We start from the raw sequence: 72089 nt of genomic DNA, 5'->3' as shown, positions 1-72089 counted from the left end.
CTATAATGCTACATCTTGGCTGTGTGGCCTTGGGCACAGTGTACACTTTAGTGAGGTTACTTTTTTTCTCGTTTGTGAAGTGGGAATGATGATAATCATAGCTACCCCCTAAATTTGCTGTGAAACTTGCAAGGACTGAGGTAGTAGGAGCATGGGACTGGCATGACACATTTCTTCGTCGTTAGCCTAAAGTTCCCTAGATCTGGTAGAGTGCTTGGAGAGATACTGGACACTCAATAAATGTTGACACTGACAATTCCATACACCAATTTGAGTTAACACAGGCCAAATTCTGTGGCTGTCACTTGACACATTCTATTTGGATGAAAGGATTCACATATGCCAGAGGCTGAGTCTGTATGCTTCAGCACTGGAAATACAGGTCAAAGTCACCTGAGAGATTCTGAGGAGTGAGATTGAGTAGACTCAGCTGAAGGAGGCTGAAGACTACTGTGGAGTTCAGAGAAGATGAGACGGGGTGGACTCTCAGAGACTCATCCACATAGAGCCCATTTGCATTGATCTGAGCAGGCATATGTGGGTCTTTGCTGAAACCTATGGAATGGACATGGGTATCTTTTTTTTGTAGTGTTTGCTTTATGACTCAGCAGTACCTAAATCAGATTTTATTCTTTGACGTAATATTAGCAAAGCTTTTCCCCCAAAGCCAGCGGCTGTCTAAAGATTTCTCCATTTAGGGATAGATTTAAACGAGACACTTGACCTCTCAGAGTTCTCCCTCCTCAGGAAAGCCACAGAAGACCAAAATGAGACCCACCAGAAGAGAAGGGGGCAGGCTGTCGCGTTCACACACATCCCCGAGGCTGATGCCAAAGAGCTGCCCTGGCTTTGGGGATGGTGGCGTCACGTGCAGAAGGTCCTGGCAGGTGCTGGAGCCACGCCGGAGGGCCCAGTTGCCCATAAAATTAATTCTCACTGACTTCTTTCCTGAATCCAAAGAAGAAGTGAGATTATCAGTAGTAGTTAGTTTAATTTACTTACGGCACATTCATTGCGATGGCAAGAAGAAAGAGGAACTGAGTCAGCTTTTGCACAGAATTTCTCACGTTTGGAAATTGGCCAACTGCATCCTTGTGGTGTTAACGTGCTCTTCTTCCCCTCATCCTGCAAACCTACAGGCTTGCTCAGACTCGGGGTCACTTCTTCCAGGGGAAATGCTTCCTAGGCAGTGCTCTCTCCTGCCTGTTGCATGAGACACTTCACTTGTACTTGTCCATGTTTTCTGATGTTTAGTATGAACGGTGGATTCAGGTGACAGATCACATTTCGAAAGCTAACCAGGTTTGGTTTTCAAATCAAGCAGAGTTTGGCAATCATCTACTTTCATAGTAAGTCTCCTCCCACTCTTAGATTCCCTGTTTGCTTTCTGAACGCCCAACCATGGTCAACTTTCTTTCAGCAAAAGGATCTGCCTTTCAAGACACAACCTGCCTGAGCCCACTTCTCAGCCCGCCTCTGGCCTCTGCTCTGGGGGCCACAACGTTCAGGCAGCTCCATGATGACTATCAGCAGTCAGGGTCCTTGGGAAGTAGTCATTAAATGCTGGCTATGTGGTAAGATTCCAGGTGGCCGTGTTTCTTCGGACACCCCACAAAGCTACCCAAAGATGATTTTTAACTACCCAACAGCCCCTGTCAAAAGAATGCTTTTCAAAGGAAAGGTGATCAGCAAGGAAAAGCTGAGTTCCAAGTTTCTACTGCTCAGCTATGAATGTTTACCTAAGAAGGTACCTTACCATTTGTTTAAATCACATGTTTATACCAAATACTAAAAATGTCAACAGAGGAGCCAAGTTGTAGAAGGATAAACAGTGAAGCAACATTTCACCAAGTAGCCTTCAACGTCCAACCACTCGGCCTTCCTGGGAAGGAGTGAGTGCATCTCCATGTCCACTCACATGGATGCAGTGCTCCTGGGGCTGGACCAGAGAGAGCAGGATCCGAGAAACAGAAGGCTCCTGGTTCTGCCGCTTAGTCGGATAAGTTTACTGAAAACTCTTTGAGCTTTGGTTTGGTCAACTTTAATGTAAATGATGCTACCTACACCTCTTTGGACTAAATACTAGAAGGTCCCACTCAGCATAAGGCATGGCTCATAGCAGCCTTGATAAATCTCATCTCCCTCACTCAGAGGGCCTAAGGAGGCCTAGACATCTGTCTCCCCCCCCAAAGCAGACCCCACCCCCATTCTCCATTTGATTTCACTGCCTCCAGAAGGTAGCAGTCAGGAAGGAATGCCACCACTCCCCTAACTAAGGCTTCTTCCTGCCTGGCATTCATACCCCTACCATTTTAAAAAGAGAGAAGCAAGCCAATACATTCTTAACTCCAGGAGAAGATTTCTATATGTCTGCATGTACAAATGTTTGTCTCAGATACACGTTAAAATATAGGTTGAGTTGTTGTATGCAACCTGGTTTTCCTACTCTTAACCTGATTTTATTATTTCTAAAACTATCCAAATGTATTCCATTATTCAGCTTAAACAAGAATGCTCTGAAGAAGAGTGCTCTATCCCTTGATACAAAGCTACACATTCAGCTACTCTATGAGCATAGACAGAAAGTATAGACAGTGAGCTAACATCTGTTGCCAATCTCCTTTCTGCTTGAGGAAGAGTGGCCCTGAGCTGACATCTGTGCCTATCTTCCTATATTTTGTATGTGGGTCACCTCCACCGCTTGGCTTGATGAGTGGTGTAGGTCAGCACCTGGGATCCAAACGCACAAACCCTGGGCCACCGAAGTGGAGCGCACTGAACTTAACCACTACACCACCGGGCTGGCCCCCAAAACCTAGCTAGTTTTAAACAGTCCTGGCAAGATTTAGGTTAGTGTTTCCTCATCCTCCAATTAGGGTGTGTGTATTAAAAAATAAATTTTTTGAAAATTTATCCTTCTAGAATAACAATCATAATAAAAATACTTTGAAGTAGAAATTCTATTCTGGCTCAAATACTTCCCAAATAAATAAAATGTCTTCTTCAGAGAAAGAAATATCAATGGGAGAATATTGGAGTGGTAGGGGAAAAAATGACAAGAAGGAAGATAAAAAAGCCCTGACCATAAACATTCAGTCTAGTTTTGGTCTCGCCCTGGGTCTGAAGCAGACGTGGAAAGCGAGCTTGCTGTGGGAACAGACTTGAGAGTCCAGTTCTCTCTGGCATCCCAAGGCTACTTCAGCCCAAGCCCAGAAGAGAGTCCAGTTCAATTCCATAACTCTTCACTCCACTGGAGTTTTTGATTCCAGGTGTGTCTAAGACATGTGGTCATTTGGTCCCCTCCCGTGACAGACCGAGATACTGGACAAATCCCTGAGATCGGGAAGGCACGTTCTCGGGTTGTAGAAGCACATGCTCTGAGAAGACACATGGATGTGCAGACACAGAACTATATGGCAACAGTGCTCTAGGGATACAGAGAAGGGAGCAACTGTCTACCTAGAAGAATTAAAAAAGAAAAAAAACCTTCCTAGAATTGAGCTGGGTCTTGATTTTAGACCTTTGGAGTTTCTCTAAGCTTGATTCTGGGTGGGTACTGGGTTCCTGTCCACACGGGCTCTCCACCCACACATGGAAAATCAGCTCTGTGTCACGCGTTTGGGAAGTGGAGACATGAGCCAAGAGAAGGCGCTTGCCAGAGGGGAGGGGCTCACCTTTCCTCTGTTGGTTCCTGGCTGGGTGCCTTGGCTTCAGGATGAATTGGCCTTGCGTGTCTGGGGACTCCTGGAAGGTGGAGCCCTCTGGTCCCTGTGGCAGGAGCCCAGTGGCTGGACGATGGCTCATTTTAATTATGTAGGGATGCTCATGTCCTGTACAGAGAAAAACCTAACTATGCATCAGGATTATGGTGATGGATTAGGATCAAACCTCCTTACTGTGAGCATGTGGGCCACACCAGTGTGTGCTGCCATTCTCCCGCAGCTTCTGGATGAAGAAGGCTGTGCTCCTGAGCGAGTGCCACGTGCACCCTCACAGGCGACACCTTGCAAAAAGCAGGTGCCCAAGCAAAAGAGTTTAAAAAGGAAAGAGAAAAAGATTTTTAACCACGTTGCTTTCTTTGGAATGCATAGATCCATAAGTGCATTGCACAATCTTGACTTTTGTTGTGTTTCCCTCCGAGAATATTTAATGCCTTCTAGTTTCTGCCTTGACACTAACTAGATCTGTACATCTGAGGCAAATTACTTGACCTCTCTGAGCCTGACATTCATCCTTTTAAATGCTTACCCTCACACAGACTTATAAGGATCAAGGAAAATATATTAATAAACATTGGTGGTCAATGGTTTTTAAAGAATTGGACCATATATGTTCAGAATTGCTGTGATCACTGTTGTCTCACTTGTAATGTCATTTTAACACAGATTTTATTTCCTTTTGTCAGTTCTAAAGACAAGGGCTCCTCAAGAGCAGCAGGGCTCTGTGCCTTCAGCTGCCCTCCCATGGCTGCCCAACCACCCAGGGCCCTGCCAGGCAGCCATCAGAGGGAAGGCTGCACGGTGTTGGAAACCCAGAAGCAAAGTGCAAAACAGTGTTTACAGAGTGGAAAACTGCCCCCAACATCACCAGGAGTTGCCTGCCATGTGATTTGTTTTGCTCTTCCATGCTTTAAATTGCTTCCTCTCCATAGAGTTCACTGTGGAGAATTGCACTTTTCCCCAACAGTGTGGTGTGGATTTCATTCTTGAAGAATACAGGCATGCCTAGTTTTATTGTGCTTCCCTTAATTGCATTTCACAGATACTGCGCTTTTTACAAATTGAGAACTTCCGGCAACCCTATGTCAAGCAAATCGATCAGCACCGTGTTTCCAACGGTGTTTGCTCGCTTTATGTCGCTGTGTCATATTTTGATAGTTCTTGCAATATTCCAGTCTTTTTCATGATTATTATAGTTGTTATGGTGATCTGTGATCAGTGTCTTTGATGGTACTATTGTAACTGTTTTGGGGCACTATGAACACTGCCCATCTAAGATGGAGACCTTAATGGATAAATGCGTGTGTGTTCTGACCTCTCCACTGACCTGACATTCCCCTCTCTCTCCATATCCTCAGGACTCCCTGTTCCCTGAGACATGACAATATGGAAATTAGGCCAGCTAGTAACCCTACAATGGCCTCTAAGTGTTCAATGAGAGGAAGAGTCACACACCTCTCACCTTAAATGAAAAGTGAGAAATGATTAAGCTTCCTGAGGAAGCCATGTCGAAAGCTGAGGCGGCTGAGAGCTAGTCCTCTGGCACCAGAGAGTTAGCCAAGTCATGAACACAAAAGAAAAATTCTTGAAGGAAATTCAAAGTGCTCCTGCAGTGAACACATGAATGAGAAGAAAGCAAAACAGCCTTATTGCCGACAGGGAGACAGTGTTAGTGGTCTGGATAGAAGATCAAACCAGCCATAACACTCCCTTCAGCCCAAGCTCATCCAGAGCAAGGTCCTCACTCTCTTCAATTCCGTGAAGGCTGAGAAGACCTCCTGCCAGGTCTGCAACAGAGCCTGTCCCTTCCCTTGTCTTAGTCCCTCTATTTTCCACACTGAACAAATTTGGTGATCCAAGAATTATTATTCTTTTAGCTCACTTGCTCTAATAACGATTTTAGGAGAGGTGTAATCGATTTATCAATAACCTCAAGAACAATACTAGAAAACTCGGCCTGAGAAACAGCAAAGTACCGGTGGTTTAGTCAGTGAAGACGTGAGGAGTTAACTGCAATTATCTCATCTTCCTTATGATGCTGAGAAAAGTTTCGGACACAGAGCAAGTATTAAATAAATATTTGTACTTGGATTCAGAGGTATGGCTGGATTTTTTAAGATTCTCACAAAATAGAGGCTACTTAGTAGTTAGGAAATGGAACAGAGGAATTCAAGACTGGAATATAAAAAAATAAATAGATGGGAAAAGAAATTCCGATCCAGGTTGCCATCATACCTGAGGAAGTAAGTATGTATAAGTTTTTCAAGACAGCTCTGCTTGTCAAGTAAAAAAGTAAAGAAGAAAAACTCACATTTCCCACAAACTAGACCATAAGCCGTGGAATGAAGAGATGTTATCAGTGCCTGGGATAGAGTAAGTGCTTAGTAATTATTTAATAAATGTAGGAAGGAATATTGCATAAGATTTTCACTTTTAAGGGTCTTGGAGCTTGAGACTGAGCAACCGTTCCTTGGAGACTTCAGAGTTGCAGTTTTCTACCCAATCAGCCCCCTCTGAGATGTTCCCAGACACTTACCAGTGAGTGGGCATGGGGCCTCTTTCTTGCCGGAACTGACCCACAGCTGGTAATCTTTCTCAGAGCCCTTGGAAACAAAAAGAACTATGTGTCACACTAAATCTTTCACAGCAGGTACCAGTTCCTTAGCATTTCTGCTTCCAAAAAGAAAAAATTGGGGCCAGTATAAATGCTATTTGGTCAATGGGGGTGGCTACAGTTTTTTGGAGTCAATGGCGCCGATTTCAGTAACCCCTTATCCCTCTCACAGCCTCCAATAGACCCTCCCTGATTCTTGTCCCTGTTGATGAAGGCCAAGGATCTATGGAACCACAATGCAGTCAGCCCCTCAATTTGGGCATGGCCGATAGCAAAAGAAATCACAGTTATGCCCCCTTTATTAAGGAGGAAAAGTCTAATCTTGAGAGTCCTGCCTTCTGCTATCTCCAGACTCCTTGGAGAATGTTGGCTTTTGCCTTCAAATGTCCCTGCCCAGACAAGCATGCTGTCCTGAGAGCCACACACCCTGCCATGACTGTTCCATGAAAGTAAAGCTTGAAAGGCCTCGATGGCTCAGCAACCCTGAGCTAAAGGAGGCAGAAGCCCAGGAGGCCTTGAGGAGATGGCCCAGCGAAGTCAGCGCACTGACTCTGGTGCAGACGCGGGAAAGAAGCCACAAGAACTGTAACCGAGAGAACAGGTCAGATGCAGAGCACAGCCACTCCCAGCAGAATCATTGCCAGTAATGCTGTAAAGCCTACTCGGAATGATCAAGTCAAAATTATAAAGACAGCTGAATTATTTTAAAGAGTTCTCCAAGAGAGGATAAAGCAAAAAATGTTTGAAACGGAATTGTTGGTGATTGATAGGTACCGTGCTTGCCCTTGACTCCTGATTAAAAATCAGTCTAGCCCTTCTGAAGGAGAGTCCCAGCTATGGCGGCCATCACACACACACACACAGGCACACACACACGCCTGCACAGCTAAATCTGCTCAAAATTGTGTTGCAAATAGGAAATGAGAGCTAATAAAAACCTTTTCTTTTAAGGTAGGGATTGGAAACACTGTGTTGGAATCTCTTCAATCAGGCATACATATATAGCCAAATAAGCCCAACTCTTCATTAAAATAGAAATTTTTTTGTCTAGTGAGATTGATCACTTTACACTAAGGAAAATTAAAATCATGAAATAAAATGAGCTATATCATTAATCAATCTCCCTAACCTCATCCCTAAAAACACTCACTCTCTTCCAAGGTTTAATTGTTATTCAGAGTGTACACATCTTCTAGGTTAGAAATCAATGCAGAAGTGTGCTTTACTCATGCATATAAATTCCAATTCATTTAAAATGTATCATTATTAATTCTGTTTGTACAGAAATCATTGGCTCCTTGTGGAAAATTCTGGTTGCCCTTAGCTTTTAAGAGGCTTTATTATACCATTGGGTTAGGCAAATTTTAAATACAAGTCTTGTAATTACGCCCTGTCACTGTAGCAGGGCATTTTTACATTTCCAGAGAATTTTATTTGAGGAGTCGTGCTTTACAAGTGCTTCCTTGTTTTCTGTCCATCTGCATGTCACTCTCCCTCTCTTCTCCCTGACACAACCTCGTCCTCAAACATATGTATCTCTCACCAAAAAGAATTTCAACAGCTCACACCAGCTCCATCAAAGTATCAAAGAGCAGACACTTAAAAGCAGAACAGGATGAAAGTGATGTGGACACAAACACCCCTGGATTCGTGGTCTCATTCAGAACTTGTCTCCTCCTTTACCAATTCACAAAGGGCATTAGCCAACTCATCCTCAGGGTCTGCATCAATGGGGTGGAGCCTGTAGCCCGGTGGTCTTTATATCAAAGTTCACAAGAAAACATCTTATTTAGGGTTCATCATACTGAGATTGAGTCCTTGAATGACAACCAGGGCAAATGGCGATGGGAGGGGAGGAATCAGGAAAGAATATACAGAAGGAACAGTCCAGTGGAGGAGGAAATATTTAGAATCTTATGTGATTGTCCATGTATAAAATACATACAATAAAAATGCATGTTGCCATTAGCACTCTAAAATTATAGCCCAATTTCATTATGCTATTACTTTCCATTTGCACAAAATTTAAAATGGGAATACAAGAATAGCAACCATATATAGGTTAATAATATAGCTTTGCTGCCTTCAATTTCCAAATTTGAAGGGGGACAAAATATGACTTTGAAATCCATAATAATCAGTTGTCATGTGCATTATGCAAACACACACACACACACAAATCTCAAAAATTAAAGTCGGTTTTTAAGTAAAAATAGTTTGCAGGTAACTTACAGTTATTCCAAGCATTGGTAGTGACATGTTGATAATGTTATTCACTGTATCCGAATTGGTCACTGTTACAGTTACAGACTGTAAAAAATAAATGCGAAAAATTGCTATAATTTAAATTTGAAAAATTTAAATAATTTTTGTCAAATTACTATCCGTTTTCTAAAGGCAAGCTCGTTTTCAGGTAGTGATACAGCACAGCACATGCAGAGCACGAACCCCTAAATACCATTTACTTTCATTCCTTTGTATAACATGAGGCTAGTAGGAAGCATTTCAGTAAATCAAACATTTCTCTGAAAGGATTTGTGGCATAAAAAACATAACAGGTTAAGCAAGAAGGAGAAAGACTGAGAATTCCGGGCAGGCCCGTGGGCTGGTCCTCAGCACCTTGAGGCTATTTCTGTAATGGAGGGGGGGTGGTTTAAGAAGGAGGAGCTGAACCCTTTCTCTTCCTGAGCTGTGCTTTTGTAATATGGCTTTATTTCTTTGCAATTACATACTTGGTATTGGTAAAATCAGAAGAACTGGCTATAAAAGGCATTTTTAAAAGCTATTCTTTAGTGAGTACTTTCTTTGTGTCTGGCATGATGGTCACTAAGTTTTCATTGTCAAGATATGTTGAGAAAATTAAATGAAACCAATGACTCCAGGAAATTAGACTGAAAATTTGAGAAACTCAAGTTCCATTCCAAACTCTGCCAGTGACTAGGGTATTCACAATAGCTCCCTGCCACACCTCACAGTGAGAAACTGCTCCATTAAAATAGGAAGACAGTTTACAGAAAAGTACCCGAAAGCAATTAATAGGATTCTGAGATATCTATTGAACTCTTAACTCCAAAAGACATTTTAAAAGAAGAAAAACGGTAACCAAGAACACTGACTGCGCACGTAGTTTTGGAGTATTATCAGGCAGGAAGGCCCCTGTCCTAAATCAACGGTGCTTAAAGAAGACAGACAGCATAAGGGGACACTCAGAGGCTTGAAGATGACATTAAAAACAAAGGGAATCCTTTCGTAATTCATTCTTTGTCCTTTCATTGTATTTTTCTTCGTATGAATTCAATTGCTTGATATGACAGATGGCCCTGAAACTTGCTTATAATGGGACTTCTATCAATGAAAGCATTCATTGATTTCCAACTACTTGTAGCCCTAAGGATTATGAGAAAGTGCTTCAGAACCCAGTGGTAGAGCTCCGAGGGCCCAGACGCAGGCATGCTGGGAGCTTCCTGTGCTGACGTGTCTGGGGGCATTCAACCATGGGGTTTCCCTCGGGACCTAACCAGAAGTAAGGGTGCTGCTGTTTTTAAGATGTCTGAAGTCCCTTCAATACAATCAAAAACTCTCCCATGAAAGATTTTTTAAAGTAAAAGAATCTCTTTTCAAATGCTAATCATCACTCCCTAATTTATCTGGTCTGTAAGATAACGGTTTTTCCTGGCATAAGGAACATATTATGTTCAAAATAGTCATTCCAGGGATGTGTGTATTTCTTCCTGCATGTTGTCTGTTCTCCAAAACAGATAAATTCCAGTAGACAGAGCTCTTTGCAAACAAACGCCTTAAAAAAATTAACTATTTCATCAAATAATTTGAAAAAAATGGAAATGTGATTTTTTTCATAAGAACTAAAGCGTTACTTGATATATGAAGAACCAGGAAAATGTGATCAATTCTCAAGAGTTGAGGACAACCCTGAGATGATCTAAACGTTCAAATTATTAGCCAAAGACAGCTATTACAATTATGCTCAATTATAGAAATGAAAATATGGTCATAATAAACAAAAATATAGGAATCTCAGCATAGAAATTAAAAATATTGAAAAATAGAAATTTTTTATCTGAAATCTGAAAAAAACATTGAAACTACACAGGCTAAATTGCATAATGAAGATGACAAATGGAAGAGGAAATGATTTTGAAAGTAGATAATACAAATTATCCAATGTGAAGAGTAAAGGGGAAAAAAGAAGATTGAAAAAAATGACAGAACCTGAGGGGCCTGTGGACAACATCAAAGTGTCTGATATACGTGTAACTAGAATCTCAGAAAGAAAGAAGAGAAAAAACGGGGAAAAAAAAAATGAGGAAATAATGACCAAAATTTCCCAAACTTTAGACATAATTTACATTCATAAAGACATAAATTTAAAAACTCAAGAAGTTTAGAAAATGCCAAACAGGATTTTGTTTGGCAAAAAAACATATTCAAGGAAAACCATGCTCTGATACTTACCCACACTGCTAAAAACCAAAAATCAGAAAAAATCTTGAAAGCAGCTGAAGAAAAATGACAGATCATATGCAGATGATTAATGTTTGAATGATCACAGACAACTCATCAGAAGCATAAAGACCAAAAGACAGCGGAACATCTTTAAAGCGCCGAAAGAAAAAAAATTGCAGGCAAAATTCTACATCCAGCAAACACATCTTTCAAGAGTGAAGGTGAAATAAAGACATTTTCAGATAAAAGAAACTAAGAAAATCTGTTGGCACCAGATCTGCATAACAAGAAATGCTAAGGAAAGTTTCTCCATGGTGAAATGAAATAGAATTAGAGGGAAATTTGGATCTTCGGGAATGAATGAAGAACATTAGAAATGTTTGTTTTGTGTAACGTTTATGCAATTAAAGTTCATTTTCAAAAATTTAAAGGTGATTTTCCATGAAAAATTCTGACTGCAACCCCTGCCCTAAGTGAAATGAGAGCAGGCTGTGTGCTTTCCTAGGGAACACTCCAGTCTTATCTCCTCAAGCAGAGCATCTCTCGGATACTCAGAAACAGATCAGAATATTTGCACGGCTTTCCTACTGGCCAGGAAATAACTGTCTTAAACTGCCTCTTTTTCCACCTTCACATACTATCGTGTGTGATCGAGAGCTCCCGTAACAGATAACAGAACAAAGTGATATGAAAAACACCCAGAATATTTGCTCCTCAGGGTCAATGTCTTGGCTCCTGCACTACAGTTTCAGAGATCAAATTCTATAGAAACAACTGAGGTGAATGGTTTTTTTCCCCAGTGGCATCAAAAAAATAAGGTAGAAATATACTGATCTCTTAAAAGTCTCAACCTTTTCAGTTCAATTAGTGCTGACATTCCTCAGAATGAAAGACTTTTCAAAACTTCTCCGCATTTTTAATACCTGACCCTCCAGTAGATTCTCTCCTAGAAGAGGGACATTACTGAGGCCAGCTGGCAAAATGGGAACATGAATGGTAGCTTCAAGTATTACACCAATGTTCAATGTACTAAAGGCGATAACTGTATGGTGTTATAGAAGGGAATACCCTTATGCTTAGGACATACCCAAGTGTTTAAGGATAAAGGACCACGACGTATGTGTGACCCTCAAAAATAGGTATCTTCATACACAATATGGAGAAGGAGAGAGAGACAACAAAATACATGATAAAGCAAATGGAGTAAAATGTTAACCAAATAGGTGAATCTAGCTAAAGGGTATATGGGTGTTCTTTATACCATTTGTATTTTTGCAACTTTTCTGTAACTTTACAATTATTCTAAATAAAACATCCTAGGAAGAAAAAAACTGTGGAAACAACCCAGGCCACTCTGCATGTAGCAACAATTGGAAAAAATGTTTCATTCTAATAGGAAATACCTGGTTGTGAAAATCACTTTATTACAACAAGCCACTATAATTACCATTAGCAGGATACAGAGAAACATTAGGAATGTTTACCATGCAATATTCTTTTCATGCTTAAGCACTGAAGCCATCATAGATTCCTCTTGCTTCATATCACCTGGGATTCACGTTTTATGTCACAGTATGGATACAGGAAAATACAGTTTTCCACTTGGTACCTTCTAAATTCTCTCTTTCTCTTCCCCTCTCTTCCTTTCTCCCTCCCTCCCCCTCATCTCCCCTTCCTGTTTTTCTTTCCTTCTCTCTCCCTTTCTCTCTCTCTCTCTGTTTCTACCTCCATCTCTCTCTGTCTATGTCTATGCCTTTCTCTTTCATTCTGCCCAAATAAAGAACTTGGAATTTAATTTAATTTTTGCTCTTAAAAATACTCACACAGACACAGTTCTTAATGTCCTCAGTGACGATTTTGAGGGGAATGCTCTCTGGCTGGTCCTTCTCTTTGGCTAGATTGATGCACCTAATCACATTCAATAATAACCCAAAATAGAGTAGGATGGATTAGCTATTAGCTTCTTTTCAAATAATCTATACTGCTAATATTTTCAGTCTACTTGGTTATTTTTGAAAGCATATAAATAGACTCGGCAAAACCAAATTATGAGTTGGAAGAATATGCAAAAATACTTCATGACATGACCCAGAAAATAACGGGTTGCCCCTGTCGTGTGAGATTTGGCAGTAGATCCAGTCCTCAGAGCTTTCCTGCCTGGTTGGAGAGCCCAGCACCTTCCTGGGTTCAAGGGTAGGAAGTAGCAGCTGCTTTGAGAATCACTCAGTAGAGTAACCTGCACTTAGGGAAATTGAACGTGTGTTTTGAGAGTAACATTGGATCCAATCATTAGGTTGGAGAGAAGGGGAAGATGAGAGTGACAAGCAGAACTTCCTCAAAAATAAGCAAAACATGCATGTAAGTGAGAGGACATTTTTGCAGTAGCAGCCGGGTAAATCTAAACAAGGAGTTATTTGAGGATGCTCGGACAGCTTCTACTAGAGAGAGGGAGAATAGTTTGAGGGCACTGCCATGAAGAGATCTGCAATCTTTTATTGTGGATCAAAGATTTAGAATACGTATACTGAAAAAATACCTTTGAAGGGAAGAGTGCCATTTTTCCTTTAGTTCTGAAGAACTGCAATTTAAAAAAAGGGAGAAAAAATTAACTACATAAAATACTTATACTAAGATATTAGAACTGCCATTGCAGATGAAAATAGCAGCAGCCGTTTACCACTGACGTGGATGTGCGTGTCAGTTGTTCTCTCCTCATCGTTGGGCATTTGATGGGCCCTGCTGTTTTCCAAGCAGTGTTACAGCGATGGGAAATAGATCGTAAAGTGGGAGAGCAGTTGGTGTGGAATCTAAACACGTAATTGCAACTATGTGAGGCAAGCTATGTGATCACGGGCAAATCAATTAACCACTCTGAGTTTCAGTTTCCAGAACAGGAAAAGGGTTAATTATACCTCAGAGCGTTCCTGCAGCTGGCAGTGCTATTCAAATATAAAAAAGAACCCCTGTGAACCCAGAAGTGTAGACTCAGGATGTCCAGGGTCGGGGAGCCACATTCCCCATCCTCGTGCCAGTCTTAGAACATGTCTCGGAACACTAACTTGTACTCTGGGACCATACCTTTGTCTTGAATTGTCACCTCTCTATAGACACCAAATAAGACAATATGTACACAGCAATTCAGGCAACCCAGTATTTGATGACATGATTAATTTTATTTGTATAATTAAATACTATTTTTAAGGGAATGAATTTGAGAGTATAAAAGCAATTTTTCAAACTGACTTGGACTATTTAATAGTACTTGCTCACGGAAGATATTCCAGTGATTTAAAAACACAGCTACTCACTGGGGATTAGGGGCAGGATGTTGAGAGGGGCCTTAAACCTTACTCCATGTACCCTGAACATCCACCTCCCCAAGTAGCTCCTAGAGCCCATTTGAAAAAGCACTCATCCAAAAAGGAAAGGAAATTACTCCAATAGTTCCCATTGTTCATGATCAATTTGCACATAAAAACCTTTTGGGGGAAAGTACATACAAGTGTCATTATGAGAGGTCAGAAAAGGAGTCATTGAATACAAAAGCTGTAGGTCTTACCTGAAGGTGGCCACAAAGTTCACTGTGGGCCAGCCCAAGACAAAGGACCTCTTGGCAGAGGTGTCGGCTTCTCCAAATTTGTCCAAACAGTTGGCAATCCATATGGTGTTCAGGGGTACTTTATTTTTTATTTTAAAGTTTTTTTTGTAACTAGAAAGATAACCAAACAAGACCTCTGTTAGTTTGTTTCTTAAATGTTATGGGAACAGCTGTGCTCATGGTAAGATGCCAATTCTCACTGCCCCAGGGTGCAACGTGCCTCCTTTAGCTCTGTGACCCTCTGAGCTCCGCACAGTCAGGGGTTGGATGGGTCTTTACAAAGTGTGTGCTGAGTGACGCCTGGCCCAGGAAGGCCCTGAAAACACAATGGCAGCAAATAGCCATTTTTCTGCATGTTGAGGATTGAGTACGGACCATACTCTACATTTTAGAGCTTTTTTAGAGAACCATTAATTCATTTATTATTCATTTATTATTGTTATATTTATTATATTCACATATATCATTTTATTTACTTAATGATTTATTATTACTATAATTAATTTATTATTTGTTCATGTCTTGCTTACTTTAAAAAGCCTTTGAGTAGCTGAACAAAGATACATGATACATGATTTATAAAGATAATTATACAACTTTTTTCTTGAGAATCAGACTAAAACAGCAATAAGCTTGGATCAGAAGGATTTAAAATACATTTTCAGCCTTAATTTTTTAAAAGATTTTCTAGCGTTTAAGCATAGGTTATTTTAAATTTCCTTTATTAAGATTTCATTCATACCATTTTCTATCAGGTTCCGGATCAAACTGAAAAACTGTTAGCGTGCGGACTGAGCTCAAAATTCAACCAATCAATTGATTGGTCCCACATCAGTGCCCAGGAGGTCTTACATGTGAGTCATGAAGATATTTCCCATTTATCTCTGAGGAATCGGAAGGTGATGGACTTTGTCAGCAATGAAATGGTTTTCCGACAGTTTCTGCCTAATCTCCTTTGACCTCTGACATGGAAACCACTATATCTCTCGGTTAACTCACAAATTTAACACTCAGGCGAGCCTGAGATTTAGACGGTACAAGTCCTCTGAAGGATGCCTAGGGAACACGGGCACGCCACTTCGGAATTGCCTCCTATTCAGAACCACATGTGGAAACGCTAAAGCTAAAATGAGATCCAAGACACCTCAGGTTCAAAAACCCCTAAGACTCTGCTGACTCATGGAACAGTTAAAGCAAAAAGCCTTCGATGGGATTTATGAAACGAAAATAATTCTGCAGTAAGCCTACCTGAAGGATGACCTAGATTCAAACGTTAGGGTACAGTGGATGCAAATATGCCTTGTGACACAGGTGGCTTCTTAGACATTTATTTCACATTTTTACCCTATGTTGATGTATTTGAAGATTTGTGTGAAACACAATCAATTCTCAGATAAAATAATTGTTCTAGATCGTAACTCTAAAAGCATTACGAAGCTAAAAATCGTCTACTGCCGATAGGAAAGAGAGACACGTGTCTACTTGTTTTTACAGATTTTAAAAGTTTTGACATGTAGATGTCCATGTGTGGAGACACCTAAGGTACTGTGTGGAAAATTCCAAATACGTGCACCTGAAAGAGTCATTTCAATAATTCTCTCCAAAGTTCCATAAATTCCCAAGATTATCCACTTCCTTGAAACCAAACCATGGAGTTGTCAAAAGCCCAGAGTATGGTTTTCAGTCTCCTATAACATTTATTGAGCTCCCACCACATGCCAAGCACTATTCTACATATTTTACAAACATTACTTCACTTAATCCTCAATCCACTATATCTATTAGCTCCATTTTATAGATGAGGAAACTCACAGAGAGATTAAGAAAATTGCCAAAAGCAAGAGATGGGCTTTGAAGCCAGACAGCCTAAGTCATGAGCCTATGCTCACAACCACTCGGCCTCCATGAGTGCTGACCTGTACAGTTCCATGTAGTGCCCTCCTCATCGTTCCTACCTTCAGCCTCCTTTCTCCCCCCAGAGCCATCAGGCTTTCTGACGGTATTGTTCTCTCATTTGAGACTGAGAGGATCAATCTCCTGACATTCTATCAACAAAGCTAAATGGTAGCCTGGAAATACTGAAAATGTATTACATCAAAGGCTTGTACTACAGTGGATTCTCCTGAGATCTCACCGCATTTCTCTGCTCTCAGTGTCTGACTCTTCAGATTATGTCAGTAGAAATGAGAAGGGATGAACCTTATGGAAACTGGCTCAAAGGGAGCAGGAGGAAAAAGGCAGTTTTTATTTCTACCGCATGGGCCCTCGCTATCGGTCTGCTAAGATGATGGTATCCCTCTTGCTTTCTTCTACCTCAACTTGGACACAGGAGCATGAGCCCCGGTGAACTGTGGAAAGTCACAGATTCTAGGGAGATTCCCCTCATTCTAAGGCACAGGTGTTCCCTTAGATGCTGGGAGTAGGGGTCATGGTATCTTCTGCAAGAATCTTTGTAATGCCACTGATAATAAGCTAATAGTCATCTTCATCTTTTGACCTAAACAAAATTGGATTTTGTTGTTTATATATTCTTTAATAACTAAATATGAGGAGAGAGCTGTCTGAGGGGGGTGTGAGCTAAGTAAGTACAGTCTCTTCCTTTCTGTACGTTCTCCATGGGCCTCTACGAGTATTAGTATCTTATGAAGTAGATGCTGTTTAAAAAAACAAGTCATAATTTCATTTGAAAAATAACTTCTTATTTAGCATTCTAATGAATATCAAAAATGTTAACAAAGTTCCCATCTGACTTTAATTCTTGAGAACCAAAGTTTCTAATGTAGTATGAAAAAAACGAAAAAAATCTCCAAACAATTTCCACTGACTATTATTAACATCCAGCACAATGGGAGAAATATAATTTCCTCATGAAGAAAGGACATATAAATCCCCTTTATTATTACACACAAACTAAAGTTCATTTAGTCTGACTAATATATACGAAGCAGTCAGTCAACTATTTACTCCCTTTGTGTTGGTTTCTGTAGCATCAACCTGGAGAAGAAAGAGTTTCCAACTGAAGCCTCAAGACACACTGAGGAAAAACGGAACCTAAATCACTCCACCCCCTTCCCTGAGTAGAAAAAGCAGGCACTAAACTCAGGTGATTAACTTGAACAGATCGATCCAGGACATAACACAATCCTCCATCTGAGAGCGAGGCATGACAGAAAGGAAATAAGCGGCTTGTTGCGGGTGGCTATTTCATTGAAGTTGTTATTTCTTGGTAGGAAAAAAATAAATAAATTTTCTCATATGAACAGTAATCATGAATGTCCTCAAATGTTTATTATGGAAATGATCTAGTAGCCAGCTTTCTAAAAGCTGTGGTAAACTCTTGTACAAGGTGGCAGCATTGAGTACTGCTTGCTTCCTGCTATGGACTGAATTGTGTCCCCAACTCCCACCCCACTCCCCACCCTCCAATTCATACCTTGAAGCCCTAATAGCCCATATGTCAGTTTTGGGAGATAAAGCTTATAGGAGGTAATTAAGGTTAGATGAGGTCATAAGAGTGGGGTCCTAATCCAATAGGATTGGGAGGAAGAGAGAGAGCTCTTTCTCCACAGGCACACACTGAGGAGAGGCATGCGAGCCCATGGGGAGAAGGCGGCCATCTGCAAGCCTGGAGGGGAGCTCTCATGAGGACCCGACCCTGCTGACAGCCTCATCTCAGATTTCCAGTCTCCAGAACCATGACAAATTTCTGTAAATAAATAAATTTCTTTTCTGTGTGGTGAGGAAATGACTAACTCTCATCTGCTTGGTACCTGGTGAGAAATGGAACAGAATGCTCAGGGAACTGAAAAACAAATGAGAAGTCTAGCTATCAAAAAAAAATCAGAGGCCAAAATAAAGATAAGAAAATATATTTAAGATGAGTGAAATTGCCTCCAGGTGTAGCCTTGGAGATGGTGATGTCATAAAGAGGACAGAGAGAAAAAGACTCTGTCCAGGGCTTGGCATGAGGTCCACTTGAAGCACTAATAATAAATAAATGAATCTCTGTAAATACATTTCTGTGGTTTAAGCCAAGCAGTCGATGATATTTGGTTTTGGTAGCCTGACCAGATGAAGACAGTTACCTTATCAAAAATCTCTGCTCTCTCTATATCAAGGTCTTCTGAAGCAAATCAAATGCCTTAGATCACCTACACATTCCAAAATTCCCAATGGATGTAGAAAGCATATAAAAGTAATCTTGCAGGAACTGAGTCTCATAAACAAGAATATTATTGAATAAATTGATAGAGATTGTGTCACATTATGAAACCCTTGAGCAGACACAGAGAGCTCTCTGAAAAGCAGTATGTGAAAGATGGTGGGCATCTTCTGTGATAATAGACCAACCAAAATAAAAATTCAGCTCTGAAATGGATGCAATTTGCTAGGAGAAAAGAACTCTGTATCAATATAAAATGTTTTTAGCAGAGTACTGTAGGTTCTATCAGACCCATTCAGAGGTTAGCAGTATCTGAGACAAGTGGCTTCTGGTAGGAAAACAAAGGTCTCCTACTCTCCTAAATACTGTAACAATTACAAAGGAGAAAAGAAAAGTGAAGGAGAACGGATTCCCCTTAAAAATTGAATGTGAGCGGTCTGCAAAGTCCTGACAAGCAGGAGATGAGTGTTGTGGTTGCTTGCTTTTGTGTGTCTCAGGTTGAGCATGGAGGAATACAACATGGTGTGACAGGAAGAGCATGGCCTTGGGATGAAGGCAGACCTGCAGTGCAGTCTCTCCCACCATTTTCCTGTGTATGACATCAGGCCAGTTCCTGAGCCTTCCTCAGTCTTTGTCTTCCTATCTGAAGCCTGGAGATGATAACAGTACCTGCCTTGGAGGGCTATTGGGGAAACTAAACAAGCCGTCTGTGATGCTCCTTGTGTGGTCCCAAGAATGCATCCAAGAAATTTCAGTTTCCTATACTAACCTTGCTTAAATAAAGAGATTGGTAACTAGTCTACACTTTTTAAAATAATGCCTCATTCCCTCTATCAGGAGCAGAGTGCCTTGAATGGACCTCATGCCAAGCCCTGGACAGAATCTTTTTCTCTCTGTCCTCTTTATGACATCGTCATCTCCAAGCCTACATCTGGAGGCAATTTCACTCATCTTAAATATATTTTATCGTCTTTATTTTGGCCTCTGATTTTTTTTTTTGATAGCTAGACTTCTCATTTGTTTCTCATTTCCATTTCTCACCAGGATGTGAGGTAGCCATTTCCTCACCACAAAGGAAAGGTTGATTTCAAGGATGAGAGAGAAACTAGTTGATTGTGGTGTGTTCTGTGAAATCCAGACAAAAGAGAGAATACAGGCAGCAGCACCACAGGTTGGGTAAGAGCCTGTGTGCTGAAATTAACAGACCTAGTTTCAAACGTGGACTCCACTAATTGCTAAGGTGGTGACCTGGGGAAAGGCAGCAGACCTCCGGGCATCAAGGTCCTCCATAAGATAAGGAAAATGAGCCTATCTCACTGGGTAGTTGCAAGGGTCAGACAAGATTCGGTACATAAAGTCCTCAGCATAATTCCTGACAGAAAAAAACTTCTGATAAATCATGCTTCTTATTATTAATGTCGCTCAGATTAAATATAGCATTTTGCAAAGTCAGTACTTGCGTGTCTTACCTATGACATGGCGTAACTAACTGAGAGCTAGCGGTGAGGGCAGCCAAGAAAAGAGTTTTCATTTTCTCTAGTAATGAAAAAGCTTCTTAATAGTTTGTTTGGTGAAATATTCTTTATCTTTTATGGTGTTTCATAAATCATGAAAACAGAGATGAAGAAAGTAAACAGATGACCTTGCATCCACCTACCGTTAGATGTTAATTGAGCAATTACCATGTTCTAGGCTGGATATTGGTTACATTTGTGTCCAGGGTTGGGAAGAAAGTGCATCCATTTGGTTCTGTCTCCAACATATGTTCCAAATCTGTCTGCTGCCTCTTCTCACTGCCACTCCCAACATGGAGTCCCTGTCATATTTCATCAGAACCACTGCCTCCCTAACTAGTCTCCCTGCATCCACTCTTGCTTACCCACCAATCTGCTATCTAGCAATAGGCAGAACAATATGCTAAAAATATAAACCAGATATGGTCACTTGCTTAATTAAATATGCTTCAGCATAATATTTCAACCTTTGTTGTGGCCTGTGGAGACCCTGTGTGGCTGGACCCCTGACCACAGTATCTTACCTGATATTGTGCCCCACACTGCAGGCTCCAGTCACATCAGCCTTTCCTGAACCCCTCCCTCCAGAGGGCTGAGTTGCACCCACTGAGTCCTGCTGGTCCCTCACCATAGAAGGCTCAGCCACCTAGTCTAGGAATGCGGCTGCTTCTCACCCCATAGGTTTGGTTTAAAGGCTGCCAACTTGGAGAGACCTTCATAGACAGCCCCTCTCTAGGATGGTCCCATTTTCTTCTCCACATGGTACCCTCTTCTCTCTCTCATGAGAAGCACTAACTTCAATGTGTAATTTCCCTCCTCTTATTTTTATCATCTGTCCGGAAGCTCCAGGCAGGAGAGACCCTGCCTGTCACATTCACAATCGTGTTCTCTACAGGGACACGGCACAGAACAAGACCTCTGTCAGTACTTGTTGACTAAAGGGAGGATCAAAACATTTGCAAAAGCAAAAGAAGAAAACCACTTAATATTTTCCCACAGTAAGGGTTGGTGAAAATGCAATCTGATGGTAATCAGGGGAGCCTGTAGTGTACACGTACTTGGTGTTAGTTATCAGCAACAGATCGCTGAGCAAGAAGAGGTGTCGCTTCTGCCTCCTCCAGCCTCTTTTGAGTTCCACGGGGCCGTGGATCAGCAGAGTGCGACCGGCACTCTCAGATGACGTAGCATTTTCACTGTGGGTGTCCACCTCAACAGAAGAGCTTTCCCTGCAAAGCAACAAACACCACAGGACAACCAGTCACCCATCAAATACCTGATAGAGTTTTGTGCCAAAGGTCAAGGTTAACACGACACTAAAAATTAGCCTCGATCCCCAAAACAGAACTCTATAGCTCAAATTCAAGTCTCCAAATTACAGAAAGCTATTAAAAAAGATGAGGGCACACAGGGAGTTGAGGTAGATGGAGAACGGTTTCCAGGACATGCCCCGGGGCATGCCAACTCTTAGAGGTGGAGAGAAGGGGGCAGCAGCAAAGCAAAGATGGCCACGAGCTGTTGGGAAGGGGAGAACCAAGAGGCCAAAGGTTGAGAATATTACAAGAAGGTAAAAAAAAAAAAAACACCAAAACCCAGGACAATTTGTGGCCTGAGACAGATAAAATAAAGTGACCTAGAGATTTGTGAAAAAGTAATTACAATTTAGTTTCATGTTAACATAAAAATTTAGATAACTGAAGATTCTGGAAAATTGACTCCAATCGTAGCTAAATCAGTATTCAAGTTTTGGGGGGAAATTCTCAAAGATCAGCAAATAATACTGGAAACATCAATAAGTTTCTAAACATAACAGGGTCTTAGATATTATTTTGTTGAGCTATAACTAACCTCTAAGCTATGACTCTTTGGTCATAAAAGGTAAAACAACTAAATTTCACAGGACACAAAAACTCTTTCATGAATAGGGAGATATTGTCATAGGTCTACAGAAAATTCTCTCTCATGGAGCCAAGAAAGAGTCTCCCTTGAGTATGTAAAGCCTGCTTTCTGTACGCAGCAGCACTGAACCTTGTGAACATGAGTAGCTTTTCATGAAAGCAGTGCTGAAGGTAAGAATCAGTTCCCATGTTTTAGGAGAAACAAAACAGAACACTTCCTGTGACTGCTAGTCCCTTTGGACGATCAAGAGTAGTATATTCAAAGACTACCTGCGGAGGTGAAGCCTTGAACGACCGCCTGAAAGCTGAAAGCGCTTTTTGATTGACGAAAACATCCCGTTTTCTTCAATTCTTGGCACTGACTATCGAGCACGTCTACAGCACTTGGCAGAGCACTGTAAACTAGGCCCTGAAGCCTGAGGATTCTGGAGTTGTCAAGGTCACCGGCCGTTATGAAGTCAGGGTTCTAAGGCGCATGCCATAACTGACAAACTGACATATCTGTTTCTCTGGTTTTGCCTGCATCTTTTGAGTTTTTAAAACTAATCTATTTACTTTGAGATAATTGTAGATTCACAGGAAGTTGTAAGAAACAACCCAGAGAAATTACATCAACCTTTTACCTGGTTCCCCGAATGGTACTATCTCTCTAAACTATAGTTCAATACCATAATTAAGATAGTAGCATTGATACAGTCAAGATACAGGACATTTATTTCCATCACCACAGGATCCTTTCTCTGCCCGGTCTCCATGATTTCTTCTGGTACCAGCATATCCAGTAATCGTCAACACTGAAGTGAGAGGTCAGGGTCCAGGAGAGTCTGGCTGTTTTTCCAGGAGATGCAGAGGGAGGGCAGCTGAGTCAGCACAGGCTGGGAGAGGGAACCTGCAGACACAGACAGGCATGGTTGCTTGGCAAGAATCATGGGAAATTTCTCAGAAGTCTAAGCAAGGGAGAAGTGATGTTGGGGGCTTCCCTCTGTCCCCAAAGCCTGTCCCCAACTGTGCAGTGAGAGAGGAGCACAAGGAGGAGGGGAGACCAGGCCATGGTGCACACATCCCCCTGGTCTCCACCCTGTGCCATAGTAGGGGCTGCCCATGAAAATGGGTTTCCATCCAGTGACTGCCCAGCCCCTCCCTGAGCCCTGGTGCTGGAGCTCAGCTCACAGCACACACTGAGGAGGATGGAGGTTGGCCTCACCCCTTGGGAGAGCCCTGGGAGGAAGCACCTACCGAGACAACACAAAGTTCCCTGCTCAGGGGACTCTGCCAGGCCAGAGAGGACAGAGCTGCTCAGCCTCCTTCAGTAAGCACAGGGTCCAGCCCCCAGGCCCAGGCTCCTTTGAGTGAATGGTCCTTGCTGAGCAGCTTTGTAGGGACCAAAGGGTTGTCCTGCACCGCCCCCTCCTGGTCACAGGACATATCCCTCACCAGGGCCAAAGCCCTGAGAGCACAGCTGGTTTCTGAAGCTCACCAGGTCACTGTCTCTATTCACACATCCATGGTCTGATCATCTGTTAATGGCATTCACATACATTGGAGGCAATGTCTCTTGTATCACTCTCTCATAAGGCAGTGCACATGGAAGGTGGAAAAATGTACAGAAATTGGAATTTAAAGTGTTTTAACCATGAGACAAGATGTTGCAAACATCATATCCCTTCATTTTAATGTGGTTTAGGGAGCGCATCCATGTTCAGTGTTCCATCACTTGTGCATAAAGCAATGAATTCCAAATAATCTCACACAACCTTATCTGTGTTTTAAACTCCAATTTTTAGGTAATCTATTGCCTGTACTAGTGAGAAATCAAAGAAGCACAATGAATCCTAATATTTGAGCTGTGCAGCTCCCATCACGCCATCTTGTATTAGAGTAAAGTCCAACCTGGCAGAGAAAGTCTTAGACCCTCATTTGTTGGCTTCTGTCATCCATCTCTCCCTGTTCAGAATCATCTCTTCTATGGACACACAGCTTACCAACCCCATCATCCTCTCTTCACAGGTTTTCCCACTAGGGTCCTTCATAGGATTTTGGGTTAAAAAATTGAGTATTAAAATTTCATTGATCTTGTGCTGGATCATGAGCTCTATATTTAACATCTTGTTAACAAATGTCTATCATTAGGGGCCGGCTTCATGGCCGAGTGGTTAAGTTCGCGTGCTCCACTGCGGCGGCCCAGTGTTCGGATCCTGGGCGCGCACAGCTCGTCGGGCCACGTTGAGGCGACGTCTCACATCCCACAACTAGAAGGACCTGCAACTAAGATATACAACTGTGTACAGGGGGGGTTTGGGAAATAAGGCAGAAAAAAAAAAAGATTGGCAACAGTTGTTAGCCCAGGTGCCAATCCTTAAAAAAAAAAAAAAGTCTATCATACATGTTCTTAAGTGGAATGTTATTTGACTTCTATCAAGTTCACCCACACTCTGCAGTTTATTTGCTCATGGAACTTGTCTCCTGTGCTCACAGTTTGTTCCCCCATCCGCCTGCTCCCCATGGTTTTTTCCTCAGTCCCTGCAGGCCCAGCGCATCCTTCTCTTTCTCTGCGTGAAGCCTTGGAACCCAGTCCATCTCCCTGGTCACTGTTCCCAGGGTCAAGGGGGAGTTTCTCTTCTGTCCTATAGACAATGAGATCACCATTATTACTTAACCTCTACTCTTAATTCGACTCAGAACTCCAGGCTCAAGCTGTCCAGAAAGCAGAAATCATTATCTTTGCCTCAGATCTGCTCTTCAACAAGGTTTGAAATTCAGGAGAATTCAAATACTCTTTCAGCAAACACTTGCTGAGTTTGTCCTTTGCACCACAGTTTTCTGGGCTTTGTAGATACAGCAGTGACATAAGAGGGGAAAACTCCTATTCACATGGAAGTTAGATCCCAGCAGGAGAAAGAGGCAGTGCATAGACTCGCATAATTCCTCTGGGCATCTGGAGCCTGCTCCTGCTGGCTGAGAGCCCCTCATCTCCCTCAGGACGTGGACACTGAGATTCTCTGTGCTCTGTCCCCAGCCTCCCCTCAGCTGCACATGGCTCTGCCCCATACCAGGTGCCACGTGCAGGAGCCCAGCCCTGCTCCCCCAGCCTTGCAGAGTCCCTCAGTGTGGCCTCATCCCACAGTTTGCCCACCGTATTCCATTCTTTACTCTGTATTTAGAGCGATATTTCAAGCGCATGTATCTGATAAAGGCACCTCCCTGCTTAAATGTTTCACACAATTTCTCTCACTGTCAAGATTATGTAAAGCTGTTGAGTGTCACATTCAAAGTCTCTGTATATGTGACCATCTTTATTTCCGACCTCTTGGCTCACCTCTCCCCTGGAGCCTATGCAAAAGCACAAGTAGGGCCCCTTTGCTAAGAGGATGCTTAACCCTGAAACCCAGTGTCCCCTTCTCCTTTTGGTACTTCTGGTCCTCCTGTCCCACCGCTGTCCCCTTCCATCAGGACCAGGCTCACACATCACCTGCTGGAGATACTGACCACGCTGAGATGAGCAAATACCTGTTTTTATTATAATAATTTACTAGGAAATTTCCACACTTACATCTGATCCCATTGTGCATATTCTCTTAGATAAAATTTAAGCATAGAAATACTGAACAAAGAATGCAGTTATGATTCTTATCATCATTTTGTTTTTCTGATTAGTTTACCCTGTTTACATTCCCTAAAGAAGTGGATGTATATTGTGTTATTACTTTTTATTTAAACATTTCATATTTCCAATTTGGTTGGTGGAGTATTATCCTTGGACTGAGTCAGACATCTAGGATAAAGGGTTGTAAGAAGAGATTTTATAGCATTTGAATTCCAGAACAACTTTACTATGACGATCTGTAAAAATGTGACCCATTAGAGAGCCTGGAGGACTATTCCTCATGATCATTTAATTTAAAAACTGTGACAGACAAGGACGTCCCTGCATGTGGGGCAGCTCATAATCTAGAACGTCCTCTGCAGGACCAAGGATGCTGCTCTCATAGCAATTCTAACAGATCGCTTCTTCTGATGTGTGACATTTGTTTTATCTCTGTTTTAAATAGAGAAATTCTAACATAAAGTAACTTAGAATAATGATTTTTGATGATTTATTTATTTTCCTGTCTTCCGTCAGGGAATGGGACTTCCCTTTGATTCCAGTTTCCTGAGAGATTGTTTCAAAATCACAAACAAGTTCTGAAATTTTACCAAATTCTTTTCTGTTGAAATAGTCACTGGCTTTTCTTTAATGGATCACAAGCCTGTGGTTTGGAAATAGTGACCACTGACCACTGACTCGCCCCATATGAAAAACTCAATCTGATTTGAATCATAGTCATCAATATAAAAGTTAAAATCATAAGAGTTCTAGAAAAAATACAGTAACATCTTCATGTCCTGGCAATAGACAAATTCTTCCTAGGTTGAACACAAAAATGACTAACCATCCGAGAGCAAAATACATTACCTAAAATTTTTAAATATCACTTAACAGGCGAGTGACATCAGCAAGATGATGGAATAGGCAGTCCCCCACTCGTGTCCTCACTCAGCAACCATGATTTGGCAGCCATCAATGGAGAAAAGTGCCTTTGTGGGAGCTTCTGGATCCAGGTAGGAGACTGTGAAATCCTGGCGGAACCCAAGGCTGAGGAATGGTGTTTGAGAAGGCAGGCCCGTGCTCAGGGGGTCCTGACCACAGGCCCAGATCAGTGCCATACCCCTGTGAACATGGCACATCTTTTTTTTGTCTTCTTCTTGCCACCTGCACCATTTGTCAATGGACCCAGCAGGAGTCACTCCCGTCTGTGCCTCAGTTAGCAGGCCTGACAACCGTGTCCCTGGCTGTGAGCCCTGAAGCAGCCCGTGATCCAGTTCCAGCCCCTCTTAGCCACAGTCCAGGAGCAGTCCTGCCCATCCAGGAACTGCACAAGACAAATGCTCATCAGTGCCCCTGGAGGCAGGCCTGCTGACCTCAGTCTGATTGGGAATCTTGAGGCAGCCCTGTGCCCTGGCTCCAGCCCTGTGCAGAGTGGTCTGTGGGCAGGAAATGGGCTGGGGACAGGCCCATTTAAGCCCCAGGAAGCAGGTCTTCAGACTAGTACCAGCTGTGGACCCTGAAGCAGACTTCTGTCTCAGCACAGCCCTTATCAGCTGTGACCCAGGGCCAACCCTGCCCAACAAGGAAACTGTCCAGTGCCCAGGGGGGAGCCACACCCATCCATCCACTATCTTCTCTTGATTTTGGGGTAAAGCATTGCCTAGATCCTCCTTCTCACTGCACTGAGGGGTTGTCTTTCTTGAAATGCATCCATCACACTTTGGTTTCTAGGAGAGTCTTCTTGATTTCTCCTACTAGACTCTGCTTGCCTGGGAAATGATGCCATCCTAACACCTGCTTCCCGGCACAGCCTTTCAGCCCCCACAGGGGATGACTGGGATCAGGATGTGTGGACCATCCTCCTGGACCCTGCCCAGTGGGAGAGCAGGCCCCCTCATATGAGGCCTGAGGTCCCATCTGGAGCCAAGTCTCAGCCTCTTCAGCCTGTCCTGTCTTGTTGGCCAATTTTCTTCCTCAAGAAAATAAGAAGAGAAGCCAAGTAGGCATTATCAATCTTTTTTGCATAAAATAAACCTCTGGAAGCATTTTAACATGACCCCATTACAGAATCCTGCTCCTGAAGTTCAGATTAATTAATCTGGTAGAAAGGGTCATTTTCTGGCTTTTAAAAAGTGGAACGTTTCTAATATGGGGGCAGCATTGAGAAGGAGGGGGCTGAGTTCATCCTTCGTGTTCTGTTCCTCTAACAAGATGCTGAAATTGAACAGGCACAGGTGAAGTTTTCATCAAATGTAAGAGGAGAGTAAACTAGAGATGCACATGCCTGGCCTTCCTAATGAGTAGACACATTTGTCAGAGCTGATCATATCTCCTGAAAATGTGAGCTTCAAATAATCCTGTCTCAACTAGATGGAGCCATCATGTTGTCTCAATTGATTGAATCACCCCACACCCGCACTTTTCCCAAGAGCCCAGCCTCAGTTCCTCTTTTTCCCAACACCATCCTTCAATATTCCTTCCTCCAAGACATGGGGAATCCGAACTTATTCCTCTATCCCACCTGCTCCACCGGTTAGCCAGACTCACAGTCTGACATTTGTGTCGTTCACAGTTCCTACCTAGTCCCTACCTACATCCAATCCTCCTACTCCTTCATTTTCTATGCAGCACCTGGGCCTCATAAACAAATCACATACTGTTGATCCCCTGACAACCCCTCTAATGCTCCCATCTCCACCCCACCAAGCTCACCCCTCCTTACTCTCCAAAAACAGCTTTCCTGTACAGTATATTTTGCTTGTTTGTACTCTCTCTTCCCCTGGACAGTGTCACCACTCTGAGCATGGGAACCCTTCCTATCTTGTCCACCTACTATCCTGAGCCCCTACACCCAAGTCTGACCCAAATTAGGTGTTCAGTAAATGGTGTGGATGCACATAATATGGAGAGTCAACTAGCCTGAGTCAAACAGAGCTGGACTTTGTTTCCCTGATTCTGCCCTGACTCCCTGATATGGACTGAACTGTGTCCCTCAAAATCCTAGGTTGAGACCCTAACCCTGATGTGACTGTCCCTGGAGATAAGGCATTGAAGGAGGTAATTAAGGTAAATGAGGTCATGAGGGTGGTGCCCAAACAAGTGGGGATGGTGTGTTTATAAGAAGAAGAAGAGAAGCCAGGGATGAGCACACAGAGAAAGGTCCCTGTGAGGACACAGTGAGAAGGCAGCCACGTGCAAGCCAAGGAGAAACCAAACTGCCGTCACCTTGATCTTGGACTTCCAGCCTGCAGAAATGTGAGAAAACACATCTGTGGTTAATCCACCCCATCTGTGGTGTTATGTTATGGCAGCCCTGGCAGACTCACACACCCCTGGTGGACTCTGTCCCCAGGGAAGCCTGCCCCAGCATCCAGGAATGTCTGCTCGATTAGAGAAAAACAGACAATGGATTGAAACCAAGGACAAGCAGTGGTGGCAGTAATTGAAAGACACAGACTCTTTTCCTCTTATGTGATCTCTTCCTTGTTAGAGATTAAGCAGCGTGTCTCCAACACTCCAAATCTTTGCTTCAGACGTCCTATTCCTGGTGGAATGGAAGTACTTTGATTTTTGCTACGCTCTTCTCTTGGACCAATCCTTACCATTCACTGGTCTCCTCACTAATGTATGAGTTGAATAGAATATTTCACATGGCTCATTCTCTACTTGTATGAGTGAACCGTTCACTTTTCTGAGTCAGGCTAACTCTGATCCAAGCTCCAGGACACAGAAGAGGAACGTAACTGGGACAGAGCCCCTGAGACCTGGGCCCTGTGAGGGGGAGAATCTCAGAAATCAGCCCTCAGTGACCTGAGGAATCACTTGTGTGGGGGAACATGACAGAAGGGCTCTGGACTGGAGTGTGTGTCTAGACATCCATGAGCTGGGCCTCTAGGACAGTTCCTCACCTGAGAGAGGAGGCACTTGCAGGGGAGGAGCCCGGTGATGGCAGGCAATGGCCACTAGTGTGGGTTCTTGAGATGTAATCGCCCTTCTCACTCCCTCTGGGAAGAGGACATCCTCATGAGGGAGTTTTGCCCCTTTCTCCCTCTCCAGAGAGTATTGAATTTCAGCCTGGGGCCTCCCTGATTGGAGTTGGTGTCATTTCACCTGAGACTGACCCTTTGCAGAACATTAGAAAGACCAGGGCACCAGAAGCAGAGTCTTATGAGACAGGTGTGCCTGGCCTGTGTCCCCTGCCCAGCTCCTAGTGTGCACAGTAGTTGACCCAACATGAACTAATGACGAGGGTGGAGAGCAGATGATGCACATGCTGGGACCACTGAGGGAAACCTTCTGTCCTTTCCTCTCCTCTCCGACCCCAAATCTCCCAGTCATGTGGTGAGCCTGTGATTTGCTCCAGCTCCAGCCCCAGGGACAGGCCTTTCATTTTCCAAACCAATCAGACAATCCCCTCCCTGCTCACCATGATGGAGTCAGGCGAGACAGTGTGAGGTATCTCTTCCGGTCCTGTCCTCATGAAGTCTGAGATTCCTGTTCCATGGATCAGGGAGGGCAATCTCTCTCATTCAGGAGAGTTTATTGTGTGGGTGTGATGCCTGGGACTGCAGGGACATTTTTGACCCATGTGGGATATCAGCCTAGGGACATGTGAGATCATGGACATTGGACAACTCAGATAAATCTCAGAGAAGGAGGGAAGTCCATTGAGATGACACACTTGACAACTACAACCTTCCTGTCACCACTGAACAAGGCAAGAAGGCTGTTGTCTATATTTCCATCACAAGGATGAGCTCAGGACCTCAACCCCCCCACGTGTGTCCATAGACCATCATTCAGGAGGTACAGCTCACTCACATCTCACCCAGTCCCCGAGGACCAGCCTCCAAACCTCTTCCCTAAATCCCCTTCCTTCCCTCCAAAAAACATGCGGTGTCTGACCTAGGGAGAAGTGGGCTGGGTGGAGGCCCTGAGGCTCTGGGACCCTGGCATGGAGGTCACTGGACATGGGTCACAGACTCAGGTGGTGGCTGTTTTCCTAGCTGCCATCACCCCATGGAACCTCCAGCGACTGGCCCACAGCACCTCCTGCTGCCCCAGCCCTTATTCCTCTCGGCCTGACATGAGGGGTTAGGAGCCCCTCAGACAGAGATCCCCTGCCTCCACCCCTGGCTCAGCTTCTGCCTCTCACTCCCCACAGGAAGGGGCCACACCCAGGCCTTGCTCAGGCTGCAGCCTCTTGGTCACATTCAGCTCAGAATTCACTGCTGTGGCCTTCTCGCTGAGGACCATCCACAACTGTCTCCACTGTCCCCATACTGATTCCACTGCTGGGCTGAGGTGGGGTGTCATAACCCATCCCCAGTGCAGGGAATAAAAACACAAAGGCACCACAGATCTGACCCTGTGCACTCACAGTTTGGGACCCAAGAAATTTGGTCTCTGTCTCTCTTTCACTCTGTTTTCTCTCCAGCCTCTCCTTCCTGTCAAGCTGAGTCTCAGTCCTTGCTCCCTATGTGCAGAGGCTCCAGAACGACATAAGCAAGGAAGTGCTGAAGGGAGGACGTCATTGTCCCCACAGTGGGTGCTGCTCCAGTGCGGCCCCTCAGATATCAGAGGGAGGGATGGGTTAGCAGCAAATGCCAGTTAGTGGGCAGCACACGGGGTCACTGTGCCTGGTCCATGTCAGGCTCTGCAGTGGTGGCGTGTCACGTGCACCGTGACCTCTGCTTACGCTAACCCACACTTTCTCAAGGGGAAACACGTATGAATAAGTCACAACATAAATAATAAAGGTGCCCATATAACCTGTCTACTCACTGCTGACATTTTTACTCTGTTTTCATGTAAGGAAACATTCCACCATTTGTTCAATTTTTTATTTTATTACGTGCTGAAATTTGTAATTGTTTTTCTACAGATATGGTCAAATTTTTAATTTTTTATACTGGAAACAGAATCATATACATTTTGAACTACATTTTAGATTACATACTTTTAACATGAGATACTATGTTTATTCATTGTGACTCAGATAATTTTTTCATTCATCCTAATTAATTTTCAGTACAATCTCTAGACTTCTAGGTACATACTTATAGCTTTCATAATTAAAATCTAACTCTTCATATTTAAATGTTTTCTCTTTTTTTCTATTCTTGACTTGACACAAATCTCAGGGTAAACCTTTCAGAAGAGCTGTGTCGGTAGTCATCACGTACGGTCCAAGACCGAAATGGAACAATTCTAGTCTTCTCTGTTCTGGGATAATGCTTTTCTCTGGTTTAAAGATACACCATCCTTAAGCCATTGAGGAAGTAGTCCTTATTGCTTTATTTCTATATTTAATTTTACAGGCATGGAGATGAATTTAATTGTCATCTTCTTAAGCGTTTATTGAAAACGTCATCTGTGTTTTTCTACTTAAACCTTTGCAATGAGAAAGGAGCCAAAAAAGGATGGTTTTGAAACAAATCCACTCATTTCACTCTCACGATTGAGTCCCACTTCTGTCTCTCTTGGCTTATGGTAAACCTTTACATCCACTAATTCTGTGTTTGATTTCCAACACCAGCTGTGGAGTCTTCTTTTCCATTTCCAGAATCTTCCAGAGAGCTGACAGACCTAAGGCCTGTGCCTTCATTGAGTGATAAATGATGAACAGTGGTCTCTTCTTTGCCTTGATAAACTCTCACCGATTTCTCCTGATCTGGCTAGAGAAACACATGTTTGCAGTCTTGACACAGTCCTGAGGTCAGGGACACAAACTGTCCCGAGGATGTGGACACACAGGTGTCAAGGTACCCTCTTCCCCTCCACCCAAGTGGGTCCTGTGACTCTCGGAGCAGCCTTGCCCCTGGGTTCCTGTTCATGCAGGAAGGTCAGTCCTCACAAGGGAGCCTGGGGTCTGAGGGCAGGGAGCCCCCAGGGAGCAAGATGCACAGAGCTGAGGGTCAGGCCCAGGGGATCAGGATGGAAGTTACTGCTCCTGGCCTCAAGAGGACAGGAAGAGGGCCACCATCCTGGGATTGGGTAAAACAGGAAAATAGAGGCATATTTTGGGTTTCTGACAAAGATCTGGGATTGGATTACATGGGTTCCTTGTGGTCAGATACTGGCAGGTTCTTAACTCGGCTGGACACATTGGCATCACCCTTCTGTTGACTCTTCCATCAATTATCTAGAGAGAATTTGTGCCCTGAAAATAAAGCTTCTGTCTGTGCAGCAGTGATGAGGGTGTGAACAGGCTGTCAGGAATGGCGCAGCCATCCTCAGAGCCGCAGCTCCCACAAAGTCTCCAGACATTCAGGGATGGCAGCAGATGAACGGCAGAGTCACCCGGATGTAGAGTCAGATGAGGAAGTGACCAGAGAGTGACGGGCTCACAGGGGGAGGGGGAGGGGCTGCATCGTGATTCCTCACAGATCTGGACACTGTGTCAAGATCATCTCATGTCTGGTCCCAGTGGCCAACCCCGTCCTAGGACAGGATCTAAGAGACCCTCAGGAAGCTTTCCTGCCAGACCTGAAGCCAGAGGGTCTGTCTCATGCTGTGAGAAAAGAACACCTGGGTCCACGTTTCTAGGGCTTCTGCCTGGATGCTGTTGTCGCCAGGCCACACTGATCATCTCAAGGTGCTGCTTTCTCTGCTGTGGATGATCCTGTTCCCGAGACCTGACCCGACACCACAGATGGATGTGTGAGCACAGCTTGGAAGCAGGAGCCTGAAACACATAAAAGATGGAGAAGGGGAGGTTTGGGGTCCCTGCTCATGTTGTCCACAGCCTGACTCACTTGAGGATTCACAGCAGACGTTTGGGATTGCCAGAGAGGATGATAAGTGAGGGGGAAATTGCAAAGATAACAGAGTCACCCAGTATGGGAGCCACAAAACCTGAGCGTTGACTGAGAAGAAAGCTCTGGCTGTGGAGACTGTGAGGGGAGGAGCTCCCAACTCGTGTTTCATGTCTTCACTGATCAGGTGAGGAGACACTGCAAATTTAATAATAATGCTACAAAGTCAGCCCCTCGTTAGCACTGAAGGGGTGTGGACTCTTGCTGCCCAAGGAGTGTGACTCTCGGTCCCCAGCCCTCCCACACTGGAAGAGCACTGTGGCATCTGGGTTGTGCTGGTTAGTGATGCTAAGCTTCACCCTCGACTTGGAAACCAGAGCTGTTGGCCGAGGGCCATGTGGAGACCGAGAAGAGAACTGAGGTTGTGAGAGTGTGGCTGTTCCGATGGGTCTGGAGCTTTAACTGGATATCCCAGGGGCTGATGTGTCAAAATCACTCCATTCTATCCAGCGCTTTTTTCCGGGGCAGCAGATCTTGGCTTTCTATCCGGGAATCCCAGTCCCCGCAGGAGGCCGGCTCAGCAGGGAGAGAAGCAGAGTGCTGTGCGCACAGGACACGTCCACGCTGCAGGGAGCAGGGCAGCCCTGGGCAGTGTGCCTACACGTGTGTCAGGGAGCCATTAAAGGTGTGGTGTTCAAGGTCAGTGAGGAACAGGGGGACCCAAGGCATGGTGAGGACAACCTGAACCCTGCCCCTTAAGGCCCCAAAGCTAAGGCACAGCTACCTCACATCTCTCATCCTCCTCCACACCCAGAGGGAAGGGAGGGGCCTGTGGAGGTTCATGTTACATGTCAGCTTATGTATGCCATGATATTCCGTCAGGACCCAGATATTTGGTCGTACATTACTCTAAGAGTTTCTGTGAATGCATGTTTTCAATGAGATTAATAATTAAATCAGTAAACATTGATTGAAATTGATTACTATCCATAATGTGGGTGGGCCTCATCCAATCAGTTGAAGGACTTGACAGAGAGAAGACTGACCTCCCCTAGGAAGAGGGAATTCTGCCAGCTGACTGCCTTCAGAACCCAACTGTAACTTCTACTCTTCCTTCCCTGGGTCTCTAGCCTGCCAGCCTTCTGCACATTTTGGACTTGCCAGTCTCTATTATCATGTGAAACAATTTCTTAAAATAAATTTCCATAGATAGATACACACATACATACACACATAGGTAGATGGATAGACGATAGTCAGATACATACATAGATACATGGATAAAGAGAGAGAGAGACACATCCTACTGATTCTGTGCTCAGGAGAACCATAAGTCGTACACAGCCCTTCATCCAAATCTCTGCCTGCTCTTCGCTCGTTCTGGCCCTTTGCAGGGTCCTGTCCTGTGGAACAATCTGTGATACACGGTGGCACAAGGGCAGCCTGTGCTCTGGGCCCTACACAGACCTCAGGAGGTCGTGGTCACAGGGAAGCAGAGGTCCAGGAATATTCCTGGATGGTTGTGCACTGTACACAACCCCACGAGACCAGGCTGTCGGCGCCCCATTTGTTGAAGGACGGATTCACACTCTTTCTGCGACAGGCCAGGCAGCTATCGCCAGTAATACATGATTTTGTGAGAAGGGCCTTTGGGTTTCCTGTCCAGGATTCATGGATGCAGGTTCCACTTCTGAGCCTTGGAAATGATGTCAGGGACCCTGGGAGCACCTTCTTCCTGAGAGCCGCTGGGTCACAATCCTCATGCACAGGTGACAGATCAGAAGGTGCTCCTTGTGGTGAGGAGACAACAAGAAACCCATCACCCCTGGCGCACATGGTGGGTGTCAGCACGGGCTCAGGGCCCAGTGGCATCCAGCCCTGGCCTGCTGCACCCACCCTCTGCCCGTCAGCCCTCAGAGCAGGTTCCCCACCTGGCCTCTGACTCTTCTGGGACTAACGCTGCTCTCCTTGCCTCACCTTGATCATCGAAAACAACCTCTCTGTTTCTGGAGTTCAAAGGCGATGCTCCACCCCTCCCTTCCCAGATGGATCAGCTCCCCGGGAGGGAGAGAAGGAGCATCCCAGGGCTGTGAGCCATTTATGTCTGCTCTTAGCATTTTCTTTCTTTGCTGAGATCTTCTCCCTCATGGTTCATCGTGATTACATTTTACCTGAAGACCTTGCAGTGAGTCTTTGGATCATTTCGGGAAGAACTGTTATCTTAGTGACAGTCAGTTTTTTGACCCAGAAACTAGGAATATCTATTCATTCATTTATTTTTTAAATTTCTCTTGAAAGGTTTTGTAATTTTCAGTATATAAGATTTGCAATTTTTCTCAGATATATCCACGTTTCATTAAATATTAGTAATGTTGTATGTTATTGTTTTTCTTTTAAAAATTGAAGGTTCATTACTGCTATATAGAATACAATTAATTTCTGCATCTTGGCATTTTATCACAAAATCCAAACTGAAACAGTCAGACCGGAAGCATATCGCAGTCACTCGACCCTGCGCTGGGCATGGGCAGACTCGATCTCTTTTGGCCTCCTCAAATGTCTCCACTGAGAGAATCTTCTCTCTCAACAAGCAATTTTTGTCTATGCAAACATGAGTTGGATAAGAATATATTAGCAATGATATTCTTCATGATATGAAGAAAAGGGTATGACTTTGTCAACTGTTCTGGTTCTAGGAAAATCAGGTCTTGTCTAAGATGTGACAGCAGAAGCCATCTCCTGAGCCACCAGAGGGGCGAGCGCACCAGACCAGGAGAGTGGGGGGGGGGCGGTTTGTGTCTCACGTCCTCGGGGGTCTGGAGCACATGTGAGCATTAGTGACACCGGGCCATGTGTTACAGTAATAGTGAGCCTCGTCCTCAGGTCGCAGACCGGGGACGAGCAGAACACCAGAGTTAGTTGTGTCATCTTTGGATCCAGAGAAGTGGCTGGGGATCCTGGGCCCTGATGCTCATTTGAGTCTGTGTGGCAGAGCAAGAGATACCTGGGGGCTCCCTGGCTTTGGCTGGTCCAGAATATCCTGTATCCACCAACACTGATGTCACTGCTGGCAGTGCAGGTGAGTCTGGCATATGCTCCAGGTGATGCAGAGGCAAGGTGGCTGAGTCAGCACTGGCCGGGAGAGGGAACCTGCAGACACAGACACCCGTGGATGATGAGGCAGAGACTAAGGTTAAGCAGCTAGAGGGTCTCAGCCACAGGGGGCTGACACAGGCTCAGGAGCTGACTCTGGACACTGCAGACTGTCCCTACCTGTGCAGGGAGAGAGAGGCATGAGGAGGAGAGGAGTCCCGGCCGTGGTGCACACAGCCTGCTGGGGCCCCAGATCAGGGCTGGGTGGCCCCCAAATCTTTGATCTTCTCCATTGACCTGAAAGAGAAGGGGCTGCTCACACAAATTTGTTCCCCCTAATGATGATCCCACTTTTATCCTGAGAACCAGCTGAGTCTGAGCTTGATTCCTTAGATGGAGGAGCTGATGGGTGAGTTCAGAGTTTGCCCCATCAGAGGGACCAGGGAGGAAGCAGCTGAGGGACCTTACTCAGACCTGTGAGCAGAGAGGACACAGCTACTGAGACCCCTCAGCAAACACAAGCACCAATGTCCCAGCCCTGGAGGATTTGAGGGATTACACAGCAGGGGGCACCCAAGGTGCAACCTTGGGGAAGACCCACAGAGCCCCCTGCTGCTCACTGTTCTAACTTCAGTCTCAGGTTGGAAATAATGTCAGGGACACTGGCTTGACAGCCTGGTCACTGTGGGTCCACAAACATCCATGCGCCACACCCCGTGCTCTGCCCCCACGTAAGTGATATTGATAAACAACCTAACTGTGGGCTTCCTGGACTACTAGGAGGAAGAGATGTGGAAATCTGACCACAGGACAATGAGACTGAGTCTGCAGTGAGCGAGGAAGCAGAGGGCTCTGGGAGCAAAGACCCGAGCAGCTCCTTCCACAGGGGCCACATGAAGGAGCCACTGGAGCCCTGGGTCTGAATGGAGACCGGGGTTCTGCTGGTGGACAAAGCAATAACTGTTCCTAGGAAATGTGCTTGATTCTTGGAAGATCGGCAGTGTTTGCAAATACTCAGAGACATTAAGTAGACTAGGTTGGTGGTTGGGTGGCAAACCATACAGGGGACCTTTGCAGTGGTCTACGACACTGAAGCTGTGGCTCTGAGGAGAGCTGGAGCCCGATTCGAAAGAACTTTTTCTTTCACCAAGAAGGGATTGAGATGTATTTATGACAGCTTTAGTGAGGTTTAATTTTCAAATAATCAACTGCCATTTTAAAGTGCGTAATTTGGCAAGCTCTCATGAATATATGAACACACTGGTGAATCCATCACCACCGTCAAGGCAATGACTGTATCTGTCATTATGTTGACATCACCAGTTTGAAACCACTCCATCCCGCCATCCCCTCCCCAATCCCTAGGTGATTGCTGATCTGCTTTTGTCTTTATAAATTAATGTCCATTGTGTAGAATTTTATATAATTCAAATCTTTGTTCTGGTTTCCCAGCTTTACTTGTCTGGCTTCCTTCATTGAGCATATGTATTTTGACACCCATCCCTGTTTTCACAGTTATCCACAGGCCATTCCTGGGTGCACAGTATGGACGGGCCGCAGTCTGCTTCTCCATCCGCCTGTTCATGAGCGTTTGGGTCTTTTACACTTTGGGCTATTTATACATAAAGCCGTTATTTATGTTAGAAGTAAATTTATTTGTTTGCATTTATTTAATATGTGAATTTCATATATTAAGTAGTTAAAATAAAATTTAATATGTAACTTTATGTTATAAATGAATAAACCTGCTGAGTATTTGTGTACAAGTCTTTGAATGAGTATGCACTTTATTTTTTCTTGGGTAAACAGAGCAGTTGGGTCTTAAGAAGCTATATATTTAACCCTTTTAGAAACTGCTCAACTGTTTTCCTAACTAGTTTGTCGATTCCGTGCTCCCACCAGCCGTGTGAGAGTAGCTTTGCCACCTCCTCTCAGTATTGTACTTTTGTCCCTTCTCATGTAGGTTTAGTGGCATATAATTTTCATTTTAATTTGCATTTCCATAATATATAATGATGTTGAAAAATTTTTCATGAGCTTATTTGCTATCATGTATCATCTTTGGTGCAGTGTCTGTTGAAATATCTTTCCTAATTTTAAATTGAACTCTCCTGTAATTATTGAATGGAAAGAACTCTGCAACATATTATCCACACAAGTCCTTTATTAGGTAAGTGATTTGCATGCATATTCTCCCAGTCAATGGCTGTCTTGTCCTTCTATTAGCAGTGACTTTCAAAGTGCAGGGTATTTCATTTTTGATGAATTCCAAATTATCAATTTGTTTTTTTGGTTTTTCTTTTTTTGGTTGGAGCTTTTGGTGTTGCAACTAAAAGGTCTTTTCCAGCGTGAGCATTCTTACATATTTCCCTTTATGACATTGTTTTCTTTCTTTCTTTTTTGTTTTGCTTAAATATATAAAACTGGAAAAGCTGAGTCAAACTAAATGTTTAGATTTCAATTTATCAGAAATTGGCAAAAGTTTTCAAAGCATCTCACATTCCAAATGAGTAATATAGGTGAGTTCCTCTGGACCCACATCCCTGTCAACATTTGGTTTGTTAGACTTTCTCATTCCATCAGTTTCTGTAGGTGCATAGTTTCTTTTTCGTTTTTTTTTTTTTTTTTTTTTGAGGAATATTGACCCTGAGCTAACATCTGCTGCCAATCCTCCTCTTGTTGCTGAGGAAGACTGGCCCTGAGCTAAGACCCGTGCCCATCTTCTGCTACTTTATATGTGGGACCCCTGCCACAGCATGGCTTGCTGAGAGGTGCCATGTCCACACCCAGGATCCAAATCAGCGAACCCAGGGACGTCAAATTGGAAGGTGCAAATTCAACCACTGCCACCACCAGGCCGGCCCCAAGTAGGTGCATAATTTCTGTAGGTGCATATTCCTTCCTCTCCATTAAGCCGAGGCAGCTCTGATTGTGCTAATTGGCTCACTATGGGCCACCTTTTGGTCCAGGTCTCATTATAGTTGGAATTTCCCTTTTGCTGATGACTTATAAGGCCAAGCACTTTTTAAAATTTTTTATTATTTATTTTCCTTTGTGAATTGTTTGTTCAGATCTTTTGCCCATTTTAATGGATTGTTTCTCTTTTTATGTGAAAATAGCGATTATTAATGTACTTTTGATGTAGCCATTTTGGTCACACATGTGTCATATGACATCTGGGCAGTTAGTGTGGAAGGTGAGGAGAAGTGACCAGGCCATGGTGGACACACCCAGGCCTGTTGAGGACTCACAGTGCAGACAGAGCTGTCCCAAGTCTGTGTGTCTTTTGTCACCCAAGCTCCAAGGGAACTAGGGCTCTCTCAGTCCCTTGGGCACCATCTGTCCCCAGGCCCCAGGGGCGGTAGGAAGTCACCCCCTGTGGGTCCCAGTGAGCACTGAGCCGGGCCGTGGATGAGCAAGGGGAGGAAAGGGCAGGCAGGATTCCGGCTGCACCGGCCGCCTCTGAGGCTGGAGTGCGTGCTTTTCAACAGGTCACAGAGTCCTGCCTTTCAGTCTCAGGGGTGTCAAGGTGGCCTTAATGCATCTTTCTCATTTCTCCCTCATTTTTCTGGATTAGCACCTCTTTTCTTCACTGTGATGGGGTCAGTCCCTCCTCCTTCTCTCTCACTCACCAAACCCACGTCCTGGACACCTGAGATAAAATGTCTCAAGATATAAGAAAGAGTCAAGTGCGTTTACTCCCACCATTCTTACTGTTCCTATGTCTCTCTGCCTCTGTCTCTTTCTCTCCTCCTTAAATTAGCATGTGCTTTCGAGTTTATTGCAAGAGTTCTAAAATCCTTGGTCCAGAAGATCAGTGAGATACCTCTAAGGTGGTCACTCCAATGAACTCCAGTGAGGCAGGAGTGAGGGGCGTCATCCTGGGGTTTCCGCCTGGAGAGGAGAGTATTCCTGTTCCCCTAGGGAATGACACCGCACGAGACAGCAGGGTGCACCAGGTTTGCTTTCTACATTTGCACCATTACTGCAGGACCAGGTCACTCTGTAGCAGCTTTCCAGCTGCCTGCTGCCTGGGGAGCTCATGGTAGGAAGCTATATGCCTTGCTCTTCCCTGGAGAAACAAGAAGAAAAAATCCAACACTTTTGATAGTCAGGACACCAGACACTCTTTCTGGGAGCCATGTGACAGTGTCGGTAGCAGGTCAGAAGAAACAGGATCATCCCACTTCCCCATTCATCTGGATCACTGTTGCTTCAACAAATGACACAGCAATGCTGTGAGATGCTCCACAGAATGGCTGGTGGGGATGGTTGAGTAGCGGTCAGCCCCAGAGCTGGAGCCCCAGAAATGATCAGGAATTCCATCCCCCTTGCTGTGGCTTCCTTCACTCTTCAGGCACGTCACATCCTGAGGGGTCTTCCTAGGGTGCTGTTGATTCCATCCCATGTAGAAGGTGCTCTGCTCACTGCTCAGGGTGCAGCTGAGCATGGCCAAAGCTCCCAGGGAGGCAGACGCAGAGAGTAACTGAGTCACACAGGCTGACTGAGTCTGGAAACACAAACAGCCATTATGGTGGAGGGAGGGAAAGAGAGAGGGACATTTCCTCCATGTGGTTGGGAGGTAGTTTAGTGGGCTGGGGAATCAGGACCGTCCTGACCTGAGCAGTGCAGGAGGAAGGGGAGGAGAGTGGAATCCAGGCCGTAGTGCAGACGCCCCGGAGCTCTGCTGAGATGGAAATGCTGCAGGTCTCTCTCATCCTCCTCAATCCCCAGAGAATAGAGCCCTTCATACAAATTTGTTCCTCTTCTCCTGGCCAACCAAACACCTCCTCGGTTCATGTTTGCCTCTCCCACCACACACACAATGTCCTGAGATCATTATTTCTGGGAGGGATAGACCTGGGCTGAGACTGGGCTGAGAATCACCAGGAACCCCGAGAAATCCAGCTCCTGGGCCCAGGGGGCAGTGAGCAGAGACCAGGGTACAGGTGTCTGGTTTCGCAGCTCTCAAAGATCCCTTGGCAGCAAGCCTACAGCACCCCTGCTGCCCCAGGCCCAGGTCCACCATATCTGTGACCAGAGGACAGGTGACCCTGCCAGAGGCTCCTGCCTCCCCCACTGCTTTGATCACTGCCATTCCCTGAGGGCAGAGCGAGGCCCTCCTCAGGGGCAGCCTCCCACCTCATTTCAGTCTGTCGTTGTCTGCTTGGGCCTCCTCAGCAGGAATCAGAGACAGAATTCACCCACTTTGCAAGGAGTCCTCAGGGGAAGGGGCCTCATATGCAAACCCTACATGAAGGAAAACATTCATTAGCTGAGAACAGGGACAGGTCAGCCATGAAGTCACTTCCCAGGCTGCTCAGGAATCCAGGTCCCTTTCCTCCTGCCTGACCCCTCACTAGATGTGCACAGAGGACACACGGGGGTGAGAGTTTTGAGGATGAAGGCACACACTGGGTAGCTCCCTGGGGAATGAGGAGAAGCCCAGGGAGGAAAAGGGGAAGGGACTCCTGTGGCTGGAAGAGTCAGGAAACTCGAGGGTCCTTAGGAACTAAGGGACCAGAGAGGTCGGGAAAGGAGAAGGGATGTGAGGAGCACTCCTGAGGAAAGATCTGGGAAAAAGTCCATGTCTTTTCTTCAGGAAGTCATCACAAATGACATTCTTTGAAGCATTTTCCTCAAACCTCTGAATCATTGTGAACAGAGCCTGGGCCCAGGGGAATGTGACATGTGTAGCTATTAGGATCAATCTTTCCTATTAGAGAGTTTTGAAAAGAATGTGGTTCATACTCAAGAACCAATGCTCTGGGCAGGGGTGGGGAGGTTAAAAATGAGAACGATTTATATGCTTTTATCTGGCAAAATGTCCACTCTACATGATTTTGCCAGAAAGATCACCTCCAGCCAAAAATAAAACAAAAAAAACAAAAACTTTTACCAAAATAAAATAAAACAAAATAAGCAGATAATAAGATCAAATAAGATTTCTATAGCCAGAAAACTTTGAGAATTCTATGCACCAGACTCTTAGCCCACTTGAGTCTGGGGAGTTGTTAGGGGCAGAGAGCACATCCTGGCCGTCAGTTTGGTGCGCTCTCTGTGTGTTACAGTGGGGTTGCGTTATCTTGAGATATTAATACACCAAAATGTTTAAATGGATTAGTGAAAATCTAAAGTCATTATTTAATCAAGAGTAGTCAATGAATTTTCCTGGGGGAAAAAAGCTCTATTTTAATTTTGCATTTACAATGATAACCACCTCTTGAAATATTATTTTCTCTGTAAGTTTTGTTATTTTTAAACAATTTTGATTAAATCACACAACAGGGACTTTATTAAATTTTCTTCATTATTGAGCAGAAATTAATTTTTACAAAATATTTGCACCTTGAGTTTTTTTGGCACTGCTTCCTTTCTGATGATGCAGAAATCTTCATTGTGAATTTTATTTTGCTTTTCCTTCCACTTCAATAAACAAGGATTTGCAGGTCTGCCTAGTCTCTCACACACAGGATGAGGCTGCCTGTGTCCCCTCTCCCCATGGATGCTCTCTCCCTGGTGGGGCCCCCTCAGCTCTCAGGCTCAGGGCAGAGAGAGGAGCATGGGCACAGCTGACTCTCTCCCAGTTCAGGCCCCATCCTGATCCAGTACTACTCGGCCTGTGTAGTGAGGAGCATGTCTTCAATAGCAAATGTTTACTGAACACCGATCTGGTGTTGAGTCTGGGGGTTGGCAGTGGAATTCTAGGCTGTGCTAGACAGCCTCATCCCTGCTCATAGAGCTGAACCTGAAGAAGAGACACGACGGTGGGAGGCATACAGGGGGTCTCCCTTCCTCACTTTCACCACTGGAGGCAGGAGACCAGAGCAGACACTGCTGCACTCATGGGTCTGTGGGGGATTGAAGGTTTGTGGGATCACAGGGGAGCAGGGAGTCAGAGACAACACGAGAGCTGAGAGGACATGGGCAGGACTTGAAGATTCCCTGGGTTTAGGTGAAGATGTAGAGAAGTCCAAAAAGTGGACACAAACAGAGGAAGACAGAGATAAATAACATGACCCCGGAGATATGGGCTACTAGGAAAAATCGGATTAGTTAGCAGGGCAAGTGCCTTAGGAATCCCAGATGTGGTTTGGTTTATCAGGTGAAGGGTCTTGCTCACTAGTTGAGCGTGACCTACTGGGAGTGCTGGAAAGGAAGACAGGGAGAGGCCATATGTCAGGAAGGTGAGAAGTGAAGAGTGGGTGAGAGAGTCAACAGAGAGAGGACAGATTCCCCTTTAGGAAAGATCGGACGGGAAGTGTAAGATGGAGGAATCTAAAGTCTAGCTGCCCTTCTCCATATTTTTCTTGTAAATGGAATCACGTTAATTTGTAGACTTTTACACAGAAGAGAAATCCAAAGCTCATAGATTTATTACCCTTGAAGACATTAACCAGTTTATTTCCAACGTAGAAAACTGGCTTCCTTGGCCCAGTCTTGGTAGAATAAATGTACTGTATTTAGAAAATACTCTTTAAAATCTATTACTGTCTCACTAGTCTCCTCAATGAAATATAAGTTGAATAAATTTTTGACACATGTTCTTACTCCATATGCTTAACTTTTGGAAAATTTTCCCTGACAATTTAGGTTACTTACTGAGATCTCTGAGAGGATCCTTCTATCTAATCTATTGACACTGTGGTGACTGAGGACTGGAATCTTTAAGGTCAGGAATCGCTTCTCTCGAGTCCTGAAGTGATTCCCAGGAACAACTAAAACTTTGATTTTCTGATGCTATATTTTTCTAAAACTCCACCCCCGACACACATGTTTGTGACAATGGGCTGAAGATGCTTGGTTGGGGTCATTAGCTGACTGGTGGAAAGGAAATGAGAACATAAGAGAGATGGTAGAATTTGGGAAAAATCAATGATTCTAGGTCTGAGGACATTACATGATATGATTGGATAGACAAAGGACATTCCAGAAGGACCTTGACATGTAGAGTCCAGGTGGAGGAAAAACCAGGACAGTTCAACTGCAGCTCTTAATAGTTTTCTCTATGTCCTCGATGGGCAGAGTCACAGCAGAGGTAGCATCAGGCTGAGTGCTCTCATTCCCTTGGAACTTTACTCTGTGATGTGGACACTCCCAGAAATGACACAGTGGTGGCCAAGGGAGCAGTTGCTGTGGTTTGGGAGCAAAAGGAACTTCCATGTGGAGCATGTGGACAGAGGTATTGGTTCATGTGATGGTCCCTGAGTCTGGTCCACATTGGAGAGAGTGAAGGCAGGGAGAGGTGTCCGGTGAGCTTTGGAAGATGCCACCATGGAGGTTTCTTGAGCCTTCTTTACCTTCTTACTAAACCTGGGAAGAAGAGGTCATCAAGAGAAAGCTTTTTTTTTTCTTCTTTCTTCCTCTCATGAGACTACCTAAATTTCAGATCAACACGTTGTGGATGGGAATGAATCTGTCTTGTCCCGGAATTGATCTCTTGTAGGAATATCGGAAAGGCCAGGGAGCCAAGCTGTGGCTTTATGATACGGGAACAGTCTGGCCTGTGTCCCCTTCCCAGATCCGAGTGTCCACAGTACATGCCCCAACCTGAACTGACGATGAGGGTGCAGGGAAGAGTGAGGAAATGTTAGAGACCTATTTGGTAAAACTTCTATCATTTTCTTCTCCTATTTGGACTCCAAGTCTCCCAGACATGCAGTTGGCCTAGGATTGACCACACGTGCTCCTGGATAGCCCTTGTGTTACCTAAACCAGTCAGACAATCCCCTCCCTGCTCACCATGGTGGAGCTGGGTGATGGTGTAAGTGAGCTCGTCCAGCCCTCCTGAAAGCTGATTTCCTGATCAGTGGAACAGGGAGGGCAAGTCTCTCTCCTTATGGACTGATTGTTGTGTGGATATGATGCCTGGGACTGCAGAGGCAAGTTTGGTCCATGTGGGAAAACAGCCTGGAGACTCTCTATATACTCATGGAGGACGTAGAGACAATCACAGAGAATCCAGCAGCGTTCATCAGCCCTGCTTACAGTTGGTCCTTGTGAAATTTTGCCATTTGTCTTCCTGATACCACAATCCAAACTTTGTAGCCCACCCTGAATTTCTGGTTCTAAACAGACTGAAGTATCCCTCTGTCCCTCCTTCCTCGGAGAGAATTCTCCAGACCAAAGAATGTTAAGCAGCCAGGTTGAAAGCCCCTGCAAGATGAGGTTCTCTCCTACATGACGGGGGTCTCTGTGCCTGGCTCAGGGCCACTTTAAACTCACTTTAGCTCATATGTGTTTAACAATTGAAGGGACTGATTGAACTTCTGGAAAATCATATCTTCTGAATGAACGTATTAACCTAGTGATAGCATGACATACATATCTTAGAAAAATCCTCTCACCATTTTCATTTGGTTCTAATGTAAAGCATTGCCTAAGCCCTGCCTCCCTCCTCATCCCTGCAGTGAAGGGCTGTCTTTCTCTAGGTGCATCCATCACATTTTGATTTCTAGTAGAGTTTTCTATATTTCTCCTACTAGACTGTGTTCATCCTGTGACCTAATGAGCCCATCCTAACACCTGCTTCCCAGCACATCCTTCCCCGTCCCCCAGGGGATGACTGGGATCAGGATGTGTGGACACGTCTGACTTGACCCTGCCCAGTGGGAGAGCAGACCCCCTGCTCTGAGGCCTGGGGTTGCATCTGCAAATGAGTCGTCTCAGGGTCATCAGCCTGTCCATTCCTCTTGGCTCATTTTTCTCATCAACAGAATGACAGATGTAGCCAATTAGGGGTTATCTATTCATGATACATAAAAGAACTTTCTGGAAGCATGTAAACACAAACCTATTACAGAATCCCACTTATTGAGTTTAAAATTAAGTAATCTGGTGGAAATTGTGGTTTTCATCTTTTCCAAAGTGGAAGATTTCTAATATGGGGGCAGCATTGCGAAGGAGGGGACTGAGTTCATCCTTCACATTCTATTCCTCCAACAACATGATAAAGTTTAACAGGCACAGGTGTAGTTTACATCAAATGTGAGATGAAAGTAAACCGAGACGTGCATTCCTAGGACTTCTTGTGAACAGTCCCATTTGTCAGGAGCTGATCATGTCTCCTGAAAATATAAGGTTTAAATAATCCTGTCATAAATATATGGGGTCATCATGTTGTCTCAAGTAATCGACTCACTTACGTCCCGCACTGTTCCCAAGAGCCCAGCCTCGGTTCCTCTCTTTCCCATTTTCATTCTTCAGTCCCTCCTACCTTCAAGACATGGGGACCCTGACCTTTCTTCTCCATCCCACCTGCTCCTCCCCTCCTCCAGGGCTCCTAGTCTGACATCGTATAATCCACACCCCCACCTGGTCCCTGCCTTCACTCTCCCCTCCTCCTAGTTCACCTTCTATGCAGCACCTGGATTAAATACACTTAAATCACATTCTGCTGTTTCCTTGTTCACCCCCCCTAATTCTCCCATCTCCACCAACCGCCATGCCTCTCCCCACTCTCCCAGGACATCTTTCTTTCAAAGCATGTTTTGTTTGTTTGTTCTCTCTCTTCCCCTGAGAGTGTCAGCTTCCTGAGCATGGGGACTTTCCCATATTTTCCACCTACTATCCTAAGCTCCTAACCAAAGTCTGACACATAATAGGTGTTCAATAAATTGTGTGGATGCACATCATCTGGACAGTTATCCTGAGTCAAACATAGCTGGACTCTGTGTCCTTGGTTCTTTTCTGACCCCTTGATATGGACTGAACTCTGTCCTTCAAAATCCTATGTTGAGACTCTAACCCCCAGTGTGACTGTCTTTGGATATAAGGCATTAAAGGAGGTAATTAAGGTAAAAGAGTTCATGGGGGGTTCTCCTAAGCAAGTAGGGCTGGTGTCTTTCTAAAAAGAGGAAGAGAAACCAGGGGTAAGTACACAGAGAAAAAGCCATGTGAGGAGACAGTAAGAATGTACACATCTGTGGGCCAAGGAGGGTGGCCTCAGGAAAAAACAAACCTGCCAGCACCTTGATCTTGGACTTCCAGCCCGTAGAACTGTGAGAAAATACCTTTCTTTGGGTTAAGCCAACTCATCTGTGTTTTTTCGCTGTGGCAGCCCTGCCGGACTAACACACTGCATGGATGCTGTGGCCAGCACTGCCTGCCTCCACATCCAGGAATGTCTGCTCGATTTGAGAAAATCAATAATGTGTTCAAACCAGACACAGGCAGTGGGGGAAGAATGGGAGAGGACGAGGACACAGTCTCTAAACAAAGCACCCTGGATTGAGTCATAGAAAGTTTGGGGCCAAAGAAACCAAGGAAGCAGCTGACATGGCCAAGGAGTGGGGGCTGCACAGGGAAGCCCCATGGCTGGGGGGGAAGCAGGTTTCTGTCTCACTTCCCCACAGGCCTGGAGCACTGTGTGAGCACTCAGGCTGTCATCATAGCACTCACAGTAATAATCAGCGTCGTCCTCAGACTTGAGCCCAGTGATGGTCAGGGTGGCCGAGTTGCCAGACTTGGAGCCAGAGAATCCTTCTGGGACCCCAGATGGCTGTTTGCTGTTATCATAGATGATGAGTTTGGGGGCCATTCCCGGGAGCTGTTGGTACCAGTGCACATCATAATCACTGATGTCGGAGCTGCTTCCAGTGCAGGAGATGGTGACCCTCTGGCCCAGATTCCCAGACACTGAGGCCTGCTGAGTCAGCACAGACTGGGCCCAGGATCCTAGAAGAGGGAAAGACACAGAGATGGTGATGCTGGGGTCTAGAAACAAGATGAGAAAGCAGGGTGACATGTATCTTCCCAGGGCCCCTTGTCCCCATTACTAGTCACCTGTGCAGAGAACAATGAGGGTGAGGAGAGGGGTCCAGGCCATGGTGGAGGTCATCACCGATTCCCACCGTCTGTGGCCCCACAACTGAAGCAGAGCTTCTCCCAGATCTCTCCCTTCCCCTCTTCATACTCTAACAGAGGGAGGGCCCACACATGCACATCAGACCCTCCCAGCTTTCTGATCTCTCACTGGGCCTTGGTTCAGGTCTCACTGCCTAACGATGGCCAGGGAGTGGGGAGTTCACAGCTGTGATCCCTGAACAGAGGGCACCAGGCAGTGCCAGGGGGCTGGTCCCAGCTGTGATGAGCCACAAAAACCTCAGGAACGAGCACTGAGCACCCCCCGGTGTCCAGGCCATGATTCATCAGGTGTGACACAGTGACTAAAGCCAATTAGAAACAGCTCTAGTCCCCACTGCTCTGTCCACTCTCCCCTTGCCTTAGGGTCAGGCCAGGTGGCCCCTCATGTTGCCTCCCCACCACCCAAAGGCAGTCTTTATGCTCCGCTCAGCCTCCTCAGGGGTGAGCATGTTCGTGTGGCCATTGGCTGTTCAGCGGTCAGGACTGAGGGGGTGTCTCTTATCAAACTCCTCTTAGATCAGGATCAAGAACAGAGCAGTGACCGGCCCCATGGAGGCAGGTCCCCTTCTGTGCAGGACCCAGATTCTTTCCTCGTATGTGATCCCTCTCTTGTTAGAGATTAAGCAGTGCATCTCCAACACTCAAAAACTTTGCTCCAAAGCTTCTATTCCTGCCGAAATATAAGGACTTTGATTTTTGCTATGCTCTGTGACCAATCCTTACCATTTACTGGTCTCCTCACTAATGTATGAGTTGAATAAAATATTTTACACTGGTTCATTCTATACTTGTATGAGAGTCAGGTGTTTACCTTTTTGATTCAGGGTCACTCTGATCCCAATGCCCGAACATAGAAGTGGTAGGTGACTTCGATAGAGCACCTGTGACCTGGACCCCATGAGGTGGAGAATCTCAGCAATGACCCCTCACTGACCTCGTGGAGCATGTGCTTGGGGATGGGGGTAGAAGGGGCCAGGAATGGAGCATGCATCCAGAGATTCATGAGCTGACCCTCTGGGACTGGTCCTCACTTGAGGGACAGGGTAGATGGTGGAGAGGAGCGCATGTGATGATTGGCACCAGCCACTACTGTGGTTTCTTGAACCTTAATCATCCTCTCACTCCCTCTAGAGAGAGGATGTCCTCATGAGGGATTTTTGCTTCTTTCTACTTTTCCTGAGAATATTGAATTTCAGATTGATGCCTCACTGATGGAAGTGGGTGTGATTTCAACTGAGATCGATCCTTTGCAGACCATTAGAAAGGTCTGGGAGCCAGAAGCAGAGTTCTGTGAGACAGGAACCTGTGGCCTGTGTCCCCGGTTCAGCTCCCAGTGTCCACAGTGCTAGGATCAACATGAACTAATGATGGCGATGGAGGACAGAGTGATGTGCTGGGTGGGGACCACTTAGGCAAACATTTTGCCTTTTCTTGTCCTCTCTAGACCCCTAATTTCCTAACCATGTGGTGAGCATGTGAAAAACCCCACTGCAGCTCCAGAAATAGGCCTTTAATTTCCCAAACCGATCAGAAAATCCCCTCCTTGGATGCCATGACGGAATCAGGGGAAATGGTCTAAGTGCTCTGGTCTGGACCTCATGACAACCAGGATTCCTGTTCAATGGATCAGGGAGGGAAGTCTCTCTCATTCAAGAGGATTTGTTGTGTGGATGCGATACCTAGGACTGCAGGGACATTTTTGATCCATGTGATAAATCAGCCTGTGGACACAAGAGATAATGGAGAGAGAACATCTCAAGTGAATCTCAGAGAAGAAGGAGTGAAGCTTATTGAGATTCCACACTTGACAACTAAAGAGAAAACTTTCCTGTGTCACCACTGAACACGGCATCCAGGACGCCAGTCTAATATTTGTAGCAAATCCACAACCCCAGAAAGGTCTCTGCCTTCACTCTCACCACCTACCCACTCATCTTCTTTGCAGCATCAGGACTTCATAAACTTAATCAGATTTCATATATTCCATGTCAAATCCTCTAATGCTTCCTATTCCCCATCTAGCCCAGCCAATTGTTGGTGCTTCCTAAATGGCGTGGATGGATGTACCCATGAACATTCGGCTACCCTGCATCAAACACAGCTAGACTATGTGTCTCTGGTTTTTCCCTGACCCATCGTGGACTCTGGCCTCATGGCAGCCTGACCTTGACATTGAGGAATATCTGATGAATGTGAGACGATCAGATAATTTGTTGCTGCCAAGGATGGGCTTTGGGAGCATAAACTGAGAAGATGGGGCTACAAGCTGTACACCATGTTCCCTAGACTGGGTATGAGAACCTAGTTTTAGGCCAAACAAACAAACTAAGGTATCAAAAAGCCTCACTTCAATGAGAAAACTCAATGCCGAAGTCTGCAAGAGCCAGTAGAGCATTCTCTGTGCCTGTTTTGCCCAGAACACTGCCCTCTCAGGACCTGTCCAATAGCACTTCTGCTGGTCTCAGATCCAGGGGCCAGTGCCTCTGACTCAACTCAACTCTCCTGGAGGATGTCCTGATTTTGCTCACAGATCATTGTGATGTCACTACCCAGAATAGCAAAACAAGTAGGCCGTTTCATGGGATTTGAGTCTGAGACATTAATTGCCTGTAGATAACCAATGACCTCCAGATGGATAAATACGGGATGCATCGCACAGTCCTCACGGCGCCAGATATTTCAGGTTTACCCAACATTTTACTTTGCTTCTGCCATATGTCTGGAGCATCTTAAACCAAGTTCAAGGCCTAAGACTCTACAGTGTACTCTGTTGGTTCATACTGGTGAGAAATCTGTCTGGGATACCCTGACAGGCTGATTTATGTTGTTGTTGTCACCATTATTGTTGCTGTTGTTGTTGTGGGGGACTCCTGTTAGACCCCCCCAACCCCACTGCACAAGTGCTGGTCATGCCTTCTCCAGTGGCCACTGGAACACGGCGCTGTTGGAGAAAGGCGCCCTCCCTCCTGCTGATCACTCTGGGCTCATTTGCCCTTAATGGCTGTTCTGGAGATTTATTCTTTCTTCTTTTGAATCTGTAATAGATTTCTGGTAGTTTTCCCTATTTTAGTCAAGTTTTGTCAATGTTATTAGTCTGAAGATTGATAAGTAAACCATTACTATGTGCATCTCTCTTTTTTGAGGTCCGCCCTCCCTCCTTGACTTAGTGGCATCCAAGATCTGTTACACAACTCACACTGGGCCCTGACCAGGTTTACTTGGTAGCTGCTCCATATGCTGATGTGATTAATGAACAGGGCTGTCTGTGAATTGTTTTGTAATCTCAGGGCTCTCTGTGATAAGGAGGGTTGGGTCATAGGCTCTAGATCCCAATGACCTGAGATGCTTTCAAACATCTCCCCCTCCAAAATAAAATAAACACACAAAAAATCTGTAGCTGTAAAACCGGTAAGATTTGTGGGATTAAACTGGGGAAAGTGAGGAGGTGATGGGTGTGAGAACTCAGGGCATGATCAGCAAAGCCTGGGCCAGGCTCATGGGACATGTAGGGGACTGAGCAGAGGGGGACCTGGGTCTCCTGGCTCTCGCTGGCTGACTTCTCTTCTCCATGCATGCATGAGGCAGGGAGGTGCTTGTATAGGTTCTGGTGACAAAATGATTTGCTTGCATTGGAAAACCAGTAATAAAATGGGTTTTTTTTTTTTTGCATCCATACAGGTGGACTGACTAGAAAACATCAGTCCCTCTGGTTTTAGTAGCACAAGTGACAGCAGAAGCCAAAACCTGGGCTGGTGTTGCCTCCAGGCAGGGACAGAGGAGAGTTAGGTCAGACCGGGGAGTGGATCTCACTCCCCACGGACTAGGATTGGCATCGAGGTTGCATGCAGCTGTTTGACAGTGACAATCAGCCTCATCCTCTGGCTGGAGCCTGCAGTAGTCAAGGAGGTTATCTTTACAGACCTGGATCTGGAGATTGGTCTGGAACCCCTGCTGTCCTAGGACACACACTTAGGGGCTCTTTCTGGGAATCCTTGATGCTGATTTCCATTGTAACCTATGTTTCTGTTGATTCCCTTAAAGGAGACGGTTTGGGACCTTCTAAAGAGCTTCCTGGGTTGGATTGACTTCATGCACATATCAGGGAGTTTCTGCTCGCTCATATTCCACTGTCATTCTCTTACACTTTGTCTAATTGGAAAGGTCCACTGAGATACAAGAGGAGAGAAGAACTCAAGTGTGTACCTGTAGGCTCCAGATCACACACCGGAGGGAGTCCCATGTGCCCTGAGGGGGATCGGTGGTAGGAAAGTCACAACTGCGGGACATACTTCACCCAGCTTCCATGCTGCAGGCTCACCATTTTAGTCTCCCCTTCTTGCTGACATCACAACCGTAGGTCCAGGCACCGAGCAAGTGTGTCAGGCCAGCTCTGTGCCTGGAATTCCTCCTGGGATGTTTCTCACAACATCTTACATCTTAATCTTTTGTGCTTGAACACAGTGAGCCTCAGCCAGATCTGAGCACAAGAGCCTGGGAGGGAGGGAAGGTCTCCGCTCTGACCCCTCACAGAGCAGAGTCCCTGCTGTGGAGGACTGTGTATCTGCTGGATGGACCCTGGGTTCCCACCAAGAAGAAATCTAGCAAAGGCTAATTTCCCATCTTTCAAGACAAACAGCCCAGCTACAAAGGCTCTCATTTTATCACACATGGGTCACCAGGCAAAGATTCAGTGTCATCATGAGATTTGTATTTTGTTTGGTTTGGTTTTCATTTTGGTGTTTGTTTACCTGAGATTGCAGGTATATTGACTGGAAAATTGGGAAGACAGCCGATGTGAACCAGAAACTACTTCCAGGCACAGCTACTGCGTCTACAAGTTACCGTAGAATTGCAGAAGCGTCTATTCCAAGTGCCTGAGTGGGCTGAGGTATTTGTCCCAATTTCCCATCTGCCTGTGTCACTGTGAGAAGCCCTATTGTGCACAATCACACAGTAATAATCAGCCTCATCCTCTGGCTGCTGCCCAGAGATGAGCAGAATCCTTGCGTTGGCCGAGGCATCTTTGGATCCAGAGAAGCAGCTGGGGACCTGGAGCCTGGTGCTTCTCTGAATCCGTGTGGTAGTAGAGGAGATGCTGGGAAGGGGACCGTGCATTGTGCTGGTACCCACGCTGCTTTGAGTAAAAATCCTCCCTGAGCCGCTCTGTAGGGACCACAGGCCAGTCCCACATCACCCCCTGCTGGTCATATGTGGAAAAATGAAAAATGCCGAAAATGCAAGAGATAATGTCTGTGAAAAATAGGTAAAATACGTGCTTTTCTAGGAAGGATCAAAATTGGCTCTACTGGAAATATAACAAGTAAGCTCACCTATTTTAATACAGAAATACAAAATGTTATGGATCCACTCCACAGAATGACTGAACAGACAGATATTCTCACATGGAAGCTCTAAAAACATCAGAGACCAGAGGGTTCCAATCTACTTGCTCTATTTTTAAATAACACTTAAAAGGATGGAAAACTTACCAGTTCTTTTAGAGATCAGTTATATCATTTATAATGCATGTTACAGTTAAATTACAGAAAAATAAAAATGGCAGATGAACAACATTAGATATTATGCAAATGTTCTAAATAGAATATTAATGAAGAGATCTCAATACTAGATTAATGAATTGATGAATTATTACCAAGTGTCATTGATTCCAATGATGCAAGTTGTATGCAATAGTAAGAAATATTTTAATATAACACAATATAAATATAGATAGATAGATATGATCATACGGTCTCAAATGATACTGGAAGGGATTTTGACCAAATTTAGCATCAATTCCTAATAAAAGCCACATAAAACTAAAAGCCACAAACAGAAACATTTATAATACGGCCAGACACACTCTCTCACACACGTATAATGAAATCCTAGTGGCAGCATCTTAGTCAATGGAGTGGTAAAGGGCAGCATTTCCAAAAAGATCAGCAATAGGCAAAGGTGATTCCCTTTGCCCATGTACCTCCATTAATATTCCACAGTATTCTGCAAGCATGAGAAAATCCAATTAAAGTAATGATATCAATGGTTTGGACATAGAATTCATGGGAACAAAGAAGTAGACATTCTTAATGATCCAAATGAACGTTGTGGCCTTAGATACTCTGGTCCCGGTGCAGAAGTGACAGCAGAGATCACCCCAGTGAGTGACTAGTCACTAACACTCACTAGTACTGGTAACAGGTAGTGACAGAGGCATGTGAGTGGAACAGGGGGAGCAAAGGGGAGGTCTTGGTCCACCTGCCCAGCAGTGAAGAGCATCTTATAAGATATTAGGCAGTCACCTGAGGTTTGGGGTAATCATCTGCATCCCACTCACACTGCATCCCAAGTAACATCAGTCATCACACTTATGGGGCTTCTGTCTCAGAGCCAGAATAAGCCACATGCAGACTTCCAGGGCAGAAAGTGTGGACTTTCTGCCCAAGTGACCAACACACTGAGACAGGCGTTGTGAGTCTGGTGTCACAGCACCTGCTCCATGTGGAACCAAGGAGAAGGCAGGTCCTGTGCGTAAAATCTTGTAAAGGTCCCCTACCAGAAGCTGGAAGAACAAGACTTCCGGGTTTGGTTGAGGCGCCACTGAGCTCTGTCTCCTGAGGGTCCACTGTGCGGACTCCGCCCACAAGCTGTGTCTTGTCTTCTGCACAGTCTTCCCAGGAGCCCACTTCCTCCTTGGAAGTGCATTGGGGCTCGTAATGGTCTGTCAGCCCCACCTTGTTCAAGACTCCCTGAGGAAAAAGGAGGCAATCACCTACATGGGAAACCATCAGTTAGGAAGCCAAAACCAGGAGCTCACAGGGTCACAGGAAGCCTCATGGGTGAAGGCAAGTCCCACATCAGTGAGGACACAGGTTGCCCAACTGCCCTGGAGCCCACTGAGTGGTTGAACATCTGTCTGACCCAACACCTGCCTCTCCTAAGTCTGAGGACACTCCATTGCTGCCCCTGCTGGTGACTGCCCATCCCGCAGCCGCTGTGACATCCCTAAGCACACCACGCAGAGTGTTCGATTTTACAGCAGTCTTCCCCAACGTTACTCCCAAGAGAGTGGAATGAGAAAGGCCTTCTAGGATTACATGGGGACAGTGATGCTCTCACACCTGCACTTCTATTTTCATGAAAAACTATAATTATTTTCAAACTGTCAGTCTCTGTCCATTCCACCCTAGAGCTCCAACCTTGCCTGCTGTGGCAGACACTGACCTCGGTGTGTGAGAGGACAGTGAAAGGGCGCAACAGGAACACACCTATGCTGACACGGCCCTGTGTGCATGTGGGTTGTGCACATGGCTCTGTGTTTTCTTGTGGGTTGTGCACATGGCTCTGTGTGCATGTGGGGTGTGCAGATGGCACATTGTGCATGTGGGGTGTGCCTTGGGATATTGGGACAAAGGAGCCTGGACGAAGCTGTGATATGTAAGCTGGGATCTGTGGGATGAGTCAAGTGATCACCCTGGGAAAGACTGGAAGAGCCTTCAAATCAGAGGTCAGGTCATGTACCGAGGTCAGGAAAAGAGGGGAGGCTGGTTGCTGGTGACGCTGGTAGATGGCCACTTGAGGTCGGAGAGATGGACCCTCTAAGCAGGGGAACCCAGCACCTCCAAATGGAATAGAAAAGAAAAATCTCGAAAAATTAATATTCTCTTACTTAAACCTTGAAATCCTTTATTACACATTTTTAAGGTGTATGAATGTGCATCTTCATATAGCCACAAATACATTCACAATGATGTTGCCTATATATTTGTTAATCATGCAGATGAAGAAATTTTCACTTATTGTATTATTTTTAATACTCCTGAATAGGCCACACAATTGTCAGCTGGAACCCAGTCCCTGTCCTTTCCTTGGCAGTGAATGCTGCTCTGGGAGGTCCCCATGCGCTGGGTGAGCCTGGGGAGCTCAGGGTTTGTGTCTCCTTCCCCACTGGCCTGGGGCCCCATGTGCGCACTGAGGCTGCTGTCCCACACGGAGCAGTAATAATCAGCCTCGTTCCAGGCTGGAGCCCAGAGATGCTCAGGGTGCCACACTGCCTCACCTGGAGCCAGAGAATCTCTCGGAGACCCCAGAGGCCCAGATGTTATTCCTGCTGGTCAGGAGTGTGGGGACACGGCCTTGGGGTTGCTGCTGCAGCCACGCTGCCCCCTCATGGCTGACATTTTTGCTCTTTCCAGTGCAGGTGAGTGTGGCCGTCTGTCCTGGGGACTTGGTCACTGAGGGCGGCTGAGTCAGCCCTGCCTGGGCCACAGACACTGTAGGGCACAGAGAGGAGTGTGAGGGCAGGATCCCAGCTCACTGTGAAGGAGGGTGGGGGCGTGGGGCAGAGCTGGGGGTGGATCTCCATCCCGAGGGTAAGTCACTCTCACCTGTGTGGGGAGTGAGGAGGTGAGGAGGAGAGGAGCCCAGGGCACGGGAGAGACCCAGACTCTGAGCCCTAGAGCTGTGCTGTGGAGACGGAGCTGCCCTAAGTCTCTCTGGATCTCCTGAAACTTTCATCGGGGGTGGAGTGGATACACTCAAATCAGCCCTTGCTCTCTGTCTGCCTCTGGCCTCCCTGCCCTGGTCCTCACAGGGAGATGGAGGTAGAGGAGGGATGAGCTGACCCAGGGGGTGGAGGCCCTGGCTCTTGATGACCCTGGGTCCTGGAGGTCAGCACAGCCCAGTGAGCACACTGATGGCTGAACCCCTGGAGCCCTGGGTGGCTTCCCAGCTGGGAGGGGCCATCTCAGGATTGTCCCACACTGTCCCACATGCCCTCAGACCCCACCCCACCCGGCCTCTCTGACACACCTGGGCCCTCCGGTTAGAGGAGGACTGTTGTCCCGATGCTCTTCATGAAGCTGCTCCTGGTGTCAGAGAGGGACCTGGGCAGCTGGGATTCTAGACACCAGGGGTGTAGGTTGAGGGATGTCCCCGTCACTACAAAGAGGCCACAGCAGCTTGCCTTTCAGCTGCATCAGCAGAGTATGCACAGAATTTTATTAGATCATCGATTATAAGTCCAAAAATGGAGAATGTTTTCTTTCAGTTTTTCATGAGAATTAGATCCCAACAATTTAATACACTTATTTTCCTAACACTGTCGTCACCAGGAGCTTGGGATCGTGTGAGATCCGTGTTGGCTCCAGCGCAGTCTCTAGGTCCTTCTTGTTTCTGACATGACTGGAGTCAGCCTCCCTCTGTCCCCATCACTGTCTCTCTGGAGAGACTGGGTGCCCTGGAAAAGGAGCTCCTGCCTGTGTGGACATGAGCAGGCAGAGGGTGCATCGATGGGAATGGCTCAGTCTACAGGGGATCAGAGGAACGGACATGCTCAGATCGACAGACCCATGTAGGGGGCTCAGACCCTCAGATGCTGGTGACAGAGGTGACGTCAATCACAGAGGAGTGAAGGTGTGATCAGGGGCCCCAGGGGGGTGGTTTATGTCTCACTTCCTCGTGGGCACACAGCACTGAGTACACTGAGGTCTCTGTCATATGTGTGACAGTAACAATCACCTCGTCCTCAGGCTGGAGCCCACAGATGGTCAAAGAGACCACGTTGCCTGACTTGGAGACAGAGAATCATCTGGAATCTCTCAGGGCCTGGTACTTCCAAGAGTCAGAGTTTTGGGGCAGCACCACTGACAGCTGGAACCAACACACACTATGGGATCCAATGTTGCTGTTCCCGGAGCAGGAGATGGTGACCTCCTGGTCCAGGGTCCCTGACACCGAGGATGGCTGGGTCAGCAAAGACCGTGCCCAGGACCCTGAAATGAGGGACACAGAGTCACAGAGGTGGAGAGTCAGGGCCCTTCCCACACCCCAGGCAGGACACCAAGGGGAAGGAAACGTCCCTGTATCCTTCTAGGGACCCGACCTGACCCCAGAGTCCAGTCACCTTTGAGTGAGTGAGGAGGGTGAGGAGAGGGGTCTGGACCATGACGGAGACACCCCAGAGCTCTCTCTCCCTCCCCCAGATGACACAGGGCTGCCCAATTATCTATCCCTCATCCCTTCCCTCACTCTGATGGGAGCAAGAGCCCTTCATCCAAATTGTTTCCCCTTCTCCTCCCCTCACCTCTCCCAGCCTGTCTGTGAACCAAGATTCAATCCGCTTTGCCTTGGAGTTTATCATTGGATGACATGGAGCTGGTAACTTATGATATGGGCTCTTCTGGGACCTTGGGAGGAAGGATCTGCTGGGGCCCAGGGGTCACTGAGCAGAGGGCACCAGCTAAGCAGCCAGGTGCTTGGGTCACAGCTCTATCTCATCACATGTGGTTCAGACACATGCCCACCGCGCCCCCTGCTGGCCCTGGTGCGCTTTGCACCATGTCAGAATACACTGTCAGCATCCCACCTGCGGGAGGGCAGGGCCTCCGTAAGCATTGCCTTTTCCACAGTCCCCTCCTCATAAAGGGGTGGGGCCCTCACCCAGGCCTTCACTGGGCTGCAACCTCCTCCCCACGCTGACCCCTCAGTGTCATAGAGAGGCCTCCTCACATGGTGGGCTCTCTGATGCCCCTTCAGTTGTTACACAGTGGAGCGCAGGGCCCTGAGAACTGGACCCAGAGGGACAATTTGTGCTGCTTTCTCACAGCAGAAGGACAAAGGCCCTGAGACCAGCCACGTCTCACTGTTTGGGAAGGTGGAGGTGCTCCCCCTCTCTCTGACCCCACTTTCCACTGAGGCAGGTGCAGGCCCCTCGACCCTCCCCCTTCATGCCTCTCATGTACCCCCTGGTGGGGATGGGGGTCCATCAACAGGAACAAGGCAGGGAGGTATTGAGAAGAGGCTGTTCTTCATCCTCAGAAAGACAGAGGTCGGCTGCTCTGGGACCCACCTCTCAGCACAGCTGTCCAGGATGACACTGGGGCTGCAGCCCTGGGACCTAAGGGGATGGGGCTCCACGAAGAGGGCAGCGTCCCCAGGGTGAAACCGAGACCCTTGTAGGAGGGAGAGACTGAGGAGTGAAGGGGGCTTAAGGATTGAGACCACAGGAGACAAGGAAAGCAGACTTTGAGTGACTGAGCCATGGCTGAGTGACAGGAGAAGGGAGGTTTCACACCATCCTCTGGCCCACAGGGACCCTCACATCAGAAGATGAGAATGACCACACAGTAGAGCGGATGGAGCTGAGGTGATGGGCTACTTTGAGCAGGGGTCATGCTAGAGGTCCGGGGACCTGCACAGCTGCCTCTATTTATCCCCACCAGGCACCTTCTTAAGGAAACATTCAGAAAGGTGTATTTTGCCTACTCTTTTCCTTTTATTTCTTTCTCTCTCCCTTCCACACACACACACACACACACACACACACACAAATATAGGTAGAAATGTGTCGTGAATCAGCCATGATGGGCATTCGTACTGAAGAATTTCGTACCATGAAAGAGACCAACTTTGCTTTAAACTTGGCTACTCTCTCACTTTTGTCCTGAAATTTTTACCTGTTCTGTGTATTTTGTGTATCATCACTTCTCTTCCTATGTATAGTTTTCGTGAAAAAATAATAAACGTGTGTGATTGAGCATCAATTTATTAACTAGAACACAGCTTTAATCTTACTCTTTTTTGTATCTAAAATACTCCATTTACAAAATAATTATGTAATTTTTTACCCAACCTGTTCACTCTAACAGAACTGTACTAGTGAAAATATTGTGATATTTCTTTACTAATTTCTCAGTGAATAATTTAGCCTTTCACAGTGACAATGAACACAAATTTCTCAGTGAATTCATAGAGATAGGAAGTCCACTAAATACATAGTCTCCGTTGCATAGAGAGAAAAAGTAGGTAATATATAGAGATGACTAGAGAAGAATTTACATAATTTGATAACTCAGATAAATATGGCTTTTCAAATGGAATTTCCAATGATTCTATTTCCAAATGTGTGGAGGTATAATTAACAAGTAAATATTGTATTATATTTAAGGTGTGAAATGTGGTGATTTAATACATATGTACACACACATTTTCAAATGATTACCACAATAAGTTAATTAACACATCCATCACCTTTTTGTATTTGGTGAGAATACTTAAGATCTACTCTCTTAACAAGTTTAAAGTGTTCAACAATGTATTATTAACTATAGTCACCATGCTATATATTAGAGCCTCAGAAATTATTCATCTTTTTTTTTTTTGAGGAAGATTATCCCTGAGCTAACATCTGCTGCCAATCCTCCTCTTTTTGCGGAGGAAGATTGGCCCTGAGCTAACATCCGTGCCCATCTTCCTCTACTTTATATGTAGAAGGCCTGCCATAGCACGGCTTGACAAGTGATGCATAGGTCCGTGCCTGGGATCCGAAACAGCAAACCCTGGGACACTGAAGCGGAGTGCACGAACTTAAATGCTGTGCCACTGGGCCAGCCCCAGCAATTATTCATATTAATACTGAAAATGTATACCATTTGCTACTTTTCATTTAAATAGGAACAAATTTTATGTTCTTTGTCCTAGAAATGTCAGGTGACATCTCAGAAATGGTAGAAATGGGTGGGTTGGTATTTCAAATAAAAAAAATGTACTGTATTTATTTCCATCACGTCAGCTTTTAGGCCTCTCACTCTGCAATTTTCACTCTCCACTATAGTTGGGGTGCAGGTCTTTTTCCTACATATAGCTCGTTTCCAGAAACCGAGAACAATTATTGTGACACTCTATTCAATTTTTCAAACAAACTATTTACTCTTCAATGATGCACTACAAGATATAAAAACACACTTATATAGAGAACACCAGGTGGGCGCCACAGTGTGGGGCATATGTTCACTCTGATAATCCTATGATGACCCATCTCAGTGGTTCTGTGCTGATGGACACCTTGTCCTCCATTTTGTCACTCTGTCAGTGGGGAGGTCAGATTTGATGGCAGGTGAACAGTTCTTAGCTTTATACCAAGAGTCCTCCAAGATGGGAAACCAGCACTGCTGCTCTAGAAGTATGTTCACAAGGATTCTGTGAATGTGGTGACAACAAATGGGCTGTCTAACTCTTCTCAGAATATTTGACACTACTTTTCATGTCCCCTTCTCCAATACATTATGCAGAGTTATAAATGCATCTTATAATTTTCTTTTATTCCTCAGTTTATATTTTTGAAACTTCATTCAAATTGGTTGTGTTAAGTTGTGTATCCATTTAGAAAAATGTACACTTTCCTAATTCCAATCTTGAACACTCTCCTCCAGAGAATATAAACAGTGAGAACACACCCAGCCCAAAATCCCTGAATTCAACACACAGAGGAGCTGGAGCCAAGAATCAGGTGCTGTATTTCCTGGGGAAGAGTGACAGGCAGTGTTCCCACTGTAGGGGAGGATGACAATTCCTCTACCCTCTATGTCCTTCTGGTTAGTCTAAGAATTAAGTTGACATGAGACAGGATAACAGGAGAAAAATCAAAGTAAAATAACATGTACACATGAAATAAATGCAGGAAAACCGAGTAACTCACCAAAATGGCCAAAGCCAGCACCTTAAATACCATCTTCAATGAAATAAGATGTAGATAAAGAAAACACAAACCAATAAACAAAACAACACAAAAATATCCCTAATATTTACACAAAAGTCCAACCTCCCCCCAAAAAAACATACCAGCAAACCAAATTCAACTGTACCTTAAAAAATTTATACATTATGGACAAGTAAGATATTTGCTAGAATGCAAGGATGGTTTAACATATGAAAATCAATCAGTGTAATATAGTACATTAACAGTATGAAGGACAAAAAACACATGATCCTCTCAATTGATGTATAAGAAGCATTCAACAAGTTTCAACACTCTTTCATGATAAAAACAAGACCAAAAAATTCAACCAACTCAAAATAGAAGGGCCCTACCTCAAGATAATAAAGGTCATATATGGCAGAATCACAGCTAACATTGTACCAGATGATGAAAAGCTGAAAGTTTTTCCTCTAAGATCAGAAAGAACACAAGGATGCCCACTCTCACCACTTCTATTGACTATACCACTGGAAGTCCTGGCTAGAGCAATTAGGCAAGAAGAAGAAATAAAAGACATCCAAATCAGAAAGGAACAGTTAAAACTGTCTCTGCAGATGATAGGATATTATATATAGATAACTCTAAAGACTCCACCAAAACCTGTTAGAATAAACAAACAAATTTAGAACATTTTCAGAATACAAAAACAAAATACAAAAGTCAGTTGTGCTTGCACACACTAACAACACACTACCTGCAAAAGAAATTTGGAAAACAATCCCATTTACAATGACATCAAAATGAATAAAACTCTTAGAAATAAATTTAACCAAGGAACTGAAACATCTGCACAGTGACAACTAAAGAACATTGATGAAATAAATTGAAAAAGACACAAATCAACAGAAAGATATCCAATGTCCATTGGAAAAATTAGTATTGGTAAAACATCTATACTACCTAAGGTGTTATATAGACTCAGTGCAATTACTTTCAAAATCCAAATGCTATCTGATACAGAAAGAAAAATATTTGACCATAAACTTTACATGGAACCACGAAATACCTCAAACAGAAAAAAACAATGTTGAGAAAGAACAAAGCTGGAGGTCTCATAATTCCTGATTTCAAAACATATTGCAAAGCTACAATAGTCAATGAAGTATTACACTGGAAGAAAGACAGACATCTATACAAATGAAACAGAATAGAGAGCCCAGAAATAAAGTCACGCATAGATGGTCAACTGATCTTCAACAAGGTTGCCAAGAATACACAATGGAGAAACGATAGCTCTCCAAAAAAGGTTTGCAGAAAACTGAATATGCATATTCAAAAGAATAAAACTGAGGAGTCTGATCTAACACCATACACAGAAATGATTTCCAAGTGGATTAGAATTAAACATAATAGTGGAGACTGTAAAAGTGTTAGAAGAAAACAGAATAAAAGGATAATGACATTGGTGTTGGCAATGATTTCTTGGGCATGACATCAAATCACAGGACACAAAAACAAAAATTAGAAAAGGGAGGTCACAATTATCTGAAAATATACACAGCAAAGGAAACAGCAAGTGAAAAGACAACTTATAGAATGGGAAAAGAATATTTGTAAGCTATATATCTGATATGAGGTTATTATAAAAAATACATAAAAGAACACCTATGACATAACAGAAAAAGTCAAATAACCTGATTGAAAAATGGGTAAATGTTTGATGTAAAGTGATGCAGCCACTGTGGAAAATAGTACTGGGTTTCCTCAAAAACCAAAAGTACAACTACTATATGATGCCGCTCTCCCACTTCTGGGTACTTATCTAAAAAATTGAAATCAGGATCATAAAGAGAAAATTTCACTCCTGTGTTCATTGCAGCATTACGCACAATATTCATGAGGTAGAAACAACGTAAATGTCCTCTGACAAATGAAACAGTAAGGAAAAATTAACATATACATGCAATGGAATATAATTCAGTGAGGAACCAAAAAAACAAAAAGGAAATCCTGCCATATGCTACAACATGAATGAACCTCAAGGGGCATTATGCTAAGTGAAATAAGCCAGACACAGAAGGACAAATACTGTAATATGGCACAGTTCCAGTTATACGAGATTTCTAAAATAGTCAAACTCATCCAAATGCTGCAGGAGCAGCAACGGTACTCATGTCTTAGCCCTTGCCCTTTCTCCAGCAGTGGCAAATGGCACCTGAGACCCGAGGCTTCAGGAGCCACAGCAGAACCCACGACCCAGCCCCCAGTGGTGGCACTCCTGACACACACTCTACCAGCAGCAGGGAATGTCTACAAGACCCTGGTCACCCAGCAGTGACAGTGACACCTGTGAACCTACTGCTCCTGGCAGCAATGCTGCCATAAAACCTGGGAGCAGCAGCACAAGTGAAGCACAGGGCAGCCTCACCCAAGCCCATGGAGAGCCAGTGGGAAAATATGACACTCAGGAGACTCCAAATGCAGAGGAAGTGTTTGCAGGCTGGTCACCCTGATGGTGACACCTGAGAATGCAGGAACATCATAAACATCAAGGCACCAACAACCTTGGAATCACAAGCAGCACAGGGACGGTACTGACAATGCCTCTGCAGTGGCAGTGGATGGTGAAGTGTGCAGGCTCTCAAAAACATGCAGAAGCAGCCTAGAATCAAAGTACCCAAAGTCTTACCCAAATAAGAAAGGTGTTTACTGCCACAAATGCACTGGCAGAGGATCAACTCATCAAACACCATGAAGAACTACAGTAACAAGGCAGAATAAAAAGGAAATGAGAAGTCTCTAGAAATCAAACTGGAAGTCATGGAAGACTGCCATCTGACTGACAGGGAACTCAAATAGCTGTCATGAAGACACTCAGTGAGCTACAAGAAAACTCAGAAAATTCAATGAGCTCAGAAATAAAATTAATGAAGAGAAGGAGTACGTCATCAAAGAGACTGAAACTTTAAAGAAACAAACAAACAGAAATTCAGGAGAAGAACACGATAAATGAGATGAAAAATAAAGTAGAAAGCACTGGAAATACAGCAGCCCATATCAAAGAGAGAAGTAGCAAACTCAAAGATAGAGACATAGAAATGATTCAGGTAGAAGAGGAGAGAGAACTAACATTTTTTAAAAAATAAAGAAATTCTATGAGGAATATATGAGTCTATTAGGAAAAGCAACATAAGGATAACAGGTATCCCAGAAGGAGAAGAGAGTGAGAAAGGAGCAGAGAGCTTAGTCAAAGAAACAATAGCTGAGAATTTCCCAACCCTGAGGAAAGAACTGGATATACCAGTACTTGAAAGAAATAGATCTCCTAAGTATCTCAATGCAAAAAGACCTCTCCAAGGCATGTAACATTAAAACTGTCAAAAGTCAATGATGAGAAAGAATATTGAGGGTGGCCAGAGAGATGAAAATAATTTACAAAGGGAACCCCCATGAAGCTATCAACAAATTCTTCAGCAGAAACTCTACAGGCTAGGAGAGAGTGGAATGATATATTCAAAATATTGAAAGACAAACACTATCAGCCAAAAATACTCTATCCAGCAAAGTTCTCCTTCAGATATAAAGGAGAAACAAAGGCTTTCACAAACAAATCTGAGAGAGTTTATCACCAGTAGACCTCCCTTACAAGAAAAGTTCAAAGGAGCATCGTACCTGAAACTAAAAGGAAAAGGTTGACAAGATTTCAGCTTGGTGATAAAGACACAGACAGAATCAGAAAATTGCAACTCTATATCATACTAAGTAAACAGTTATACCATAAAGGCTAAATGGGAAAAAAACAGAACAAAAATAACTATAACCACTTTAATATAACAAACTCACCACACATAAAGGATAATTTGTGACAATAAAAACATAGAACAGGATGAAGAAAAGGATAGTATCTTCATAGGCTAATGGAGATAAAGTGCTATCAGGAGAAAAAGGACCTCTCATCTAGGAGATCTTTTATACAAACCTTATGTTAACCACAAAACTGGAAAATCAGAGCAGAGTCATAAATCATAAATAAAAAGGAAAATGAGAAAAACATCACAAAAACCCAGCTGACTGAAACTGCAGACAGAATTACAAGGAAAAAGAAACAAGGAAACACAGAACGACCAGATAACAATAGATAAAATAGCAGTATTAAACCCTCGCATATCAATAATCACTCTAAATGGGAATAGATTGAATTCATCAATCAAAAGACACAGAGTGGCTGGATAGATTAAAAGACAAGACCCAATAATATGCTGCCTCCAAGAGAGCTAAGTCAGGTCTAAAGACACACAAAGGCTCAGAATGAATGGATGGAAGATAATACTCCAAGCAAATAGTAACTGAAGGACAGTAGGTGTCACCACACTTATATTAGATGAAATAGACTTCAAGCCAAAAAAGATAGCAAGAGACAAAGGTGAGCATTCTATAATGATAAAAGGGACATTCCACCCAGAAGACATGACATATTCATATGTATGCATCAAACACAGGAGCACCAAACGATATAAAGGAACTATTAACAGAAGTAAAGAGAGAAATTGACAGCAACAGAATAATAGTAGGGAAATTTAACACCCTACTTACAATAATGGGTAGATCATCCAGACAGAAAGTCAACAAGGAAACATTGGCATTAAAGCAAACACTAGACCAGATGGACTTTCTCTCTCTATATATATAATATTCTACTGTAAAGTACCAGCATAGATATTCTAAACATTCTTCTCAAGTGCACATGGAACATTCTCAAAGATAGACCATATGTTGGAAAAGAAAATAAGCATCAATAAATTTAAGAAGATTGAAATCATATCAAGCATCTTTTCTGACTACAGTGGTGTGAAATTAGAAATCAACTAGGAGAAGAAAACTAGAAAACTCACAAATACATGGAGACTAAACTACATGCTACTGAACAACTATTGGATCAATGAAGAAATCAAAGGAGAAATCAAAAGAACACCTGGAGACAAATGAAATTGAAAATACAACATACAAAAACTTACAGGATGCAGTAAAAGCAGTATGGAGAAAAAACAGGAAAAATCTCAAATAAATAATCTAACTCTACCTAAAGAAGTAGGAGAAAAAAGACAAATAAGCCCAAAGTCAGCAGAAGGAAGGAAATAATAAAAATCAGATCAGACATAAATGAAATATAGACTAAAAAAAGAAAAGAAAGGATCCACGAAAATAAGAGCTGCTTCTTCAAAAAGAAAAACAAAATTGACAAACCCTTAGCAAGACTCACAAATAAAAAAAGAATGTTCAAATAAAATGAGAAATGAAAGAAGAGAAATTACAACAGATACTACAGAAATAGAAAAGATTATTTGAAAATACTAAGAAAAGCCATATGCCAATATATTGAATAACCCAGAAGAATAAGATAAATTCTTAGAATCATATAACCTCCTGCAGCTGAATCAAGAAGAAATAAAGAGCCTGAATAGATCAGTCACTAGTAAGAAAGCTAAAGCAGTAAGACACACCTCCCAGAAAACAAAAGTCCAGGACCAAATGGCTTCTCTGGTGAATTCTACCAAACTTTCAAAGACTTAATATTTATCCTTATGAAATTCTTCCAAAAAGTTGAAGAGGATGGGACACTCCCTAACTCAGTTTATGAGGCCAACATTACCCTAAAACTAAAGCCAGATAAGGACAATGCGAAAAAGGAAAGTTACAGACTGATATTGCTGATGAACACAGATGCAAAAATCCCTAACAAAATATTAGCAAATCAAATACAACAATACATTAAAAGAATCGTACACCATGATGAATTGGGATTTATTCCAGGGATGCAGGGATGGTTCAACATCATCCACAAAACAATCAATGTGAGACACCACATTAACAAAATGAAGAATAAAAAACTCATGAACATCTCAATAGATGCAGAGAAAGTACTTGTCAAGATCCAATATCCAATTATGATAATGACTCTCAATAAAGTAGGAATAGAAGGAAAGTACCTGAATGTAAAAAAGGCCATATACCACAAACCCTCAGCCAACATCACACTCAATGGTGAAAAAGTGAAAGCTATTCCTCTAAAGACAGGAACGAGACAAGGATGTACACTCTCACCATTATATTCCACATAGTATTAGAAGTCCTAGCCAGAGAATTTAGGCAATAAAAAGAAATAAAAAGGATCTGAATTGGAAAGGAAGAAGTTAAACTGTCACTAGTTTTGGATGGCATGATTTTCTATGTAGAAAACCCTAAAGAATTAACCAAAAACTACTAGAAATAATTAATGAATACAGTAAAGTTTCAGGGTACAAAATCAACATATGAAAATCAGTTGTATTTCTATACACTAACAAGGAACTAGCAGAGAGAGAAATCAAAAATAAAAATCCATTTACAGTCTCAAAAAAGTGAATAAAATACCTACGAATAAATTTAACCAAGGAGGTCAAAGACCCATACACTGAAAAATATGACATTATTGGAAGAAATTGAAGAAGACATAAAGAAATGGAAAGCTATTCCACGTACATGGACTGGAAGAATAAACAGAGTTCAAATGTCTTTATTACATAAAGCAATCTGCAGAATCAATGCACTGTGAATGAGAATCTCAACAACATTTTTCATGGAAATACAATGATGAATCCTAAAATTTATATGGAACAACACAAAACTCTGAATAGCCAAAGGAATCCTGAGAGAAAAGAACAAAGCTGGAGGTATCACACTTCCTGAATTCAAAATAGACTACAAAGCTACAGTAATCAAAACAGCATGGTAGTGGCAGAAAAACACACACTCAGATCAATGGAACAGAATTGAGAGCCCAGAAATAAACCACGCATCCATGGGCAGCTAATTTCCGACAAAGGAACCAAGAACGTACAAGAGAGAAAGGAAAGTCTTCAAAAAATGGTGTTGTGAAAATTGGACAGTCACATGGAAAAGAATGAAAGTAGACCATTATCTTACACCATACACCTAAATTAACTCAAAATGGATTAAAGACTTGAATGTAAGATCTGAAATCATAAAAGTCCTACAAGAAAACACAAGCAATATACTCTTAAATGTCAGCTTTAGTATCTTTTTGAATATCATGCACCCTTAGGCAAGAGTAACAAAAGGAAAAATAAACACATGGGACTACATCAAACTAAAAAGCTTCTGCATAGCAAAGGAAACCATCAACAAAATGCAAAGACAAACTAAGTTAGGAGAAGATGTTTGCATTAATATTTGGATTAGTATCCAAAATACATAAAGAATTCATACAACTCAACATCAACAGTAAAACCAAATTAAATATTGGGCAGAGGATCTGAACAGACATTTTTCCAAAGAAGATATACAGATGAACAACAGGCACTTGAAAAGATTAGGGAAATGCAAATCAAAGCTACAGTGAGATACCCCCTCACACCCAAGCAGAATGGCTATTCAAACAGACAAGAAATAGCAAGTGTGTTTTAGGACGTGGAGAAAGGAGAACCTCATATACTGCTGGTGGGATGTTAACTGTTGTAGCCACTTTGGAAAACAGGATGGAGATTCCTCAAAAACTGATACTTGAACTACCATATGAAAGAAAGAAAGATGGAATCCTTTCTCCCCCAATCCTAACTCCTTATGGCTTTTCACCCCAGATAGCCAATTTCTTTGCAAACTTATTAAGACTTAAAAGAAATTACACTGTTTAAATCTCCACGATAAACTTCCTGGGAGGCATAATGGATCTAGAAAGGAGATCTCTGCCCCAAATGATCGCAGGAAAGCGGGAAGGAGCATTTTGAGGACAAGCTGGCACAAAAAGCACGGCTCTCCACTCCTAATCATCTGTTTTCATTATGGTAAAATATGTATAACCCAAAATTGACCGTTCCGACCGTCTTTACGTGTGCACGCAGCGGCATTAAGTCCATCCGCAATGCTGTGCAGCCATGACCACTACCCTTTTCCAGAACACTCCCCATCTCATACAAACCCTGTTCCCATTGAACATGAACGCCCAGCCCCCTCTCTCAGGCCCTGGGACCCGCGGGTCCGCTCTCTGACCGTTGATCCGCCTGCTCCAGCTTCTCACGTCAGTGACATCGGCCCTTCAGTTCCACCCTCTCAACCACCACATCTAAAGTTTGTAGTTTTCTCTCAAAACAGCCCCAAATGACACCGACAGGAAATTCAACTGCAAAACAGTGATTTTCCGTGATCGCTATCACATCAATCGATGATAAAGCCGTTGACAAACTACTTTCTGCAGTTTTTGAAATTTCAATATTACCCAAAAGACCTAAATGACGAGGCTGTTTAGAGTTGAAATCCTGCACAATTCGCCCTATTTTACCCTCGTACTTCCCAAAGCCTCAAGTTAAATGAGCCAAACCCACTGACTCCGCGCTCAGGAGCCACTCGGACGCCCTGAGCCCCGCCCTGTGCCCCCTCGGCCGGACCTGGAGCCCTCCGTCCCTGAGGACAAACCTGCACATTCTCCTCAGGGGGCGCGCGGGGCGGCCACACCTTCCAGTCAGTCAGCGCGTTCAGGACGAGGAGCGCGAGCGGAGTCTGGTCCCTGCTCAGCGCCCGCGACTGTCGCCTGCCACACACGACCGGGGTCGGCGCCCTCACCAGGGTCCAGGCTCTGAGGGGCCGCTGCCGCCAACGTCCCCGCTGCCAAGTCCGCTGACGCCCAACTGCCGCCGCCGCCGCCGGCTCTGAGGGCCCTGGGGGAGGGGCTGGCAGCTGCGGCCCCGCCTCCAAGCGCCGACCACGCCCCCTGACACGCCCACCGCGGACTTCCGGCTGGCGGGGGAATCCGCTTCTCTCCTCAGGGCCAGTTCCTTTCGCGCCCTCTCTGGTCGCGGTGAGTAATGCAGGAGGGCTGTGCGGGGCTGCGTGATGGACATCCAAAATGCCGCCAACCACGCCTACCGTGTGCTCTTGATCTGCGTCTATCCTTCTACCAAAACCATTCAGCTCTAAACGCTGTAACTTTGACTTTTACAAGCTTGTGGCCTTATTTCTCCCACTTTATTCTCTTATTTAAGTGTTTTAGCTATGCGTGCTCCTTAGCTTTTCCATACACATTTTCGCATAATTTTTTCTGTATCTACAAAATGTCTTGTTGAGATTTTGATGGGAATTATATTAAATACATGTATCAATTTAAAAGAAAATTGACTTCTTTACAATACTAAATTTTCCGACTCACGAATGTACTGCATCTCTCCATTTATTTAGATCGACTTTTTTTGATTAATTTCATCTGCATTTGAAAGTTCTCAGAATCCAAGATCTGTACAAGACTTCTACAAATTTTTTGTGTATTTCTTAGAATTACACTTAAGTTTTTCATCTCTGAAGAATAGTAACTGATTATATACTTTAAATTTCTGCCAATGCGTCATTGCTAGTATACTGAAATCCAAATGATTTTTGTATACTAATTTTGTGACCTCCAAATTTGGTGAAGCCACTTATTACTTATAGAAATTTTCATTTGTAGATTCCATGGAAATTTCTATGGAAGCAGTCATGTCCTTTGCAAAAAAGGCATGGTTGCATTTCTTCTTTTTCTATATGCATGTCTTTTCTTTCCTTGTCTCATTGCACTCACTGGAACTTCCAGTATGATATTAAATAAGAGTAGTGAGGATGGGCCTCCTTGCCTTGTTCTCAGTGATAGCAGGAAAATGTTAAATATTTCCTCCTTAGGGATAGTGATAGCTGTAGGTTTCTGTGGATCAATTTTATCAGGGTGAGGCTGTTCTTTATGCCTAACATACTGAGATTTTTTTAATCATGTGTTAAATTTTGTCAAATTGTTTTATACATTGATTGATATGATCATGTGAGTTTTCTTCTTTAATCTTTTCATACAGTTAATTACGTTGATTGATTTTTCATATTGAGCTAGGCTTGCATCCCTGCAGTAATCCACAGTTGGACATGCTATATATATTTTATATACCGCAAAATATAATTTGATAATATATTAAGGAATTTTATGTCTATAATTGTGAGGGATATTGGTCTATATATTTTTGTGCATTTTAAATTAATACGTCTTCTATGTTGTTGGATTTAGTGTCTATGAATGTTGCTTGGATCTTATCAGTTCATCACGTTGAGTTCTCTTATATTCTTGCTGACTTTCTGTTGAGGTTTTTATCAGATGTTAAGAAGGCTTTATTGAAGTCATAAGGTGTATTTGTGGATCTACTTCTCTTTTCACTGATATCAGTTTTGCTTCACATATTTTGCATCTCCTTGCTGAGACTTTCAATTATTCCATTTATTTCAAGTTTATTCATATGTGTGTTAATTTATTTTGCTAATAGTTGCTTTTAATCATTGT

General features: G+C 44.2%; 1 protein-coding gene across 1 annotated transcript; it reads right to left on the bottom strand.

Moving 5' to 3' along the window:
- Positions 1-39002: 39002 nt before the first annotated feature.
- LOC123275587 (uncharacterized) lies at positions 39003-70956 on the bottom strand. The gene is made up of 5 exons (XM_070495118.1): positions 70944-70956; positions 70214-70623; positions 54824-55016; positions 47803-48078; positions 39003-40912 (listed from the first exon to the last, which is right to left on the bottom strand). Exons 1-5 carry the CDS (start codon positions 70954-70956, stop codon positions 40827-40829), a joined length of 978 nt encoding a protein of 325 aa, XP_070351219.1. The 3' UTR covers positions 39003-40826.
- Positions 70957-72089: the final 1133 nt, after the last annotated feature.

The sequence above is a fragment of the Equus asinus genome, chromosome 22 (genome assembly GCF_041296235.1).
Source record: "Equus asinus isolate D_3611 breed Donkey chromosome 22, EquAss-T2T_v2, whole genome shotgun sequence".
Taxonomy (NCBI): domain Eukaryota; kingdom Metazoa; phylum Chordata; class Mammalia; order Perissodactyla; family Equidae; genus Equus; species Equus asinus.
Note: the sequence above shows the minus strand (reverse complement) of the source record. Positions and strands in the feature narration are given on the sequence as shown.

What these genes read in the sequence shown, in the direction of transcription:
- LOC123275587 (XM_070495118.1), bottom strand. An exon ending in TCTTGTTCTTCCAGCTTCTG is followed by an intron (nt 48,079 to 54,823) that starts GTAGGGGACCTT and finishes TCCCTCTTCTAG; the next exon opens with GATCCTGGGCCCAGTCTGTG. An exon ending in GGACGACGCTGATTATTACT is followed by an intron (nt 40,913 to 47,802) that starts GTGAGTGCTATG and finishes TTGTGTTTCCAG; the next exon opens with ACTCAGTCAGCCTGTGTGAC.